The sequence below is a fragment of the Arvicanthis niloticus genome, chromosome 13 (genome assembly GCF_011762505.2).
Source record: "Arvicanthis niloticus isolate mArvNil1 chromosome 13, mArvNil1.pat.X, whole genome shotgun sequence".
Taxonomy (NCBI): Eukaryota; Metazoa; Chordata; class Mammalia; order Rodentia; family Muridae; genus Arvicanthis; species Arvicanthis niloticus.
Window position 1 is genome coordinate 75,875,274 of NC_047670.1, and position 70,937 is coordinate 75,946,210.

Below are 70,937 nucleotides of genomic sequence, written 5' to 3' on the forward strand. Positions count from 1 at the left end.
CTGATCAAGTCTCAAGTCTCATTTATTGAAGGGAAATCTGAGGTGTTTATATGCTTTGCCACGTGCCTTGCAGGTGTGAATACCACGTGTGTCTTGCAGCTGGGGCACTAAACAGCAAAACAAGATATGTGGGATAAAGATGTTTATCAGAGTGTGTTCAGCTTTTGTAGGCTGTTGAAAACAAATCTCTTGTCAGGGGTAATGATCCCAGATGGCTGCAAAAATGATAGCCGCTTGTAGCCGCCCGCGGCCACAAGTCAACTGGATTCACCTGAAAGGGGGGCTGGGAATGAAGGGGGAAGGAGGGCGAGAAGAGATGAGGCCAAGACAAAGTTCTCTGATCAAGGCCCAAAGCTTTAATGTTCAGCTCTCAATTTAAAGGGGAGGACCCAACCCACAACCCCTCCTGGTTTCAGATGGGTGGGATAATCCATAGTCCATTCCAGGTCACTGCCGGAGATGTCTCAGGGCAAGCCCAGAGGCAGTTCTGCTGTGTTCCGGGCAGCCAAGGTGGGTAACTCCACCTAGATCCCGTCACTTGACCTTGCTGTGGCAACCAAGGTCTCTCAGTCCTGCTCATGGGGGGAGAGTACAGCCGCTTTCTGCTAGGAGTTGGCTCCCAACAGGTCCCCCTTTAATTTTTTTTTTAAAGGGAAGGCTGGGAAAACTTATGGAAACCATGACTGTCTTAGGTTGGAGCAAAGGACCCCAGCCTCCCTTTCCTGTCTTTGAATACTCAACAGCCATTGGTTGAACTCCTGTCTTAGGATGGTGAGGCCTCCCAGTTAGGGGCAAGGGTCTTGAGGTATTCTCTTACCTGTCATTGACTATCTGGCTTAGTGTGTAAGTTAGGGGTTAATCCTCGTCAGTCTTAATGACAGAGGTTTTAGAGTCCCCTACTTCCAGCCTGTAATGATAGACTTGTATGGGTTTCATTTGAATAGTGTCTATCTGTTGTCATACAAAAGCCATCAGTTTGTTAAACAGCATGGACCTGAGAGACAAGAGACTTAATGCCTGAATTGTTGGTATAAAACAACACTCTTTTTTAAGGGAGCACACAAGTCCCCTGTTGGAGAAGTAAAAGGTCTAAGCCCTGTACTCACAAATTTTAAATAGAAGAAATTATACAAATGAAACCCTTCAATTTGCATCAGCTTAGTAAAAATTATACAGATTTCTACCGATAGATTATGGCTGTGTAATCAATTTTAGCTTTTCCTCCCTGTTCCAATAAAACCATTACTTTCCCCTAGAAAGACAGCCTAATATTAACCACCTCAGTCCCCAAGTCCAGGGAATTGGGGCACTGACTCTTCATTAGCTTCTTCAAGCTGAATATGGGTGTTGAGATATTAGAAAAGGGATGAGGGAAAGGGTAAATTGATAAGCTTCTGATGTTAGTCTTAACTTCATCCAGCTGGAAGTCCAGGGCATCAGTGAACATGCAGGTGATAAGAAGATTCATTCACCAAGGCTGTGTATTCTGTATATACAAATCTCAAAACAAATTTTAGTATCAAGATGATTATTTTGTTTGATTCTCTGAAATCTAGTGTTCTGGAGGCCTACCTCTGTCATGTCTGATCCATATAATTCTAGAAGATATAATTGCTACCGTAATGACCTCTTTAGAAAACACATAGAAAAACCTTTTTTCCCAAATCAGCCTTTCCTTGAGCCAGTAACCAGAAAAGCCTTTACACTGACCTTTTATCCAGAGGAAAAACTATAACTACACAACTCAGAATCACACCCATTTTGAAAGTTAAATCAATCTAAGACAACTGATTAACACTATCTTTCTGTTCAGCTCTCTGCCTAGAGCAACCTTCTATTTATCTATTTATCTTTTTGGCTCTCTTACTCAGAGCAGCCTGCAATTTACTCCTCATATCTTTAAAGCCTTTTTCATCTGTTCCTGCTCACTTATTTCTTGCCCCCTTTTTACTACTATGACCCACTGGTCTCGCTGCAATCACCTTTGTTTCACTTCTGAATTCTTGGCAGACCCTTCTTCCAGTAATGTCCCTCACTGGGTCTCTCATTCTTGCTGTCTCCTGTTGAACAGCACTGCCAAGCCAGCTCTGTCAGTCAACAGGTTCTCCAGCGCAGGAGTGAGGATGTCCGCCTCCAATTCCCAGGGTGTCCTTCACTGCATCCCACTTACTGGAGCTCCAATGTTGAGGCGCCACTATTTCTAAGCCCACACTGCTTGGCTTGGAGGCCACTGTGTTCTGGCCCAAGCTGGTGCTCCAGTCCGCAGGTCAGGGTCTAGCAAGAGAGAGAGTGGGGATGAAGGGAAAGAGATGAGAAGAATGGAGACAAGACAGGTTCTGATCAAGTCTCAAGTCTCGCTTATTGAAGGGAAATCTGGGGTGTTTATATGCTTTGCCACATGCCTTCTGGCTTGGATACCATGTGCACCTTACAGGCGTGGATAGCATGTGCACCTTGCAGCTGGGGGCACTAAACAGCAAAACAAGATATGTGGGATAAACAAGATGTTTATCAGAGTGTGCTCAGCTTTTATAGGCTTTTGAAAACAAGTCTCTTGTCAGGGGTATATGGTCTGAGATGGTTGCAAAGATGATAGCCGCTTTCTGCTAGGAGTCGGCTCCCAACTGCTGAGATGCTGAGATGCTGAGATGCTGAGATGCTGAGATGCTGAGATCTGAGACATACTGTTCCAACTCCCTGATAGATCCTGCCTCAAACTGATACTGTATCCAGAGACTGCTTCTAGAACAACTTCAGAAAGGAGTGCTAATCCCAGATGATGAGACAGCTTTTCCAACTGTTCCAGTCCATATTTAAATTAATCTCTGAACTTTCTCGAAATTTACACATGATTGTGAGCCTCGATCTGGGTGCTGAGAACTGAACCTGAGTCCTCTGAAACAGCAACTAGTGCTCTTAATCACTAGGCCATCTCTTAGGACCCCATGCTTTAGTGTTTAAATTGATGTAGGTTTTATTTGTAAACCATAATTGTAGATTTATGGGATGTCCTATTTTTTGCATGAAAGGTTACAACCTAGAATAGTGAAACTGCCAGCAGACAGACTCATCATTCTTTCATATTGTGGGTTCCATATTTGAAATTTTCTCCCCTAGTCTTTCTTGAAGGTACAATTTGTGCTGGTACAAGACATTACTTTCTACCCTCCTTAGGGATTCCCCCCTCTCTAATCCTTTCCAGCTCATTCTCATTTCTAAGTGTCAGCTCCCTATTTCTAAAAGCACATTTTACCTGAAAATCCTACTGGCCACTCCTAGCAGGATTACAGAACTCTTTAACAAGCAGCACACATCTACCACACCCTGTGAATGAAATATGGAACTCCTTATGTGTGGGGAGCCGACAGAAGGCGGCTATCATCCTTGCAGCCATCTTGAGCCATATACCCTGATAAGAGATTTGATTACAATAACCTACAACAGCTGAGCACACTCTGATAGCATCTTGGTTTAGGTACCCAGGGTCTTTCCTTGGGTGTGTGAGATTAAAGGTGTGTGACTTAAGGGTGTGACTTAGAGATCAGATTTAGAGACAAGGCCTAAGGGCATGACTTAAAGGCATGACTTAGAGGTGTGGCTTAGAAGTGAGACATAAAAGGTGAGAGGCAGACAGAAGAAATGAGGTTGGTACAACTTAGAGTACAACTTGGAGGAAGAATTTGGACAGTACAGCTTGCAGTACAATTAAGAGTACAACTTGCAGTACAACTTGGAACTAGGAATTAGGTTAGAGAGAACAACTTAGAGTAGACATTAGACACTCAGAAGAGTACAACTTAGAGTACAACTTGGAATTACATTAGGCACTTAACACTTGGAAGAAGAAGATTGGAACTTGGAGGCACTAGGAACTAGGAACTAGGAACCCAAGACTAGGGACTTGGAGAGAAGAAGAGAGACTGAAGAATAAACAGGATTGAATCACACTCTGTCCATTCTCCATTCTTCACATCTGTCCTCACTCTCTCTCTTGCTGAACCTGTGAACCAGAGCAGCTTGGGGCAGTGTGGGCTCTAACAGTTTAACCCCCAAGGCTTTTGGCAGTGTGGGTTCCAACACTGACAGAGTAGCCTGTGACATTCCTGGCCCCCAAGCATGGGCCAGTGCAGTCTGCAACACTTATGAATGAAATGTGGAACTCCTTATGAATGAAATACAGAACTCCTTAGCAAGCAGAACACATCTACCACACCTTATGAATGAAATACGGAAATGGAAAAACTGGGACCAAAACACCCACACAACAAAGAAAAGACCTGATATCTGAACCTAGAATTACAACCACCCCAAACCAAGATGCCTAGGGGCCAGTATGAAAACATAACCAACAACAGCCATGAAAATATTTCTCCTGTAGAGGAGCCCAGCAACCCTAGGACAGCAGGCCCTGAGAATTATAATACAGATGAAAAAGCAAAGACCTTAAAATGGCCTTAATGATTATGATAGAGGACCTTAAAGAGGGAACCAATTGATCCCTTTTAGAGACTTGTGAAAACACAAAATAATGGTGGAAGGAAGTTAATAAAACCATCCAAAGCCTGAAAGTAGAAATAGGAACAATAAAGAAAACCCAAACTGAGGGAAACCTGGAAATGAAAAACTTAGGAAACTTAAAAGTAACCCCCAGAGGCAAGCCTCACCAACAGAATACAAAAGACAGAAAAGAAAATCTCAGGCATTGAAGACACTGTACAAGAAATGGAGACTTTGGTGAGAGAAAATGTTAAATCCTAAAAAAAATCTTGGTACAAATCGTCCAGGAAATCTGACACACAATGGCAAAACCAAATGTATGAATAACAGGAATAGAGGAAAGGATAGAAGAGCAGCTCAAAGGCACACAAAACATTCTCAACAAAATTGTAGAAGAAAATGTCCTAACTTAAAGGAGGTGTCTGTAAAGGTATACAAAGCATGCAGAACATCCAATAGAATGTATTAGAAAAGAAATTCCCCACAGCTTATAATAGTCAAAACACTAAACATACAGAACAAAGAAAAATAGAAAAAGCTGAAAGGGAAAATGGCCAAGTAACATATAAAGGCAAACCTATAAGAATGACGCCTGACTCTTCAGTGGAGACTCCAAAGTCAGGAGAGCCTGCACAGATGTTCTACAACTCAAATCAACCACAGATGTACCACCTACCACAGTTAATATCTGATTGTTATTGAAGCCAATATATGACATCTAGTGAAAGAGAAGCTGTAATTACAAGTCTCCAACCAAAAATTAATCCCAGAGCCTGGTGGGGTTTGAGCAGACCCAGAGTTTGGTGGGGTTTGAGCAGAATTTTAGTAGACCCTCACAGAAGACTTAACACCAATACTCCTCAAATTATTTCACAAAATAGAAGCAGAAGGAGAAACATTGTCCAATTCATTTATGAGGTCAAAGTAACCCTGATACCCAAACCACATAAAAACCAAATAATGAGGGGCTGGAGAGATGGCTCAACAGTTAAAAGCACTATCTGCTCTTCAAGAGTTCTTGAATTCAATTCCTAGCAACCTTATGGTGGTTCTCAACCATCTATCCTGGGATCTGATGCCTTCTTCCTATAGATTGAGCATTCATATACATAAAATAAATAAATAAAACTTTTAAAGACAATAGAATTAATTAGAGATTGCCCCAGTCCATGGGGCGGTGAACTGGGATCAGAGGACCTGAAAGAGAAAACTGGGGGACAAAGGTACACAAAGAATGGACAGCAAGTCAAAAGATCTGATCAAGCTGTCAAATTTTAATTGTTCCCATATGGGTTATATACACAAAGAAGCAGCATATGGGGAGGGGGATGATGTAGGGTCTCTTTGTTTCTGGAGAGCACAGGTGTTCTCAAGAACAGGATATTGGCTGGGTGAAAAGTTCACAGAAGAATCAGGGCAGAACAGGTGACTATCTACCTGTCCATAAGATCTATGGCCATTTGTTCTGATCTAAGCTAGTACTTTCCCACCAAAAGCTACCTGTCCATAAGATCTATGATTATTTTTTCTTAGTGCTTTCCCGCAGAGGCCAAGACTTTGTAAGGAGTTAATGTATAAGCAGGGTCTCTCCCAACAAGAGACCAATAAACTCTGGAAATCAATCTGGCGAATCCTCAGAAAATTGGACATAGTATTTCCTGAAGACCCAGCAATACCACTCCTGGCACCCAAAAGATGTTCCAACATATAACAAGAACACATGCTCCACTATGTTCATAGCAACCTTACTTATAATAATAGCCAGAATTTGGAAAGAACCCAGATGTCCCTCAACAGCAGAGTGGATACACAAAATGTGGTACATTTACACAATGGAGCTATTGAGAACAGTGACTTCATGAAATTCTTAGGAAAATGGATGAAACTAGAAAATATCATCCCGAGTGAGGTAACCCAATCACAAAGAACACATATGGTATGCACTCACTGATAAGTGGATATTAGCACAAAAGTTTGGCATACCCAGGATACAATTCACAGACCATATGAAGCTCAAGAAGAAGGAAGACCAAAGTTTGGATGCTTCAGTCCTTTTTAGAAGGGGGAACAATATACTCACGGGAGAAAATACAGAGAGAAAGTGTAGAGCAGAGACTGAAGGAAAGGCCATCCAAAGACTGCCCCACCTGGGAATCCATCCCATATACAGTCACCAAGCCCAGACACTATTGTGGATGCCAAGAAGTGCTTGCTGACAGGAACCTAATATAGCTGTCTCCTGAGAGGTTCTGCCAGAGCCTGACGAATATAGAGGTGGATGCTCACAGTCAACCATTGGACTGAGCACAGGGTCTCCAATAGAGGAGTTAGAGAAAGAACTGAATGAGCTGAAGGGGTTTGCAACCCCATAGGAACAACAACAATGTCAACAAAGCAGACTCTCCCCTCAGAGCTCCCAGGGACTAAACCACCAACCAAAGAGTACACATGGAGGGACCCATGGCTCTAGCCGCATATGTAGCAGAGGATGTCCTTGTCTGGTATCAATGGGAGGAGAGGCCCTTGGTCTTGTGAAGGCTTGATGCCCCAGTGTAGGGGTATATTGGGGTAGGGAGGTGAGAGTGAGTGGGTGGGGAAACACCCTCATAGAAGTGGGGGGATTGGGATAGGGGAAACTGGGAAAGAACATAACATTTGAAATGTAAATAAAGAAAATACCCAATACAAATAAATAAATAAACAAAAAATTAGAAACCAATTTCCCTTATGAACTTAGATGCAAAAGGTCTCAATAAAATACTTGAAAAATGAATCAAAGAACACAGCAAAAAGATCATCCATCGTGATCAAGTAGGCTACATCACTGAGATGCAGGAATGGTTCGAATCAGTTAATGGAATCCATTATATAGACAAACTGGAACATTAAAATCATATAGTCATCTCTTTAGAGGCAGAAAAGTACTTTGCCAAAATATGACACCCTTCAAGATAAGATTTCTGGATGTATTATGAATAAAAGGAATGTAATGAATGTCAGCTTATATTAAGCCCTCAGCTGACATCAACTTAAATGTATTGAGCCAGAGGACAATTTCACTAAAATCAAGCAAGGTTACTGAACTTCTAATTTAAAACAACTAGCAACAAAAAATGCACGTGGAAAAACTTTTTATTTATAAACCCACTTTATTTAACAATTTCAAGAAAGCAAAGAGCAGAGAGGACATCACATGAGCACAGACTCTACATCACAGGACCAGTGACTGCGCGGTCACAGCTACTGACAGGGAGGTTTATGATGTTGAAAGATGGGGTTTCTCAGGTCACTGGAAACTAAAAAGGAGTTGCTCATTTCTTGAATAGGGCCCAGCCAATGATTTCCAGAATGAAGGGCACAGACACAGGCTTTCACAGGCACCTCAGAGATAAAGCTAGGGAGGCAGGAGCCTGGAAAGCAAATACAACAGGAAGCAGCAAATGTGAGTGACTCGTGATGTGAGCTCAGAGGATGTCAATGAGAAGATGGGAACCATGGGGACAGAAAGAAGAGCAACAGGACATAGCCTCCTCAGTCCCAAGGAGAGAGCATAATTGGGAGGACAGCAAGGAGAAGCCCCTGAACACAGGACTCTACAGCCAGAGCAGGTGGGGTCTAGGACAAGCTCTGGTGGTTGGGACTTCAGTGCCTGTAGCTCTTCCTGCTGGAGGAGGAGGTGGTGAGTTTGATGGTGGAAGAGCTGCCACCAGAGGAGGTCGGGCCACCACTTTTGCCTCTTCCACTGCCAGCACTGAAGCCACCTCCAAGGCCATGGCTACTGCCATAGGAGTAGCTGCTGCTTCCTCCCAGGCCTAAGCTGCTGCTGGCACCACCTGCGCTGCCATAGCCGCTGGACACAGTGGACTGCACCACAGCTGTGAAGGAGGGAAAGGACACCACAGACATGGTGAGCACACTGTGATCAGCTGACCCAGTCACAAGGGCAGGAGAAGGGGAGGCTGGCAAGCAGAGTACTTACAGATGTTGACTGGTCCAACGCCTTCACCATTCAACCTAGGAGAGGAAAGCAGCAGGTGAGAACTAGGCAGGCATCACCTCAGCCCCAATGGGACCCCTCAATTTGGTGAAGGTTCAGGGAGAATCTCCTGGAAAGAGGTTTTTTTTTTGGGGGGGGGGAGGGAGTTGTCTTTTTTAAAAATATTTCTTCATTTACTCTATGTATTTGAGTACACTGTAGCTGATTTCAGACACACCAGAAGAGGGCATTGGATCCCAATAGAGATGGTTGTGAGCCATCTGGTTGCTGGGAATTGAACTCAGTAACTCTGGAAGAACAGTCAGTGCTCTTAAACACTGAATCATTTCTCCAACACAGCAAGGAGTTTCTCAAAAAGACCATTGTGGCCACACCTAGTGCTCCCTCATCCTGTGCTAATTACTGACACCATGGAGGTGTCCTCAGGGGTTAGAGGATGGAGTTACCCACCTGCACTCCTCTTCTTCCAGCAGCTCCCCATAGGTGGCAATCTCAATATCAAGGGACAACTTGACATTCATGAGCTCCTGGTACTCCTTCAGCAGCCTGGCCATGTCCTGCTTGGCTTTCTGCAGGGCATCCTCCAGCCCTTCCAGCTTGCCCTTGGCATCCTTCAGGGCCATTTCCCCACGCTGCTCAGCCTCAGCAATGGCAACTTCCAGCTTGGCCATCTGGGCACAGAGCAAAAACAGTCTTGGACTGTGCATCTCTGGAGAAGCTGAGCCCCAGGACCTTGGTTTTCAGGGAGCAAGAATTAGAGGACAGGAAGCAATGGCCAGCAACCCAAACATTTCTCTGTCTACCCCACCTGCGTCTTAGCATTGTCAACCTCAGCTCTCAGCTTCTCGATCACACTGTTGATCTCAGCGATTTCCTGCTTGGTGTTGTGCAGATTGTCCCCATGTCTGCCAGCTGTGACCTGCAGGGCATGAGGAGAAGAGTTAAGAGGGTAGTAGAGGCAGAGAGAGAAGGAGAGAGAGAGAGAGAGAGAGAGAGAGAGAGAGAGAGAGAGAGAAGAGAAGAGAAGAGAAGAGAAGAGAAGAGAAGAGAAGAGAAGAGAAGAGAAGAGAAGAGAAGAGAAGAGAAGAGAAGAGAAGTAGAGGCCGGTCATAAGCACATGGAAAGAGGGGGAAGGGAAGGGAAAAAGGGTGACCGGACAAAGGGGGAGCTAAAAGGCAAGAGATCAAGAGAGAGGAGTGGGCAAGCAGCCCCTTTTATAGTGGGCAGGGCTTACCTGGCTGCTACCAGGTAACTGTGGGGAGTTTAGACAGAATGCTAACAATGTCTAATTGGTGCTAATATCCCTTATTAGGAATTAGCAGTGAGCCCCCTCTGATGGAATCACCAGCAGGTCACAGTACTCAGCCAAATCATTCAGAGGGAGAAACTATTCTTGAACAGTTATAGCAAGGGCCTTTGACAAGAGAGTACTTGTTTTAGAATTACACTTGCCTTCATGACCAAGAAGCTTGCCTGAAAACCAGGACCAATAGCAGGAAATATTGCTTTATCTTGAACTTGAACTGCATTACTTAAACTGTGTCTTAAAGAAACAGCTCAAACAGAACAGGTTATTCAAAATGGCCATGCACCTCACCTATAACACCTACAACTGTGAAATACTGGACACATTGAAGCTGGTCAAATTAAGAAACTCAATACTCATTTAGAAGCTAAAATTCTTTTCACGGGACATATAAAGGCTTTAGGAAGTATATTCCTCTATCCTCATAACTTCATTCTCCCCATGAATACTCAAATAATTTGGGTTTACATGTCATCAGGCTGGCATGATGATTTTTCATCTGTGTGTCTTTCTAGGTACACTGGCAGGTTTTGTGCATCAACCTGACATGCACTTGAGTCATTTGAGAGAAAAGAGACTCCTTTGAGAAAAAGGCCTTCATGAGGCTCAATGGGGAAAGGCCCAGCTCATCATGGGTGGTGTCTTTCCTGAGCTGGTAGCTCTGGGTTCTATTTTTAAAAAATACTAGGCTAAGCAAGTCCAGGGAATAAGCCAATAAGCAGCATCCATCCATGGCCTCTGCATCAGTTCCTGCCTCCAGGATCCTGCCCTATTTGTGTTCATGTCCTGACTTCTTTCAATAGTGAGTGCTAGTTCAGAAGGGTAAGACAAATGAATGCCTTCTTCACCACTTTTCTTTATAGCCACAGTGGTTTTGGTGCAGCAATTAAAATTCCAGCTAATAGAATAATCCCAACTAGATAGAAGGTGGTACCAGTGGAGTAGGGTATTGCTGTGACCCAACTGAACACGTCTTCAGGAGGATTGTTGAAAATCTTTGGAACTTTGATCTAGAAAAGCCAGTGAGGATTGAGACCTCTGTGTGAAGTACTTTAGCAATTTTGGAGATAAGAATTTTGAGAGCAGAATCTTTCCTCCTCCCCTTCTTTTCCTCTTCTTCCTCTTCTCTTCCCTGCTTTCCCCAAATAAACCTCTTCTCGTGGGAAAAGGAAAAAGAACTTTGAAGATAGTGCAGAACACGGATGCCTGGCTTGTGATGTTTCAGAGGGAAGATTAAAGACTATCCAGGCCATTTTCTATTTTGATTTAAGATTCTGTGATTCTGGTTAGGACACTACATACTCCTCAAAGGAAAATGTACCAAAAGAACATTGCAATTCTTAACATCTATATACCTAACACAAAGGCACCCAGGTTAATAAAAGAAACACTATTACAACTTAAGTCACATATAAATACACTGATAGTGAAAGACTTTATTACCTAACTCTCACCAACAGACAGGCCATAAAGATAAAAACTAAAGAGAGAAGTGTTAGAGCTGACTGATGTTATAAACCAAATGAACCCAATAGATATTTACAAAATACTTTACCCAAACACAAAAGAATATAATTTTCTAGGAACCTCATATAACTTTCTCCAAAGTTCACAATTTACTGGGCACAAAGCCAATCATTTCAGAAACAATAGAAAGCTTACAAACTCATTGGGAAATAAAAAAGTCACAGCTGAATAAAAATGGTTATGAAAGAAATTTAAAACTTTATAGAACCGAATAAAAGTGAGTACATAATATCCCTACTTATGGGACACATTGAAAGCAAGTTGCTAGAACTAAGGGCTTATATAATAAAATTAAAGAGATCTTAAAACAACACACCTCAGTGCTCTAGAACAGAAAGAAGAAATTGCACCCAAAAAGTACCAAATGAGAAAAGATTTTGTTTTATCATCTATGCATCTGATAGAGGGCTAATACCCAAAAGTATAGAAAGCCTAAGACATTAGACCTTAGGAAACAAATAACCCAATTTTTAAAATGTATGTAGTGGCTGCCCTAGTGCAGCCACAGAAGCCAAGCAGGCCACCTACCTCACAGTGTGGGCAGGGGTGATGGGTCCCACTATGAGAAATGAGTGAATATGTGATGGAGAGAGAGAGGAAAAATAGAAAGATAGAAAATAGAAAAATAGATAGAAAAATAATAAAAAAATAAAAAATAAAAAAAAAAGATAGAAAAATAGAAAGGATGTGCACTGTGGAGAGAAGTAGAACTAGAGACAGGATAGTGGTGAGGACCAGGCTGATGCAACTGACCTATGATTAAGCAGACAGCCATGTCTGAGTCCAAGGTTCTACTGAAACTAGGTGTTGTATTCCTAGTCTGTGCTTTCACCAGAAATCATGTGGAAGCCCATGATCCACGCTCCTGCTGGCTGTGAAGAACAAGGAGGGTACTTTTGCTGTGATAGACATGACTGCGGGTACATAGTTGAGAAGTGGGGACATGGAAGGTTTCTGTGGCATGCTCTACCACCCATCTCAAACTCCTACTCTCCCAAAAAGTAGTAGAAAGCCATGAAAGAAAATATTTAAACTCTAATAAAGTATATAAGGATGCTGAAGTTAGTTCCACATAATTGATAGCATCTGGGTGTGGGGAGTGACATGACTCAGTTCCATTTAAGGGGCAGACAACTGATAGTCTGACTTTGTTCTAGTGACTATATAGATAACACAAATTGACTTGTTTTTCTACTTTTTCTTTTTTTAATTATTTTTTGGGGGGAGGTCACAAGGTTGAGGTGGACATGGAAGGACTGAGAAGTGAGTGTGATCAGGTTGCATGATGTGGCCTTCCCAAATATTCAATAAAAATATCATGTTAATAAAAAGATGGGGATACACATCTAAAAAGAGGGTCCTCCAAAGATGAAACTCAAATGGCTAAAAAACACTTAGAGAAATGTTTAGCATCTTTGGTTATCAGAAAAATGCAAATCAAAACTACATTCAGATTTCATCTTACATCTGTCGGAATGACTGAGAAGACAAGATAGTTATGGACAGACACAGGGGGAGCTGGAAGGAGAGGATCAAGTTGGGAGCAGGATGAAAGAGGTAAATGAGGGAGAAGATAAGGGAAGAAACAACTAAGTGTAAGGACCATTTAAGGAGTAGCATAGAAAACCAATACAGACTGAGGCAAATTCACAGGCAACCATTGGATTGAGGTCAGGGACCAATATGGAAGAGTTAGAAGAAGGACTGGAGAGGCTGATGGAGATTGTACCTCATAGGAATAACCACAGTGTTAACTAACCTGAACAGCTCAGAGCTCCCAGAGACTAAGTCAAAAGCCAAGGAACATACATGGGCTGGTTTGTGACCCCAGGCACATGTGTAGCAGAGGACTGCCCTCATGTGATAGCAGTAGGAGAGGATGCCCTTAATCCTGTGGAAACTTGATGCCCCAGGAAAGAGAGATGCTGTTGTGGATGAACTGATGGTGGGTGGACAGGTGAGAGAGCACCTTCTCAGAGGTGAGGGGAGAAGTTGAAAAACTCAGGGAGTGGGAACCAGGAAGCTGGGAAACTTTTGGAATGTAAATTGTCATAGTAATTATTTAAAAAGCGGCTGCTGGTCAAGCTGACTATCTAAGCTGTGGCGGCTCTGCCTAGCTTAACCACCATGTTCTGTGGCCAGAGACCACACACACGCCACAGCTAGAAACACCAGCCTTGCCACCCATGCATGAGACACTAGTGTGAAAGATGGCTCTGCCAATCTCCCACACTGTCTCCTCAAGGCTGGGCATTGACCAGACCATCCTGACAACCACGCGTGCTTGGTACAAATGAGACTCTAACGCTTAGATTATCCAAAGGCTTATATATTTGGTAATGATCAATAACAAGATGCCCACTCAATCAGAGGTGTAACCCAATACCCAACCTAGATATACCAACTACCTTTGACTGCGGGAAACACATGAACATCTGCCTCCATGTTCCCCTCTCTCATCTCCTGTCCCTCTCCTAGCTTCTCCTCTTCCCCTTCTTCCTCCTCCTCTTCTTCTCCTTACTCCTCCCACCTTAGCTCATCCTATTAATAAATAAAATAAAATAATTAAATTAAATAACTTAATTTTAAAAAAGAGGAAAGCAAGGATGTTTCTCAAAACAAATAAATAAATAGATGATAGAAATATATTAAATCATTGTATATAAATAAATATACAATGATTTAATTGAATCACCAAATAATTGGGGAGACCAAGCCAACACTGGACATCCTGACGGCAAATGAAGCTTTCAGTGCCAAAATTGGGTGACATCTAATTGCTTATGTATCCAAAGAGTTCACAAGAGAACACCCAAACAGTGCATCTTGTTGTCAAAACTATAGGCCGCTCTACACAGACCAATGTCAAGGCCTTAATGCTGAAGACAACACCTACACAGGTCATTGAACATGGAGACATCTAGCTGGTGCCTACAGAGAGTCCTCACCTCTATGTGCTTGTGTATTCAGTACAGGCAAGTACTCTGCGTGCTCCCAAAGAAGAAATAGAAACACCAAATCAGCAACAAACTCTTTCATCTACAATGACGCCATGCCTGCAAGATGTGCCTGTGCAATATGTTGGCACAATTCTGTAAGAGTAAAGCAATATCAGATTTGATGTAAGGCCCACGTCACAAGATGCATTCCATCCCCTACGGTACTTGGGTAACCAAGAACCTGAGACTAGGTAGCCTAAGAGACCTAGAAAAAACAAAAATTACTGTTCTACTAGAAGGACATAGTAATAAAATGACTACTAATGATGCTCTGCTTCGTGTATAGTTCAGTGTCATGCTTAGTTATCATCAGAGAATCTGGTGGGATCAAATACAGAGACCCAAAGCCAGATAATATGCAGAGAGAGAAAGATCTTGTAACTTCCGTGCAAAACAAAATGTTTCCATCAGATCCTTCCTCTAGGGGCTCAAGGAACCCTGTGTAAGAAGAGCAGGAAAAAAAAAGTGTCCTTCGTGTATATAATCTAGCTTCCAGTTTAGGTTGATGGGATTCCTGGGTGTATGAACAAGTGGATTTCTCAAGCTGTATCTGTTTCTTGTGCTTCTTCTTCTTTTTTCTTCTGATTGTTTGTGTTGTCCTATCTGGATACGTTAATTTGTACTATCTTATTGTGCCTTATTTTATTATTATTCCTCAGAAGCCTGTTTGTTTTCTAATGAGAGACAGAAAGGGGATGGATCCATATGGGAGGGAAAGTGGGAGGGAACTTAGAGGAGTAGAGGTAGAAGAAACATAATCAGAATATATTATGTGAGAAAAGGTATCTATTTTCAACGAAAGGGAAAATTCTTTGCACATTTTATTATAGTCTATATCACTTTTGAAATAAGCCCCATGCCAGAATTTGCCTGGTCTATAGCTTGACCCCTTAAAGATTCTCTTAACATGCCCTTCACAGAGTTTTATACACTGAAACAAACCTTAATTCTTGAAAGAAAAACTAATAATTTATGAGATCAAGAATACTCAGGACAGAGAGCAAGACAAGTCAAAAGAATCTGGCAGATAACAGATAAAGGAAGTGACCTTATTAAAATATAGGTCAAAGGCTGACTAAGCAACTCTGGAGTGAGTAGGATATATGAGCCTTAATGGGGAAAAAACTGTATTGTGATAGCTGCACTTGACTTGACATGACTGGTTCTCGTGAAGATATGACTAACAATATTGGAAACACTCTATGCACAAAATAGTGTTTTGTGATGATATAGGAGACATAGGAGAGAGGCCAGTGGAAACACACACACACACACACACACAAACAGGTGTACATACACACAGAGAAAGAGAGACAGAGTCAGAAACAGACAGTCAGATAGAGAGAGAGCCAGAGAGAGAAAGGAGTCAGGAACAGGGTCATATAAGTTTGGAGGCTGAATGTCATTGAACCAGAGGCAAAAACAAAACAACAACAACAAACATACTTCTCTGTCTTTCTCCTATGTACAAAGTACGAGGAACTGCAGATATCATGGCAAACTGACATCGAGACAATGTGACTAACACAAAGCAGGATGTGGCAGAGATCAACTGAATAATCCAGAGGCCAAGATTTCAGACTGATGATGTTAAGAAGAATGTATAAATGCAGGTGAGTTGTTAGTTGTTGGTTGTTCGCTGTTGCTTGTTGGTTGTGGTTTATTAAGTAGTTGTGTGCAAAGAATAAAAAATATCAAAAAGAAGAAATTAAATATTCTGATGGTGAATAAAAAATTGCCCCAAGGAATTTGGCACTGCCTAATCAGCAGGAAGTAGTCTAATGATTACATTACCCCTTTCATTTCTCTTCTTTTTCTCTCTCCTACCCAATGTTAGGGCTGAACGTGTGGCAAAAGAGAGGAGAAGGGTGGAAAAAAGCAGACCCCATAAAATCACAAACACTGGCCACAAGTGTCACCCAGATATGGAGCTAGGCAAAATGGCAAATTTGATTTCAGTGCCATAGAGAAAATGGCAGAGGATTGTTGAGGCCCACATTCTGCCTCAACACTTTTGCCTCAACACTTTTGGGGCTAAGTGCTCTGGTCAAGAGAGAGTGTGGCTCTTGGGGCAAGAGATGAGAAGAATGGAGACAAGACAGGGTGTGATTCAGTCTCTTCTATTTTCTCCAGTCTCCCTTATTGAAGGGAATTCTGAGGTATTTATATACACAAGCAGGAGAACACAGGTGAAAACACTTTACCATGTGCACCATACAGCTGAGGTCACTAAACAGCAAAACAAGCTATGTGGGATAAACAATATATTTATCAGAGTGTGCTTCAGCTGTTACAGGCTTTTGACAACCAAGTCTTTCACCAGGGTATATGGTTCCAGATGGCTGCAAAGTTGATCTAGCCGCTTTCTGCTTAAGTCAGCTCCCAACAGGTCCCCCTTTTTAAATTTTTTTCAAAAGGGAAGGCACGGAAACCGTGCCTGTCCTAGGTTGGAACAAAGGACCCCAGCCTCACTTAAGATGGTGAGGCCTCCCTTATTTTAGGGGCAAGGGTCTCGATATGCTCTCTTACCCGTCATTGGCTAACCGGCTTAGCACGTAAGTTACGGGTTAATCCTCATCAGTCTTGATGACAGAGGTTTCAGAGTCCCCTACTTCCAGCCTGTAATAGCAGACCTGTATGGGTTTCATTTGTTATCTGTTGTCGTACCAAAGCCATCAGTTTGAACAGCATAAACCCGAGAGACAAGAGACTTAATATCTAAACTGTTGATATAAAAGCAACACTCTTTAAGGCAACACACAACTTCCCCTGTTGGGGAAGTAAAAGATCTAAGCCTTGTACCCACAAATTTATACCAATGAAATCCTTGAATTTTGCATCATCTTAGTAACAATTATACAGATAAAGACAGCCTAATATTAACCACCTCAGTCCCCAAGTCCAGGGAATTGGGGCGCCGACTCTTCATTAACTTCTTCAAGCTGAACATGGGTGTTGACTTTTAGAAGAGGAATGAGGGGAAGGGTAAATTGATAAGCATCTGAAGTCTGTCTTAACTGCATCTAGCTGGAAGTCCAGGGCATCAGTGAACATGCAGGTGATAAGAAGATTCATTCTCCAAAGCTGTGTATTCTGCAATATACAAATCTCAAAACAAGTTTTAGTATCTAGATAATTATTTTGATTCTCTGAAATCTAGTGTTCTGGAGGCCTACCTCTGTCATGTCTGATCCATATAATTCTGGAAGACATAACTACTACCTTAATGACCTCATCAGAAAACTCATAGAAAAACCTTTTTTTCCAAATTAACCTTTCCTTAAGCCAGTAACCAGAAAAACCTTTACATTGAGTTTTTATCCAGAAAAATATAACTATATAACTCAGAATCACACCCATTTTGAAAGTTAAATCAATTAACATTATCATTCTGCTTAGCTCTCTGTCTAGAGCAGCCTTCTATTTATTCCTCGCATCTTTAAAGCCTTTTTCATCTGTTTTTACTCACTTATTTCTTGCCCCATTTTCGTTACTATAACCTTTATTTATTTATCTGTTTGGCTCTCTTGACTCAGAGCAGCCTGCAATTTACTCCTTGCATCTTTAAAACTTTTTTCATCTGTTTCTGCTTATTTTTTTTTCTTGCCCAGTTTTTGTTACTATAACCTTTATCTATCTGTTTGGCTCTCTTGACTCAGAGCAGCCTGCAATTTACTCCTTGCATCTTTAAATCCTTTTTCATCTGTTTCTATTTACTTATTTCTTGCCCCGTTTTTGTTACTATGCAATCACCTTTGTTTCACTTCCGAATTCAGCCAGCTCCGTCAGTCGACTGGTTCTCCAGCGCAGGGTGTCTTCCACTGTATCTTGCTTACTGGAGCTCTAACATTGAGACTCTGTCAGTTGACTGGTTCTCCAGCACAGGGTGTCTTCCACTGTATCCCGCTTACTGGAGTTCAAACGTTGAGGCTCTGTCAGTCGGACTGGTTCTCCAGCGCAGGGTGTCTTCCACTGTATCCTGCTTACTGGAGCTCTAACATTGAGACTCTTGTCAGTTGACTGGTTCTCCAGCACAGGGTGTCTTCCACTGTATCCCGCTTACTGGAGTCCCTGTTCAGGCACCACTAATGTTGTGTCCCTTACTCTGCCTCAACGTTTTGGTTGCTAGGTGCTCTGGTCAAGAGAGAGAGTGTTGGGCAAGTGACGCGAAGAATGGAGACAAGACAGGGTGTGATTCAGTCTCTTCTATTTTCTCATGTCTCTTCTTATTGAAGGGAATTCTGAGGTATTTATATACACAAGCAGGAGAACACAGGTGAAAACACTTTACCACGTGCACCATACAGCTGAGGTCACTAAACAGCAAAACAAGCTATGTGGGATAAACAATATATTTATCAGAGTGTGCTTCAGCTGTTACAGGCTTTTGACAACCAAGTCTTTCATCAGGGTATATGGTTCCAGATGGCTGCAAAGTTGATCTAGCCGCTTTCTGCTTAAGTCAGCTCCCAACAGAGGATGAAGGGATAATTTTTTTTTCAAGATGACAGCAAAATACCACTTCGATAATTCCTACTTTGTTCCCTGAAGGGACTTTTCAATTTTCTTATTCTTCATCCTATATTCTGTTTCAAAAAATATTGGAAGAATGGCTGAGCAGTTTAAAAAAAATGTGGGTGAAAATGGAAGGGCCTGAGAAACCGTGTGTATGTGTGTGTGTGTGTCTGTCTGTCTGTCTGTCTGTCTGGTGTCTGTGTATGAAATAAAAATGGGTCACTCTCCTCTCTAATTTATGAATTTGTTCCAGAGTTGGCTGTGCAACTGAAAATCATTGCCCATAGAAGTGCTTAGGAGGCAAGGAGTGCCAGAGATCTAGGAACAAAAGGGCTCAGTCCTGTTGACAGAGCAAGAAGAGTGTGAGTTTTCCAAAGGAAGAAAAAGGGAAAGAAAACTGCAATTTGAGAGTGGGAGGAGGGGTGGTCCAGGGTTATGAGATCACCAACAACTTTCAGTAATTATAGAGTCATATGGCCGCTAATGGAGTGGAAGACAGTTAGGATGAGATAGGATGGCATCCTACAGAAAGAATAGGTCTAAGGCATTTTAAAGAGGCCACGATTTCATATGGGATGCACTCACCTTATGTGAAACAAATTCTAAATAACTGAACTACTCAAAATAGAATTTTTCCCAGGACTGGAAAGGATTGTTGATATCTATACTAGAGGTTGATCTGCAGTTGCAGTGGTTAAAATAGTAGAGGGAAGAAGTTGGGTATATTGAACAGTGAAATAAAGCAAGGGGTTAAATATAGTAAAAAATCGGTTGCTGGTGGTATTGTTATACACAAGAACATATTTCTCCTTCCCTGTCTGTTTCCTTACCAATAACAGCATCATTTCCTGAGTTCATGACCAATGGCCTGGGAAAGAAAGTGAGGTAGAAATTGCCAGCTGAGACCTCAGTCAGCAGATGAGTGTGGCAAAAACAGACTCTCAGAAGGAAGGCTTCAGTGAGACAGCTAAATTGGTGGATGGGGTGGGCAAAGGCTATTTAAACCTTTGGAGCTTATGGAGTGAGTGTACATCATTGGCCATGGCCACCACAGTGCTGGAGATGCCTCATTTGCATGAGTAGAAATTCTAGGTGCTGCTGGACATGACCTTATAACGGGAAAGGAAGTTTAATCTAGCTACTTGCTAGGTGACCTCCTCTGATGAGGCAAAGGAGGGGGAACACAGGACTACCTGTATCAGGACATGCAGGCCCAGTAGATGGGGAGGGGAAAAGTTGTCCTACACATGCAAATCTCCAGATTGAATAGACTTCAACCCCACTCTACCTCTGGACTGGCTTCTTCCAGTCTCATAGGTCCCTGGCCCCACAGATTCATTTTGATAACTCTACTATAGGACAATGTTGCTTAGCAGCTTTAAGAACTTGGGACAAAGTTGAGGAGCCCTGAAAACGGTCCACTTCATTTACAAAGATTATACAAGGCCCTGGAGAAGACTCCACTGACTTTTTTTTTTTCAAACATTCATCTCAGCTATGAACAAAGCCATATCAGACTCCAATGCAAGACAAGTGTTGATAGAGACCTTGGCATTTGAAAATGAAAATACCTAATGTGAAAAAGTTATTAGATCACTAAAGGCACAGGCATTGCCTGCAGATCACTGGATAAGGGATATGATCAATATTGGTTGTAATGTGTGCCATGCTAATATTATAGGTCAACCTATAACTAAAGGTCTCCAGTATCAAAATGCAGGGTACTTCAATTACAGGAAATACAGTTATTTGCAAAGCGACTATGACAACCCTGCTAAAGATCTCTGATATCAAAATGCTCAGTGGTTTAATTTCAAGAAATATGGTCAGTTGCATCAAAATTGTGAACAAGGTTTCTCTAAAGGCAATAGTTTTTTAAAATATAAATCAAAAAGAAGGTTTAGGCTTCCAGGGGTGTGCAGGTGATGTGGCAATAATCACCATTGGACCAAAGAGTATAGGTTCAAGAGAGACGTATCCTAGACAATTTCATACCATCAGGAAACAGCCTTGAGGGTCTGGATTGAGGCTGCACACAAACAATTATAAACCAAATTTGCCTCTTTTCAGCCTAGGAGTAACACGCAGACCTAAAACCCTCAACTGAGTATCGCATATCTAATGCTTGCTACAGTGAGCAGTGCTGCTCTAGATACACATCATATTCTACCCCCCAAAACTCAGTGTTAAAAATAACTACTGGAGTTTATGGTCCTTTGCTTGCACAGAGAGGCTTCCAGGACTCAATGGGGACGACCTTAGCCTTAATGCCCAACAGTGGGAAGATAGAACCTGAAAAGAGCACCTCTAATAAATAGACAGGGCCCCCAGTGGAGGGATGGGGTCACCAAACTGCCTTCAATTAATTATTTTTTATAAACTGTATATGATCGAGCCTGCCTCACATCGATACTGTTTCCCGAGACTTGCTTCTAGAACAGCTTCAGAAAGGACTGCTGATCCCTGATGACCTTGGTTTATCCAGCCTTTCAACTGCTCCAGTCATGATTTAGATTAAACTCTGAACTTGCTATTAACATAGAGCTTGGACAACAAATGATGCCTGCTAGCTTTCTTTTGATTTAACAGTTTTTCTATTTCCTTTTGGTCTTCCAATCGGGAATTCTTCACCACAAGTCAGCAGGTCGCAATTACTAGAAGACCATCATGATTGTCCCTTAAGTGACAGTAGATGGTTCTGGTCATTTTAATATATATATATATATATATATATATATATATATATATATATATATTGTCATTTTACAGGATGATTACAAGTTGTTACAGTCTTGGATGTGGAGGAAATGAATGGAGAGGCTAGACTCAGGGATCCCTTTTTCCTTTCTTTTCCTTTTCTTTTCCCGTCTTTCTTCCTTATGTAAGGGAAAGGGAGTTGAACAGAAAATTAGGGGGTATATAAATATTATGAGAAATAATTAAAATAGGGGTAGATTATTGATTCTACTCTCAAACCAAGAAAGTATTTTATAGCCAGAATCTGACATTGGTTGAGATCTTATATTTTGATGCAAAATTGAGGTTATGTTTTGATACATTGGTACAGAATTTCATATATTGATACAGGTACGATGTTTTCATTGGTATCAATTTTTATATTTTGATACAAAGTTTAAGATTAACTTTGTTACAATGTAATGCCCACATATTTTAACACTTGTATAGGTATTACGCCAATGCAACTCATTTAAAAATGCATGGTTTAGTTTCAGTCACTTTAGTAGCTGCTATTGCAACCATAAGGGATGGTTAAAAAATGCAGGATAACAATCACACAGTCAAACTCATGGTCATGTCAGATACTACTCTGGATTATCATAGAAGTACACATCCTGGGTTATACAGACAATAGGTAGCTGGAGACAGGCAATGTTGCTTGTTCAGATATGCTTTGAATAGACAGATGGTCTTCAAATACCTCAGAGACCTACAGAACATAGCATTTAACCAAAATTTTAACTAAAGACCTTTTCTTGACATTGAAACATGTCAACTCCTGGCAGGACTCCATTCTACTTCAAAGATGATGACCATAAAATCCTCCATATTGAATTGCTTCAAGTATGACAAGCTAGCCACAGGGCAAAGAAAATATCCTAACTTCATCTGCAGGCAAACTACTGTCCAAAAAGGATGAGTGGGGGCAGGATAGTAGACTTCCAGCTGTGCCAAGACAAGGAGTGCAAATCCTGCATGATTCCTGCTTCACTTAAGGTCTGTCAGATATTCTAGGCTGGAAGGCTGAAGATGAATGTTCCAATGTTCTAGAGAAAATTGAAAACTTTCCCAGCAGTCAGCTGTCTCTGTCATTTCTGTGTTTTGAAAGCTGCAGTCCTGTGCTTTCTACCTACTCAGGTAATATTTATTCCTTCTCAAGTCTCTGATAGGGTTGAAGACTAGATAGTCATAATCTCACTATAAGCATAAGTTGTTTAGAACTTAAGATGGTCTAGGTTGAAGTAGATATCTTTAGAATGGTAATACAAGTTAGCATAGAACAATGATGCAAATGCAGAAAATGATGTAAACTCTGAACTCACAAAGATAGAATACATAATAAAAATAACTTCTCCTGAGTTGCCAAGTATAAACAAACTGGACTTATTGAATGTATCTCTTATATAAAAATTTTCATAATTGTTTCATAATTGTTCCTATGGCATGTTGTTTATTATTACAAGAGAAAGAGACTTATTTAGACAAAAGGGGGAATTGTCGAGCTTTGGGTTTTTTGCTATGTATTGTAATGCCAACTACTGGCCCTCAAGGTCTAAATTAAAGGATTATTTTCTGAGCACTCAGGGAGGCAACAAATTTGGTGTCTGAACTGTGTCCCCAAAGTGAGTATCCAGAGTACCTCGATTCACTCTCCTAGACATTATTATTCTGACTCCCCAGAGATCAGAATAACAAGGGGAAAGGGGAGAAGGTCAGCTGCATGGAGTTATTAGGGCATAACAGGCAACTGGTTATATATTTTTAAAACTTATACACCTTGGTTTAAATAACGGCAATTTCTATATTCTTCACTGGTTAACAGACAAGTATAAAAACATCTGGAGAAGTGGGATAAGAATCTGTGTCTAGGCCTGGGATCATGAACTTGTTTGATCCTGCCTGCAAGATGGAGAAGTTGTCCTTGAGATGGCTGTACTCAGACAATTGTTTCCATATAAGGTGTCCTGAGATGTCTGGACTCAGACAACTGTTTACAACAGAAGCTATTTTGCTGTAGGGAATCCTCAGCTCTCCTGGGGCCTGGGACCTTGAATTTGTTTCCCCCTATGTTGAAATGGACTCTGAAAATGAACTGGTACTACTTAGAGTATGTTTCTTTTGCTTGTTCCCAACACAATGAGTTATTTGCTTGTTGACCTTGAACAGTTGCTGAAGAATGATAGGTATAGAGGGATCCTCTCATGTTGCTTTACAGGTCATGTTCCAGTTGATCGTCTTGAACTCATACATGTACGGGCAACACAAAACACAGTCTTTGGGGATGGGGACAGATAGCACAAAGCTAGAAACGGATAGAGGAGGAATAGGAGGGGAAGAAATGAGACGTAGTTTTGATTAAATCATTTTCTATGCTCATAAGAGATCACAAATGTTAATAAATGAAATATTTAGATGCAGGTGTGATTGAAGTATGTGTGTGCATCTATGGTAATTGCACATGTGTGTGTGAGCATTCATGAGTGTGTTAGTACCCATGTGTGTGCATGCGTGTGAACACTCACAGTTTCTGCTTCTTCAATCATTCTCTGCTTTACTTATTGAGCCAGATTCTCTCTCTGAGCCCAGAGCTAAAATGTTGGGCTACTTTTTCTTGGCAGCTTGCCCCTGGTAGCCTTATTCCTACTTCAAGAGGGTTGGAATTACATGTGGGCCACCGTAACCATCCACCTTTGTTGGGAGCCAACTCCTAGCAGAAAGTGGTTATCATCTTTGCAGCTATCTCGGACCATATACCTTGACAAGAGACTTGTTTTCAACAGCCCACAACAGCTGAGCACACTCTGATAAACATCTTATTTTTCCCACATATCTTGTTTTGTTGTTTAGTGCCCCCAGCTGCAAGGTGCACATGGTAAAGTGTCTTCAGCTGTGTTCCCCTGCTTGTGCTTATAAATACCCAGGATTTCCTTTCAGTAAATGAGACAAGAGACTTGACCACACACACTGTCTTGTCTCCATTCTTTGCATCTCTTGCCCCTCCATCCCCACTCTCTCTCTTGCTAGACCCTGTTGTCTGATCCCCTTGGACCAGAGCACTTATCCCCAAGCAGTGCGGTCCTCAACACACATTGTGCAACTAATATTTATGCCACCGAATCATCCATTTGGCCCTCTTAGTAGTATTCACTTATTAATGTAAGGCCCCCCCACGAAGGGAGGACCTCACCCAAGCCTCAGGAATTTGTGGCCACCTATTAACTCACAAGACACCAAACTTGATGCAATCAGCAAGAGGTATATTTCAATCAGTATACTGAGGTCAAGACCCATGACCCACACAGGGGCAGTGGGGTCTGACCCCGGGGCTTTGGAGACAGAGAGAATTTAAAGCCAAAAAACACAACTCAGGGGGGAAACCACAACCCAGGGGGAGTAAAGGAGGGCTATTGGAGAGCACCTGTGGAAAGTCCCAGCCCATTATTCAGTTTGTGATAGGGTCCAAGGAACAGTCATCATGGGGAACATTTTGTATAGACTATTCTCTAGGAGCCTATTCATAATCAACCATTTATCTTGTGGTCAGCCAAGTTCCTGAAACACAGAGCTCATGACCAACCTGACCTGCACTCTTGGTTCTGCCTAGCCTGTTAGGAGATTTTGAAATTTTTTAATCCTTTCATTACATTGGTGATTACACATACTGTGTGATTTAAATTTTATTTAAATCACTTTATAAATGGTCCTGTTGATGTGTTTTCTATATACTTTTTCTTTTATTTTTAATTAATTAATTTATTTTTATTTCATGTGCATTGGTGTTTTGCCTGCATGCATGTCTGTGTGAGGTTATCAGATTCCCTAAAACTGGAGCTACAGGCAGTTACAAGCTGCAACTTGGGTGCTGGGTATTGAACCCTGGGTCTTTTAGAAGAACATCCAGTGCTCTTAAGCACTGAGGCAATCGAGTTCTTATATATTATTTTCCCTGTCAGTGATTGTCCTTTCTGTTGTCCCATATATGCACATGTGTCATGAGAAGGCTTAGATTTCAGAAATGTGTCATTTTTCTTCCTGTTGAGGAGTTCTGGGTAGAAAGTGAAGAGAATCCAAGGAGGCAAGCACCCAGCTTTATCTGAAGATCAGTGAATGTTGTAACCAACAGAAAATGATGTAGAAAGATTCAGAAACAGCAACAAACCAAGGAAAACATCTACTGATCTGCATACTTGGGGGTAAGGATGATGGGTGTGGTTTGAGGGAGCAATGGGGCTGAAGGAGTCCCAGGAATGAATCAAATGATTGATCTCACACTCAAGCTGAGGTTGCCCTGCTCATTCACGAGTTAAACCAGGACAGGACAGACAGCAGTGAAACCAACACTCCTGGCTTGCAACACATAAACCAAACTTCTCTGACCATCCATGATGGGAGGATAAAGGTATGAGAAGGCAGGCAATATTCTCCTAAAGACTTTCCAATTTGCAAAATGCAAATTTCAGGTTTTGAATGAGTCTTGAGTTCCTAAATTTGACCAGCGCGAATGTCTCCAGTATTTCCCATCTGTAGATGTGACAGATGGGATGCATGGTTGTCCCTGAACAGCTTGTTGTGTTTCTGCTGTTCCTTCAGGGCACCTTTCCAGAAAGGCAATTTTAGGTCAGAAGGAGGAAATGTTCACTGCCATTGTGGGTGCTTGTCAAGCAAGCTTCCTTGTCATAAAAGCAAGTGTAATTCTAAAACAAATACCTTATTCTCTTGTCAAAAGGCTCTGGCTATGACTGTCCAAGAATATGTTTCTCCACCCGAATGCTCTGCCTGAGTACTGTGATCTGCTAGTGATTACATCAGAGGTGTCTCATCACTAATTCCTAATAAGGACTGTTCCCATGGAGGGAATTCTCATACCTGGAGATTATGTTCTCACTGACAGAAAGGCAATTCACTCGGGAAGGAATACTGGACAGATAATTATTCACTATCTCTAAAGAAAGGGAGTTTAACACAATGGAAACGGATACATTAAAAATTACATATGAAAAATGAAGGAAATAGGGGCTCCTCCTAAAGACTATCAATTTGACAATGAAGGAGCAGGTGAGGGTTTGGAGTAAAGACATACAGAGCTGGGAGAGAGAAGAGTAATGACTCCTTGTCTAGCAAGGACAAACACTTTCTATATAAAGAAAATGTTCCCACAAAAAAATGCACATGGAAAAAATTGATTATTTATAAACCTGCTTTATTTGGCAATTACAAGGAAGCAAACAGCGTCAAGAAAAGCAAAGACATCACATGAGCACAGACTCTACATCACAGGACCAGTGACTGTGGTCACACTTACTGACAGGGAGGTTTATGATGTTGAAAGGTGGTGTTTCTCAGGCCATTGGAAACTGATAGGGAGCTGCTCGTTTCTTGAGTAGGACCCAGACAATGATTTCAAAAATGAAGGTGACAGGGATACACCCTTTAACAGGCAGCCTCAGAGATAGAGGTAGAGAGGCAGGAGCCTGGAACCTCAATAGAACATGAAGCACCAAATATGAGTGAATTGTGATGTGAGCTCAGAGGATGACTATCAACAGATGAGCAGAGGGGACACATGGGGACAGATAGGAGCAAAAGGAACCAGCCATCCCAGCCTCATGAAGAGAGCAGAGGTGCGGGTCCAGAGTGAAGAAGCTCCTGAGCACAGGGTTCTGAGCATAGGCTTCTGCAGCCATGGTGTCTGGGACCAGGGACAAGCTCTTGGTGACAGGGAATTCACTGTCTGTAGCTCTTCCTGCTGGAGGAGGAGGTGGTGTATCTGATGGTGGAAGAGCTGCCACCAGAAGAGCTGAGGCCACTTCCAATGACTCTGCCACTGCCAGCACTGAAGCCACCTCCAAGGCCATGGCTACTGCCATAGGAGTAGCTGCTGCCTCCTCCCAGGCCTAAGCTGCTGCTGGCACCACCTGCGCTGCCATAGCCGCTGGACACAGTGGACTGCACCACAGCTGTGAAGGAGGGAAAGGACACCACAGACATGGTGAGCACACTGTGATCAGCTGACCAGTCACAAGGGCAGGAGACGGGGAGGCTGGCAAGCAGAGTACTTACAGATGTTGACTGGTCCAACGCCTTCACCATTCAACCTAGGAGAGGAAAGCAGCAGGTGAGAACAAAGCAGCTATCACATAGATTCCAATGGGAACCCTCAGTCTAGTGAGGGTTCAGAGAGAATCTCCTGGAAAGAGGCTTTAAAAAATATTCTTTATATATTCTATGTACTTGAGGACAGTATAGCTGATTTCAGACACATAAGAAAAGGGCATTGGACCCCAGTATAGATGGTTGTGAGCCATGATGTGGTTGCTGGGAATTGAACTCAGTAACTCTGGAAGAACAGTCAGTGCTCCTAAACACTGAACCATCTCTCCAGCACAGCAAGGAGTTTCTCAAAGGGACCATTTTGGCCACCTGCATTTTGGCTCCCTCATCCTGTGCTAAGTACTGACACATGGAGGTGTCCTCAGGGGTTAGAGGATGGAGTTACCCACCTGCACTCCTCTCCCTCCAGCAGCTTCCTGTAGGTGGCGATCTCCACATCCAGGGCCAGCTTGACATTCATGAGCTCCTGGTACTCCTTCAGCAGCCTGGCCATGTCCTGCTTGGCTTTCTGCAGGGCGTCCTCCAGCCCTTCTAGCTTGCCCCTGGCATCCTTCAGGGCCATTTCCCCACGCTGCTCAGCCTCAGCAATGGCAGCTTGCAGGTTGGCACACTGGGCAGAGAGAGCAACAAAAACACTCTTGGACTATGCATCTCTGGAGAGGCTGAATCCCGAGACCTTGGTTTTCAGAGAGCAAGAGTTAGAGGACAGGAAGCAATGGCCAGCAACCCAAACATTTCTCTGTCTACCCCACCTGCTTCTTAACGTGGTCAATCTCAGATCTCAGCCTCTGGATCATGCGGTTGATCTCAGCGATCTCCTGCTTGGTGTTGCGCAGGTCGTCCCCATGTCTGCCAGCTGTGACCTGCAGCTCCTCATACTGAGGGTCCATACAACAGAGAACATTTATGTGAGTTTTTATGTGCAGAAGCAAATACACCTCTAAGTAGCATGCACTATCATGGATGTGATGGGTTTTCCTCAAGAGAAGCTTTAGGAGATTACAGACTCCATAGTTCCCTCAGGAAGTAAAAATGTTCTCAAGTGTCTTCTGAGGACCATTGCTCAGATTACAGCTCAAGCAAAGAGAGCCGTGGACCCCATTTATGGCAACTTTGTATCTATCTCTGGGTTCTTTTGCTCTTAGAATAAAACTTCATTCTATCACCCAAGTACACAGTACATTTCCATTGAGAACACCCGGCTTCTCTTTATACACTGTCTCTCCACTACTGAAGTCAGAGACTCATGGAGTTCAGGCTGAGTCCCAGGCATCCTCCTCAGCCTTTACCCCAATACTCACTTTAGTCTGGTACCAGGACTCAGCTTCAGCCCGACTTCTCTGAGCAATTTCCTCATACTGGGCCTTGACCTCAGCGATGATGCTGTCCAGGTCCAGGCTGCGGTTGTTGTCCATGGAGAGGACCACAGATGTGTCTGAGATGTGAGTTTGCATCTGAGACAGTTCCTGCACAACAGAAAGAACTGAGGTCATCTTTGTCTTTGACGATTGCAGAGGTCCAACACTTTGCACAGGAAAAAATAAAGGGTTTGGTGAGAGCAGAGGAGAAGGAGAGACAAGAGGTGCTTACTGCTTCATAGAGAGCTCTCAGGAAGTTGATTTCATCTGTTAGACTGTCTGCCTTGGCTTGCAGTTCAACCTTGTTCATGTAGGCAGCATCTACATCCTGAAGAAACCACGAACAACATGGGATCAGTTTACCTCTCTTCCCCAGACCATTCAACTCTGTGCCTGTGACTACCATTTCTCTGGAATGACCCAGATATACAAGGTCATTTATGTCATTAAGCACAGAACCCCATCCCTGTGGTCAGTCAGCTCACCTTCTTCAGGGTCACAAATTCATTTTCAGCTGCTGTGCGCTTGTTAATTTCATCTTCATATCTAGAAATGGAAGGGTGCACCACATTGGAGCCACAGGGCGGATGGCACCAATGGCAGCCTCTGACCCAGATCCCATTTCTACACCATATCCACATCTAGCTAAAAGGTCATATTTCTATTAAGTAATTCATTTCTTTTCTGTCCCTTAATGTCCTATAACCCTCCATGATCCTAGGCTTTTTCTCTTTAACCATAAGTTGTCAGTTTCATCTCTGTGAGCAAGCTTTCTTAAATCATGGAGCCCTTGTCTAGACTTGGGCTTCCATTTTTATAAAGCTAGGAGACTGAATTCTTCCTTCCTTGTAACTCACTTGCTCTTGTAGTCCTCCACAGTGTCCTGCATGTTCCTCAGCTCTGAGTCCAGGCGGCCCCTCTCTCCAACAGTGTAATCCAGCTTTCGGCGGAGGTTGCTGATGTACTGCTCAAACAGAGGCTCCAGGTTCTGCCTCACAGTCTTGGTGCCCTGCTCCTGCAGCAGGGTCCACTTGGTGTCCAGGACCTTGTTCTGCTGCTCCAGGAACCGCACCTGGGGGAGGGTTGAGTGTGAGGGAGAGAAGTTTGAGTTTCATCCTTCTATGTATGACACCTTCACTAGTGTGTGTGCCCCTCTCAGGCTGCCTGCCTAAACCCATTCAGTGTAGGTAGAACCTGGTTCTGTGTCTGAGAGGGTCAATCCAGAGTGAAGCTCCCAATGCCACCTCTCTGGGGATGACAAAGTACTCATGCAGGGAGGGCACTGGCAGCCTAGCAGTATGTTGCTGGAGTGTGCTGCAGCTTGGTGAGGCTGGCATGGCTCCCAAATGCACTATATATAGATATAGACTTCCATGTCACTACAGTCCTCTGTTGTGTGAGTCTCCAGCTCATCTCAGTCTGCTGAGATCAGACACTCTTATGGGGCAACCTCTGGAGAAGAGGAACCCTGACTCTGATTTCCAGATGCCAGTCTAACTGAAGAGGAGCACAGAACCAGGGCAGAGATTAACTAGAAACAAAGGCAATATCAGAGCCAAGTCTGAAGCCTCTTCCCTCCACCTCTCTTCAGCATTCACTGCAGACACACAGGCTGCCCTAGGAAGGACCATGTCTCACCTTGTCGATGAAGGAGGCAAACTTGTTGTTGAGGGTCTTGATCTGCTCCCTCTCCTCAGTCCTGACCCGCTGGATGGTGGGGTCGATTTGCAGGTTCAGGGGGGTGAGGAGGTTCTGGTTGACGGTGACCTCTTGGATGCCTCCAGGTGGGCACACGGGGAAGCCTGCTCCCCCATAGCCACCACCAAAGCCAGCTCCACCACCGAAGCCAAAGCTACCCCCGGCTCCTCCTCCATAGCCGAAGCTTCCTCCAAATCGGCTGCCATAGCCTCCTCCAATGCCACAGCTGCCACCTCCAATGGAGATCCTCTTGGAGCTGCCCACACCATAGAGGCTCCTGCTGCCAAAGCCAGCTCGTCCACACACTGCACCGGAGCCGCCGCTGCCCCGGGAGCGGCACACAGACACACTGCTGAAGCCAGAGCGGTTGAGCCCAGGCACTCTGGCTGAGCTGGCACTGTAGCCACGGTGGCTGGTTTGAGTCTTGATGGTGGTTTTCGTAGACATGGTTCCTTGAGATGAGAAGGCTCAGAAGTGGAGAGAGGCAGGGCAGAGCTGAAGAGATGACTGTGTGGAGCACCGGGCAGAGGCTTATATATAGTACATATGGGCTTGGGCTGGGTCCTGAAGGTGAGCTTGTTGAGTGGGTTGGGCAGTGATTTACAGACAGTGATGTCACACCTAGATTACTTCAAAATGTTATGAAATATTCAGGTTGCAGTTTTGTTTTCCTTTAGTCAGGGAAAACGCTCTTGCCTCCAGTTTTGTCTTCATGAGTTCTTCACTCACTGTATCTCAGAGTTAGTCACCAATTCTGCGCAGGTTTTGCATGTCCTGTTGAATATTTTCCCAGCTCTGCTCCCAGCTTGCCTGCTCTTCTCTCCCATGGAGATTCTGGAGACCCATCTTTCTATGCCAATAAAAAGACCGTAGCTGACCTTTAGTGATTAGCAATATTACTTGTTTTGCATTAAACACCATTTACTAGAAAAGGAAGTTGGCCACACAGTTGTTTCACACCTTTGTGACAAGCAGTCCACAGCCAGCCTTTTGCTTTCACACTTGCATTCACTCACTAACCTAACAGTATTTAAGAGCACATCTCAGAAAACATGTAACTCCTTCAGTATATAATTTAATAATACATCTAAGTTAGCCTGTTTTTATATATGTAGAAGTGGCCTTTTGTCTCAAAATACTCTCACATATATACAGCAACCTTTTTTTAAAAATTGTTGCAGGGTCGGTAAAGCTGCCTCACTGATGAAGAACATTTGTTGCTCTTGCAGAAGACCTGAGTTTAGTTCCCAGGACCCACATTATAGGCTGCAAACATCCATAATTGGAGTTCCAGGGAATCCGTGTCTGCTTCTGATCTCTGAGGGTCCATTGTTCTAGCTAGAACTTCGAGTACTCTACTGAAGAAGACACAGAGAGAGTAGACAGGCTTGTTTTGTCCCTTATTTTAGTGAAAATTCTTTAAGTTTCTTTCTCTTTAATTTGATGTTGGCTATTGCTGTGTGGTTCATTGCCCTCATTGTGTTTTGGTATGTGGCTTGTATCCGTGATCTCTCCGAAACAGGAACGGGTATTGGATTTTTGTCAAAAGCTTTTATAGCATATTTAATTGTAGCAGTAATATTTTAAAATGGCGACTCCCAATCTTGCTTGTTCTTAATCATCCGCCATCTTCCCGTCTATCCTAGGCCTGAGAATTCGCTGCTGCCTCTTGGCTCAGGCCGCCAACAGCTCAGGCCTCTGGCTAAGGTGGCCAGAGACACTGGCCCTGCCACCCACGAGATGCCAGTGTGGGAGAGGGCTCTATCAGTCTTCCACATTGTCTCCACAAGGCTAGGCTGAGCCCAGACCATCCCGCCATCCATGCAACAACCAGTAGAAAAGAGACTCTAATATTTAAACATTATCCAATAGGTTTATATATTTGGTAATGATCAAATAACAAGATGCCCACACAATTAGAAGTGTTAACCAATTAACTAACATAGATATAAGTTGTTACCCAAGACTGCTCACAACACATGCATGGCCATCCATGGCTCCTACATCTCTGCCTCCCTAGCTCCTCCTCTTCCTTCCCCTCTTCCTCTCCTTACTCCTCCCACCTTAGCTCCTCCCAACTTGCAGGGGAAATATGCTGCTACATTTAATGAGAAGATCATCAAATCTTTAAGTTAGATTTGTTTATGTAGAGGATTACTTTGATGGATTTTTGTATATTGAACCACCCTTGTATTTCTGGGATGAAGCCTACCTGTTTATGGTGGGTGATGTTTTTGATGTGTTCTCTTAAGGTAAATTGCTCTGAAATTCTCTTTGTTGAGCCATTGTGTGGTTTAGGTATCAGGGTAACTGTGGCCTCATAGGATGAGTTTGGCAATGTTCCTTCTGTTTCTATTTTGTGGAATACTTTGAGGAATATTGGTATTAGCTCTTCATTGAAAGTCTGGTAGAATTCTGTGCTAAAACCATCTGGCACTGGCTTTTTTTTCCTTTTTTGGTTTGGAGACTTTCAATGGCTAATTCTATTTCCATAAGGGTTATAGGACTATTTAGATTCTTTACCTGATCTTGATTTAACTTTGGTAAAGGTGGAGTCTATCCAGAAAGTTGTCATTTCATTCAGGTATTCCAATTTTGTGAAGTAAGGCTTTTGAAGTAAAACCTAATGATTCTTTAGATTTCCCCCAGTATCTGTCGTTATGTCTCCCCTTTCATTTCTGATTTTCTTAATCTGGATATTGTTTCTCTACCTTTTAGTTACTTTGGCTAAAAGTTTGTCTTTCTTGTTGATTTTCTCAAAGAACCAACTCTTGGTTTCATTGATTCTTTTCATTGTTCTCTTTGCTGCTAATTTATTAGTTTCTGACCCGAGTTTGAGTGTTTCCTGCTGTCTACTCCTCTTGCATGTTTTTGCTTCTTTTTGCTCTAGAACTATCATTGTGGTGTTAAGTTGCTAGTCTGAGATCTTTCTGATTTCCTTAGGAAGGCGAGTACTGCTGTAAAACTGCCTCAGCACTGCTCTGTGTCCCATAAGTCTGGGTGTGTTGTGCCTTTTTTTCATTGAATTCTAGACAGTCTTTAATTTCTTTATTTTTTCTTTGACTTAGTGGTCATTGGGTAGAGTTGTTCAGTTTCCATGTTTGTAGGCTTTCTGTTATTTCTGTTGTTGAAGTCTAGCTTTAATCCATGGTGATCTGATTAATTGCAAGGGGTTATTTTAATCATATTGTATATATTTAGGCTTGCTTTCTGCCCAATAATATGGCCAGTTATGGAGAATGTTTCATGAGTTGCTGGGAAGAAAATATGTTGTTTTGTGTGTACATGAAATGTTTTGTAGATATATTTATGTCCATTTGATTTACAATGTCTGTTAGCTTCATTATTTCTCTGTTTAGATTCTGTTTTGATAACCTATCCATTGGTTAGGGTAGAGTGTTGAACTTTCCCACTATTAATGTTTGGGGTTTGCTGTGTGGTTTAAGCTTCAGCCATGCTTCTTTTGCAAATGTGATTGCCCTTGTATTTTGGGCATTTATGTCCAGAACTAACAAGTCATATTGGTAGATTTTTTTCTTAGATGATACAAAGTATCTTTCCTTATTTCTTATGATAGATTTTTGGTTGAAAGTCTATTTTACTAGATATTAGAATAGCTAATCCTGTCATTTTAATTTTTAATGCCTATTTTTTATTATGGTTTTTAAAATGCTTTAACTTCCCTCTTAGCCCACCACCCAGCAGAGGTTGTGGGGGAAAAATGATGCAGGGAAAGGGGATCTGTTTAAAAATGGGGTTTTGTTTTGTTTTGTTTTGTTTGAGCAACTCCCATCTGTGTTGTCAGAAAATCAGCAGTTTGGTTCTCAGGTCAGCAGCAGTGGCTTGATCTACTTGTCAACACTTTTGAGATCTACCAGCAGTCCAGTTCAATACAGTCAGGATAGCAATGGATTCAGCAGCAGTGCCACTACCTAGCAGAGCCAGCCAGGTCTCAGCCTTGTCACAAGTTAACAGGAACTACCAACAGGAACACCGTGCCTCAGTGTGTTCTCAGCCATACCTCTCTCAGTGAACATCAGCAAAGAAGCAAGACTAACAAACATTGTAGAGCTTGCTCTATAAGCAAGCCTAGCCCAGCCTCTGTCACTGTCTGTCAGGCCTGTTTATACTCCCTTTAAACATCATGTGTCTTCCATAGGTCTTGCTTCAGCACATGAGTCAGTCTCAGCTTGTTGACAGCCACACTGCTCCATTGTAAGGACCACTATGTTGCTGTCCACAATGCCTCACACTTGGGGCTAAGTGCTCTGGTCTGAGGGGATCAGACAACAGGCTCTAGAAAAAGAGAGAGTGGGGATGAAGGGGCAAGAGATGCAAAGAATGGAGACAAGACAGGGTGTGTGGTCAAGTCTCTTGTCTCTAGTCTTGTTTACTAAAAGGAAAATCCTGGGTTTATATACACTTCACCATGTGGCTTGCAGTCATGGACAAGCAGAGGAACACAGCTGAAAACACTTTACCATGTGTGCCTTGCAGCTGGGGGCACTAATCAACAAAACAAGATATGTGGGATAAACAAGATGTTTATCAGAGTATGCTCAGCTGTTGTAGGCTATTGAAAACAAGTCTCTAGTCAGGGTATATGGCTCGAGATGTTTGCAAAGATCATAGCCACTTTCTGCTAGGTGTCGGCTCCCAACAGCGACCCCTTTTTTTTTTCAAAAGGGAAGGCTAAGAAAACTTACGGAAACCGTTCCTGCCTTAGGTTGGAACAAAGGACCCCAGCCTCCCTTTCCCATCTTTGGATACTCAACAGCCATTGGTTGAGCTCCTGCCTTAGGATGGTGAGGCCTCCCAGTTAGGGGCAAGGGTCTTGAGGTGTTCTCTTACCCGTCATTGACTATCCGACTTAGTGTGTAAGTTAGGGGTTAATCCTCGTCAGTCTTGATGACAGAGATTTTTGAGTCTCCTACTTCCAGACTATAATAATGGACCTGTATGGGTTTCATTTGAATAGTGTCTATCTGTTGTCATACAAAAGCCATCAGTTTGTTGAACAGCATGAACCTGAGAGACAAGAGACTTAACAATGCCTGAATGATCAGTATAAAATCAACACTCTTTTTTAAGGGCAACACACAGAAATACAGAACTGATCATAGCTTTGATCTTAACAAGACAAGTAAGGAAATCCCTGTCCCTGTGCAGTCAATCTCAAACCCCAAAACAACTATTATAACTGTGGTAGTGGGTTTTCTCCTGGGTCTAAACAATGTTTGCCACTAAATCATAAGTTGGGGAACCAAGAGTCCAATAGCGACACCCTGGAGGTATGGGTAGTGATGTCTCCTTCAGCATTGAGAACTTCCCAAGTCAGGTTTGCTCATTGATCTGTTCCAATTTGAAGGCAATTATAAAGCATCTTCGTGTTTTTTGCAAAGAAAAATATGCTTCTCAGGAGGTTTCTCCTCCCTAGATTTGTTATTGTTGTCTATTTGTTTAATCAGTCTCTCTGGCAGCCAGCGTGCGGCATCTGCAGTTTGGGAATATATGCAAACAGAGCCTCTTCCGCAAATAAGCACTGGTTCTAGCCCATTCCAGGTTCCAGTTAATGGGTCTTTCCAGAGAACTGCTGCAAAATTCTTTTTGGTATCAGGATGCCAGAATCTATCTGCAGCAGATTTTCCTTCAGAATTCAAAGTTAGAAAATTTAAAATAAAGAGCGTGTGATGAAGGATATTTCTGGGGGATCCCTTGGTAGGGTACTATTCCCCATTCTTAATTTTTTCAAATTGACATATAATGGTTTGATGTGCCCTTTCTACCATACCTTGGCATTGTGGATTATATGGAATACCCGTTTTGTGTAGTATTCCCAATTTTTCACAGAACTGTTGGAAACTGGAGCTTGTATAACCTGAGCCATTGTCAGTCTTTATCTGTTTAGACACACTCAATACAGTGATTGTAGCAAGCATATGAGTGATCACATGTTTGCTTGCTTCTCCAGTTTGTAATGTTGCATAAATGAAACCACTGTATGTATCTACACATACATGTATATATTTCTCTTTTCCAAATTCATTATAATGAGTAACGGCCATTTGCCAGAGACTGTTTGGTATCAGTCTCTTTGGATTTACGCCCAAATGAGGAACTGGTAAAAGTGTAACACATGATTGACGCTGTTTGATAATTTGCCTAGCTTGTTCTCTGGTAATTTTGAACATGACTTTTAAAGTTTTAGAATTAAGGTGATGTAATTTATGAGCCTTTATGGCCTGATCCAAGTTAGATTTCAGATCTGATAAAGCCACTTCGGTGGGTCCCATTTCTGGGGTTAATACTGTGTGTGTGGCAGAACTGAGGTCCAGTCCTGCATTTCCTGGTGTTGCTCAACTAAATTCAGAGAGGGATTGTTGGTTGCTAGTATGAAACTGACTTTCATAAGCCTGTTTTGGCTTGCATTGGTTTGGGGACTGGAGCTGGCCCCTGTTCCCATTTCCCTGATTATGGGAAATGGTGTTTCCTTGACTGTTATTTCTTTTGAACCTACATTCACTAGCCCAATGCCTTCAATGTTTGCAAAGTGGGCAGAGCCCAGGCTGTATTCTGGGCTGTCTCTGGGTTAACTAATTTTCTGCCTTGCAATCTCTTGCAAAGTGTCCAGGCTTGCCACATTTAAAACAGACCTTTTTGTCTCTACTTGCCAAAAAAATCTCTTACAGATTGTCCTTGCATGGCAGCTGCCATAGCTAAGCCCTGTTGGTAGGAGGGCCCTATGTCAGAATAGAGTCTGATATACCCCATAAGGTCTGTTTTTTTTATTTCTGTAGGGTCTAATGGCTGCTTGGCAGGCAGAATTGGCATTTTCATATGCAAGTTGTTTCACATAATCTACACCTGCCTCTGCATTACCAAAAAATCATCCCTGTCATTGTCATTAATTGATGAAGAAAATCAGAAAATCATTCATCAGACCCTTGTCTGACTATAGTCAAAGATGCACCAAGGTCTCCCTTTGCCGGGAGTTTATGCCAAGCCTTCATGGCTGCATTTTGAATATGAGCGAATAAGCCTGGGTTATATTGCATCTGGTTCTCACTAGAAGCAAATTGCCCTTCTCCTACTAAGGCATCAAAGGACCAACCATTGCCTGCCTGAATGTTTCTCCTAGCTGTCTCTTTACAATTCTCATGATACTCTGATTTCCCAATAAGATAGTCACCACCACTAAGAACTGCTTTCACTAAAGTATTCCAATCACTAGGAGTCAGCCACTCCTCTGCAGCAGACTCTAAAACTGCAAGAATAAAGGGAGCAGTGCCACCATATTGTGATACTGCGTTTTTAAAAATTCTTTAATAATTTGAAAATTAAGCCCTGTGTGATGTCTCCAAGCAACCACTTGAGCATCTCTGGTCTCTGATACAGGGAAAGCTTCAGCGTCTCCCTCCTCTGGCTGATCTGTGGCTGAACTAAAGCTAGAGGATAGGGGCTGCCTTTGGACTCCAGGTTGAGGGATGCAAGGAATCGGGGGATTTTCCTTGCCCTCTCGAGACCTTTTTCCTGTCTTTATTTTTTGTAGCTGATTAATTAACTCCTGATACTCTTTTTCTAACTCTATTAGTTCTAGAATAGAAATTTTGTCCTGTAACTACTTTCTGGGATCTACAACCACCGTCTCCATAAGGGGAGCATCTGGAGGCAGAGGCACACTGGGAGAGGGGCTTTGGGAAGAGGGCCATTCAGGGTTGTAATATTTGGCTGCCTCTTCCTCTAGGTAGGCACAGTCTGGCTCTGACAAATCATCATCAACCTTTGGTTGTATTTTGGATTCTAATTTCATATATATACATTTCTTTTTATTTTGAACATAAAAGACAGCATTCAAGCAACGAAACAAAAGAAAATTAACACACGTGAGCAGCAAACAACAAAACAAAAACAGAGAGTTGAGTTCAGGCTGACTTATTTCTTGCCCCATTTTCATTATCATGACTTAGCTTTCTCGATACAGCAGATTCGTGATCACCTTCTGAATTTTTGGTCGACCCTTCTTCCAGTAATGTCCCTCACTGGGTCTCTCATTCTTGCTGCCTCTCTATGAGCACCAAAATGTCCTGGCCCGGGCTGCTGCTCCCGTCCATGGGTCAGGGTCTAGCAAGAGAGAGAGTGGAGATGGAGGGGCAAGAGATGCAAAGAATGGAGACAAGACAGGGTGTGTGGTCAAGTCTCTTGTCTCTAGTCTCGTTTACTAAAAAGAAAATCCTGGGTTTATATACACTTCACCATGTGGCTTGCAGTTGTGGACAAGCAGAGGAACACAGCTGAAGACACTTTACCATTTGTGCCTTGTAGCTGGGAGCACTAAACAACAAAACAAGATATGTGGGATAAACAAGATGTTTATCAGAGTGTGCTCAGCTGTTGTAGGCTGTTGAAAACAAGTCTCTAGTCAGGGTATATGGCTCGAGATATTTGCAAACATGATAGCCGCTCTCTGCAAGGAGTTGGCTCCCAACATCAGCTGGCATCATTCTGCCAATCAGTCCAAGTCCATGGAAGCACCAAGAACATGTAGCACACCACCAGAAGTTTTTTTGGTACATTTCTCTCTATGGAGTCCTTACAAATGGAACTCAACTACATAATGTAAGGTCGACAGATATATGTGTGTGTCAACAGCAAAGAATCCTTCATCACCTGTCCTTTCATGTGCTTGCTTTAGTAGGGCATCATTTCACTTGTGTCTGCTTCAGTGAAAAGTTCCTTCATGTGTCTGCTTTAGCAAAATATCCTTTCACTTGTGTCCACTTCAGGAAAATACTCCTTCATGTGTTTGCCCAAGCAAAATACCATCTAACACAACTGACTTTCCAAAGAACCCTTAAGTTTCCACTTGATACTCCAAATTGTTTCTTGGATCCATTTGTTTTGGAAACCATTTTCCAGACCTTCTTGATGAGGCGTGTTTCTTGTTTCCAGCAGCATGAGGGATCCTGTTTATGCAACTACTCTGTTAGCCTGTGTCTTTTTATTGGAGAATCCAGTCCATTGATGTTCAGATGTATTAATAACCAATGATCATTCATTCTTGTTATTGTCATGGTAGTGGTGATGGTGGTAGTGTGCTGCTGCTGTTGCTGCTGCTGCTGCTGCTGCTGCTGGTGGTGCTGCTGCTGCTGCTGCTGCTGCTGCTGCTGCTGCTGGTGGTGCTGCTGTTGCTGCTGCTGCTGCTGCTGCTGCTGCTGCTGCTGCTGCTGGTGGTGGTGGTGGTGGTGGTGGTATTAGGAGTGTGATTCTCTTCCTTTGGTTTTGCTCTTGTGAAATGATTGATTTTTTGTGCTTTCTTGGATGTAGTTACCCTCCTTGTGTTGGACTTTTTCTTCTAGTATCCTCTGTAGGGCTGGATTAGTGGAAATATATTGTTTAAATTTGGTTTTGTCCTGGTATAGCTTGTTTTCTCCACCTATGTGGTATTTGAAAGTTTTGCTGGGTATAATATCTGTGGTCTCTTAGAGTCTACAGACTGTATTCCTAGGCCCTTCTGGATTTTAGAGTCTCTGTTGAGAAGTCAGGTGAAATTCTGACAAGTCTGACATTATTTGTTACTTGGGCATGTCCACCTCTGATTGCATCTAAGACCCATTTCAAAGATAGATACCATTTCTGGTACTTAAACAGCTCGAAACAGGCGACTGCCTCAGCCTTAGGCCTTAGAGGAGAAACTAATACTGTTATTCTGCTATGGACATAGTGATGAGCCATTCATTACGGTCTTATCTTTAATATTCCTGCGTGTCTCATGCCTAAGCAGAGGAGCTTATTCTAGAGTAGATAATGATTAACACAGACACCCACAGCTGGTCATCCTGTAGAGAGCAAGGGTCTCTGAAATGTCTATACCACATTTCTGCCACGCCCTCAAGGCTTAGGCATCACTGCAGAACAGAGAAGGAAGATTCAGTAGCCAAAATTTGTGAATACTATCATCAGAAATATATTTGCTGGATATAACAGGACCATTGTACACATGACCAGAGCTCAACAGTTGGGCTAGTTTCTCTTGGCACACTGCCCCAGGTAGCCTTGTCTCCACTTCCAAAAGGCTAGAATACCATATAAGCCACCATACCTGTCCACTTTGTACACCTAATATTTATGCAACTGAACCACACCTATGGCCTTTTGTAGTATTCATTTATTACATTTGTAATGTGCAAATACTACATGATATAAATTTTATTTAAATCGCATTATAAATGATTTTCTCTTAGTATTTTCTATATACTATATTCCCTGTCAGTGATTGTTTTTTCTGTTGTCTCCCATGCACATGTGTCATGAGAAGGCTTAGATTTTAGAAATGTGTCATTATTTTTCTTCCTGTTAAGGAGTTCTGGGCAGAGAGTGAAGAGAGACCACAGTGGCAAGCATCCAGTGTTGTTGGGAGAGCAGAGAATGTTGTAACCAACAGAAAATGATGTAGAAAGATCCAGAAACAACAACAAAACTCAGGAAAATATCTATGGCTTTGTGTACTTGGGGGCCAGGATGTTGGGTGTTATTTGAGGTAACAGTGGGGCTGAAGGAGTCCCAGGAAGGAATCAACTGATTGACCTCACACTCCAGCTGAGGTTGCCCTGCTCACTCATGAAGATAAACCAGGAGTGAAAGTAACACACCTGGTCAGCTACATGCAAACCAAAATTCTGTGAACATCCACGATCCAGGATTAAAGGTATTAGAAGGAAGACAACAGTCTCCTGAGGCCTTTACAATTTGCAAAATGAGAATTTCAGGTTTTGAATGAGTCTTGAGTTCCTTAATTTGACCAGCTTGAATGTCTCCAGTATTTCCCATTTGTAGATGTGACAGATGGGATGCATGGTTGTCCCTGAACAGCTTGTTGTGTTTCTGCTGTTCCTTCAGGGCACCTTTCCAGAAAGGCAATTTCAGGTCAGAAGGAGGAAATGTTCACTGCCATTGTGGGTGCTTGTCAAGCAAGCTTCCTTGTCATGAAAGCAATTGTAATTCTAAAACAAATACCTTATTCTCTTGTCAAAAGGCTCTGGCTATGACTGTCCAAGAATATTTTTCTCCACTCGAATGCTCTGCCTGAGTACTGTGATCTGCTGGTGAACACATCAGAGGTGTCTCATCACTAATTCCTAATAAGGACTGTTCCCATGGAGGGAATTCTCATACCTGGAGATTATGTTCTCACTGACAGAAAGGCAATTCACTCGGGAAGGAATACTGGACAGATAATTATTCACTATCTCTGAAGAAAGGGAGTTTAACACAATGGAAACGGATACATTAAAAATTACATATGAAAAATGAAGGAAATAGGGGCTCCTCCTAAAGACTATCAATTGGACAATGAAGGAGCAGGTGAGGGTTTGCAGTGAAGACATACAGAGCTGGGAGAGAGAAGAGTAATGACTCCTTGTCTAGCAAGGACAAACACTTTCTATATAAAGAAAATGTTCCCACAAAAAAATGCACATGGAAAAAATTGATTATTTATAAACCTGCTTTATTTGGCAATTACAAGGAAGCAAACAGCGTCAAGAAAAGCAAAGACATCACATGAGCACAGACTCTACATCACAGGACCAGTGACTGTGGTCACACTTACTGACAGGGAGGTTTATGATGTTGAAAGGTGGTGTTTCTCAGGCCATTGGAAACTGATAGGGAGCTGCTCGTTTCTTGAGTAGGACCCAGACAATGATTTCAAAAATGAAGGTGACAGGGACACACCCTTTAACAGGCAGCCTCAGAGATAGAGGTAGAGAGGCAGGAGCCTGGAACCTCAATAGAACATGAAGCACCAAATATGAGTGAATTGTGATGTGAGCTCAGAAGATGACTATCAACAGATGAGCAGAGGGGACACATGGGGACAGATAGGAGCAAAAGGAACCAGCCATCCCAGCCTCATGAAGAGAGCAGAGGTGCGGGTCCAGAGCAAAGAAGCTCCTGAGCACAGGGTTCTGAGCACAGGGTTCTGCAGCCATGGTGTCTGGGATCAGGGACAAGCTCTTGGTGACAGGGAATTCACTGTCTGTAGCTCTTCCTGCTGGAGGAGGTAGTGGTGTATCTGATGGTGGAAGAGCTGCCACCAGAAGAGCTGAGGCCACTTCCAATGACTCTGCCACTGCCAGCACTGAAGCCACCTCCAAGGCCATGGCTACTGCCATAGGAGTAGCTGCTGCCTCCTCCCAGGCCTAAGCTGCTGCTGGCACCACCTGCGCTGCCATAGCCGCTGGACACGGTGGACTGCACCACAGCTGTGAAGGAGGGAAAGGACACCACAGACATGGTGAGCACACTGTGATCAGCTGACCCAGTCACAAGGGCAGGAGACGGGGAGGCTGGCAAGCAGAGTACTTACAGATGTTGACTGGTCCAACGCCTTCACCATTCAACCTAGGAGAGGAAAGCAGCAGGTGAGAACAAAGCAGCTATCACATAGATTCCAATGGGAACCCTCAGTCTAGTGAAGGTTCAGAGAGAATCTCCTGGAAAGAGGCTTTAAAAAATATTCTTTATATATTCTATGTACTTGAGGACAGTATAGCTGATTTCAGACACATAAGAAAAGGGCATTGGACCCCAGTATAGATGGTTGTGAGCCATGATGTGGTTGCTGGGAATTGAAGTCAGTAACTCTGGAAGAACAGTCAGTGCTCCTAAACACTGAACCATCTCTCCAGCACAGCAAGGAGTTTCTCAAAGGGACCATTTTGGCCACCTGCATTTTGGCTCCCTCATCCTGTGCTAAGTACTGACACATGGAGGTGTCCTCAGGGGTTAGAGGATGGAGTTACCCACCTGCACTCCTCTCCCTCCAGCAGCTTCCTGTAGGTGGCGATCTCCACATCCAGGGCCAGCTTGACATTCATGAGCTCCTGGTACTCCTTCAGCAGCCTGGCCATGTCCTGCTTGGCTTTCTGCAGGGCGTCCTCCAGCCCTTCCAGCTTGCCCCTGGCATCCTTCAGGGCCATCTCCCCACGCTGCTCAGCCTCAGCAATGGCAGCTTGCAGGTTGGCACACTGGGCAGAGAGAGCAACAAAAACACTCTTGGACTATGCATCTCTGGAGAGGCTGAACCCCAGGACCTTGGTTTTCAGAGAGCAAGAGTTAGAGGACAGGAAGCAATGGCCAGCAACCCAAACATTTCTCTGTCTACCCCACCTGCTTCTTAACGTGGTCAATCTCAGATCTCAGCCTCTGGATCATGCGGTTGATCTCAGCGATCTCCTGCTTGGTGTTGCGCAGGTCGTCCCCATGTCTGCCAGCTGTGACCTGCAGCTCCTCATACTGAGGGTCCATACAACAGAGAACATTTATGTGAGTTTTTATGTGCAGAAGCAAATACACCTCTAAGTAGCATGCACTATCATGGATGTGATGGGTTTTCCTCAAGAGAAGCTTTAGGAGATTACAGACTCCATAGTTCCCTCAGGAAGTAAAAATGTTCTCAAGTGTCTTCTGAGGACCATTGCTCAGATTACAGCTCAAGCAAAGAGAGCCGTGGACCCCATTTATGGCAACTTTGTATCTATCTCTGGGTTCTTTTGCTCTTAGAATAAAACTTCATTCTATCACCCAAGTACACAGTACATTTCCATTGAGAACACCCGGCTTCTCTTTATACACTGTCTCTCCACTATTGAAGTCAGAGACTCATGGAGTTCAGGCTGAGTCCCAGGCATCCTCCTCAGCCTTTACCCCAATACTCACTTTAGTCTGGTACCAGGACTCAGCTTCAGCCCGACTTCTCTGAGCAATTTCCTCATACTGGGCCTTGACCTCAGCGATGATGCTGTCCAGGTCCAGGCTGCGGTTGTTGTCCATGGAGAGGACCACAGATGTGTCTGAGATGTGAGTTTGCATCTGAGACAGTTCCTGCACAACAGAAAGAACTGAGGTCATCTTTGTCTTTGACGATTGCAGAGGTCCAACACTTTGCACAGGAAAAAATAAAGGGTTTGGTGAGAGCAGAGGAGAAGGAGAGACAAGAGGTGCTTACTGCTTCATAGAGAGCTCTCAGGAAGTTGATTTCATCTGTTAGACTGTCTGCCTTGGCTTGCAGTTCAACCTTGTTCATGTAGGCAGCATCTACATCCTGAAGAAACCACGAGCAACATGGGATCAGTTTACCTCTCTTCCCCAGACCATTCAACTCTGTGCCTGTGACTACCATTTCTCTGGAATGACCCAGATATACAAGGTCATTTATGTCATTAAGCACAGAACCCCATCCCTGTGGTCAGTCAGCTCACCTTCTTCAGGGTCACAAATTCATTTTCAGCTGCTGTGCGCTTGTTAATTTCATCTTCATATCTAGAAATGGAAGGGTGCACCACATTGGAGCCACAGGGCGGATGGCACCAATGGCAGCCTCTGACCCAGATCCCATTTCTACACCATATCCACATCTAGCTAAAAGGTCATATTTCTATTAAGTAATTCATTTCTTTTCTGTCCCTTAATGTCCTATAACCCTCCATGATCCTAGGCTTTTTCTCTTTAACCATAAGTTGTCAGTTTCATCTCTGTGAGCAAGCTTTCTTAAATCATGGAGCCCTTGTCTAGACTTGGGCTTCCATTTTTATAAAGCTAGGAGACTGAATTCTTCCTTCCTTGTAACTCACTTGCTCTTGTAGTCCTCCACAGTGTCCTGCATGTTCCTCAGCTCTGAGTCCAGGCGGCCCCTCTCTCCAACAGTGTAATCCAGCTTTCGGCGGAGGTTGCTGATGTACTGCTCAAACAGAGGCTCCAGGTTCTGCCTCACAGTCTTGGTGCCCTGCTCCTGCAGCAGGGTCCACTTGGTGTCCAGGACCTTGTTCTGCTGCTCCAGGAACCGCACCTGGGGGAGGGTTGAGTGTGAGGGAGAGAAGTTTGAGTTTCATCCTTCTATGTATGACACCTTCACTAGTGTGTGTGCCCCTCTCAGGCTGCCTGCCTAAACCCATTCAGTGTAGGTAGAACCTGGTTCTGTGTCTGAGAGGGTCAATCCAGAGTGAAGCTCCCAATGCCACCTCTCTGGGGATGACAAAGTACTCATGCAGGGAGGGCACTGGCAGCCTAGCAGTATGTTGCTGGAGTGTGCTGCAGCTTGGTGAGGCTGGCATGGCTCCCAAATGCACTATATATAGATATAGACTTCCATGTCACTACAGTCCTCTGTTGTGTGAGTCTCCAGCTCATCTCAGTCTGCTGAGATCAGACACTCTTATGGGGCAACCTCTGGAGAAGAGGAACCCTGACTCTGATTTCCAGATGCCAGTCTAACTGAAGAGGAGCACAGAACCAGGGCAGAGATTAACTAGAAACAAAGGCAATATCAGAGCCAAGTCTGAAGCCTCTTCCCTCCACCTCTCTTCAGCATTCACTGCAGACACACAGGCTGCCCTAGGAAGGACCATGTCTCACCTTGTCGATGAAGGAGGCAAACTTGTTGTTGAGGGTCTTGATCTGCTCCCTCTCCTCAGTCCTGACCCGCTGGATGGTGGGGTCGATTTGCAGGTTCAGGGGGGTGAGGAGGTTCTGGTTGACGGTGACCTCTTGGATGCCTCCAGGTGGGCACACGGGGAAGCCTGCTCCCCCATAGCCACCACCAAAGCCAGCTCCACCACCGAAGCCAAAGCTACCCCCGGCTCCTCCTCCATAGCCGAAGCTTCCTCCAAATCGGCTGCCATAGCCTCCTCCAATGCCACAGCTGCCACCTCCAATGGAGATCCTCTTGGAGCTGCCCACACCATAGAGGCTCCTGCTGCCAAAGCCAGCTCGTCCACACACTGCACCGGAGCCGCCGCTGCCCCGGGAGCGGCACACAGACACACTGCTGAAGCCAGAGCGGTTGAGCCCAGGCACTCTGGCTGAGCTGGCACTGTAGCCACGGTGGCTGGTTTGAGTCTTGATGGTGGTTTTCGTAGACATGGTTCCTTGAGATGAGAAGGTTCAGAAGTGGAGAGAGGCAGGGCAGAGCTGAAGAGATGACTGTGTGGTGCTCTGAGCAGCAGCTTATATATAGTACATATGGGCTTGGGCTGGGTCCTGAAGGTGAGCTTGCTGAGTGGGTAGGGCAGGGATTTACAGACAGTGATGTCACACCTAGATTACTTCAAAATGTTATGAAATATTCAGGTTGCAGTTTTTATTTCCTTTAGTCAGGGAAAACGCTCTTGCCTCCAGTTTTGTCTTCATCAGTTCTTCACTCACAGTATCTCAGAGTTAGTCACCAACTCTGCACAGGTTTTGCATGTCCTGTTGAATATTTTCCCAGCTCTGCTCCCAGCTTGCCTGCTCTTCTCTCCCATGGAGATTCTGGAGACCCATCTTTCTATGCCAATAAAAAGACCGTAGCTGACCTTTAGTGATTAGCAATATTACTTGTTTTGCATTAAACACCATTTACTAGAAAAGGAAGTTGGCCACACAGTTGTTTCACACCTTTGTGACAAGCAGTCCACAGCCAGCCTTTTGCTTTCACACTTGCATTCACTCACTAACCTAACAGTATTTAAGAGCACATCTCAGAAAACATGTAACTCCTTCAGTATATAATTTAATAATACATCTAAGTTAGCCTGTTTTTATATATGTAGAAGTGGCCTTTTGTCTCAAAATACTCTCACATATATACAGCAACCTTTTTTTAAAAATTGTTGCAGGGTCGGTAAAGCTGCCTCACTGATGAAGAACATTTGTTGCTCTTGCAGAAGACCTGAGTTTAGTTCCCAGGACCCACATTATAGGCTGCAAACATCCATAATTGGAGTTCCAGGGAATCCGTGTCTGCTTCTGATCTCTGAGGGCAACAAAGACAGCTGTGGTACATGTACTTACCTTCATGAAAATACTCCTGTACATGAAATAAAATCAAATAAATGTAACAACAGAAATAATTGATTTTTCTATAACCTAGTGAGCATTACTAACTTTAAATTTTTGTTTGTTCAAATTTGAAAATACATTTCATCCTTGTTTTATTTAAGCCCTGTGTCTTAAGTAATTCAATATAATTTTTAATTCTCCTATTATTTTTTTCTCCTAGTATGATTAAAAAATGTGTATGGGTCTTTTGTCTGGATGAATAATGTAAAACACGTATGTGCACCTGAAGGTTCCTTGAAGGTTAGAAAAGTGAGCCAGATCCCATACAGCTGGAATTACCAGAAAATTGTGATCTCTAAGATGTGGGAACCAGGAATTGAACCCATGACCCCTGGAAGAGCAGGCAGTGCTCTTTACCACTGTGCTGTCTCCCTGTCCCCTCTGCTAGTAACTCCTGTGTTAAGGAATCCAGATCAACTCTCCTAAATACTTCCGCTCCCACTTTTCTACTTAATTGCCCCTGCTTTCTGATTTCAGTGGTCAATGTGTCTACCATGTCTTCTGTACAGTGACATTCCTTAAATTATGAATCTTAACATATGTGCAAGCCTTTCAGGTATGGTGTCCAGGCCAGCTGGACAATCAAATAGAACCCTTAGAACCTGTGGAGAGGACTGAGATGAGCAAGAAAATAAAAAGGCAAAGCAAGTCAAGAAGTCTGATCAAGCTGGTAAAGATTTTATTGTTCAGACAGGTTATATACTCTGAAAACGGGATCTGGGGAGAGGTAGGGAAGGAAAGGAGCTTTGCAGGCGGAGCAAGCTGGCTGCAGCTGCGGGGTCTGCTATTCTTACAAAGCCTTGCCATTACCAGGGGTTCTAAAAACATCTATCTAGCAAGATGTTGTCTAAATCTAGAGATCAGGAGGAAAGGTTACTAAGGTGGGTTGCTATAAGGCCTTGTTTGAAGTTCTGAGAACTGACAAGCGAATCATGGAAAGTAAGCAGAAAGAAGAATAGTAGATAGGAGAGCCAAGGGTGAGTGTTTGCCAAGAGTAAGGTCTTGCCATGGCTTCCCACTGCCTGGTGATAGTACCAGCACTTCTTATAGCTATCCTGGGTTTTTTGAGTCTCCATAGGAAGTTAAATGTTTTCCTCTCAAAGTCTGTAAAGAATCGTGTTGGGATTTTGACAAGGCTTGCACTGAATCTGTACATTCCTTCTGGAAGGGTGGCCATTTTGACCGTGTTAATCCTACCGACTCTCTAGCAGGGGAGATCATTCCATCTTCTGATATCTCCTCCACTTTCTGTCTTCAGCATCTTAAAGTTACTATCACAGGTCAGATTCGTTCTTGCCCTTGGGATGGGTCTCAAGTTGGGCCAGTCATCAACTGGCCATTCCTGCAGTCTCTGTTCCAGCTTTGTCTGTGATCTTCAGGTAGGCAGGACAAATTTGGGGTTGAAGCTTTTGTGGGTGGTTTGGTATCTTTATCCCTCCACTGGGAGTCCTGCCTGACTATAGGAAGTAGCCACTTCAGGCTCCATATCCCTCGTTGCTAGGAGTCTCAGCTTGACTCACTGTCATAGACTCTCTGGAACCTCCCTTATCCCTGGTCTCTGGCTTGTTCTAGAGATGTGCCCTCCATGCTCCCCCTGCACTCCTGCTTGCCCCTCCCCATTTCCATCCCTCTATCCACTTCTCCACTACATTTTCTATTCTGATCTTCCCTTCCCTTCTCAATCCCCTCTCCCACCCAGTTCCCTGCTCCTTCCATCACTTTTAATGTCTATTTAAATTCCCCTTTTGTGTGAGATTCAAGAATCCTCCCTTGAAACCTCCTGGTTAATTCGTTTCTTTAGTCTATGGATTGAAGCATGATTATTCAGAATATTTTTTAGTTCCATCCATTTGCCTGCAAATTTCGTGATGCCCTTGCTTTTTATACCTGAGTAGTATTCCGTTGTGTTAATGAACCATATTATCTTTATCCATTCTTCGGTTGAGAGACACCTAGGTTGTTTGCAGGTCCTGGCTGTTGTGAATAAACCTGCGATGAACACAATTGAGCAAATGTCCTTGTGATATAGTGGGGCATCTTTTGGCTGTATCCCCAGGACAATTATAGCTGGTTCTTGAGATAGAAGTATTTTCAGTTTCCTAGAATCGGCCACATTAATTTCCAGAGTTGTTGTACAAGTTTGCACTCCCATCAGCAATGGAAGAGTGTTTCCCTTGTACCACATCTTCACCAGCATGTGCTTTCACTTGAGTTTTTGATCTTAGTCATTCTGATGGGTGTAAGGTGGAATCTCAGGGTTGTTTTAATTGCATTTCCTTGATGACTAAGGATGTTGAACATTTCTTTAAGTGTTTCTCAGCCATTACAGATTCCTCTGTTGAGAATTCTCTGTTTAGCTCTGTACCTGATGTTTTTAATGGGTCATCTGGTTTATTTGGGTCTAACTTTTGAGGCGTTTATATATTTGGATATTAGACCTCTATTGAACGTAGGCTGGTAAATATCTTTTCCCATTCTGTAGGCTGCCATATTGTCCAGTGTCCTTTGCCTTAGAGAAGCCTTTTGGTTTCTAAGGTCCCATTTATGAATTATTGATGTTAATGCCTGAGCTATTATTGTTTTGTTCTTTTTATCAAGAAGTTGACTCCTGTATCAATGTGTTCAATGCTATTCCCCACTTTCTCTTCTATAAGATTTAGTGTATCTTGTTTTATGTTGAGGTCTTTGACCCACTTGGACTTGAGTTTTATGGAAGGTGATGAATGTGGATCTATTTGCTCTCTTCTCTATACAGAAATCCAGTTAGACCAGCACCATTCATTGAAGAGGTTTTCTCTTCTTCCTTGCATGGTTTTGGTTTCTTAGGCAAAAATCAAGTATCAATAGGTGTGTGGGTTAATTTCTGGGTCTTTGATTCATTTCCATTGATCAACCTCTCTGTTTCTATACCAATACCCTACACTTTTTATTACTGTTGCTCTGTAATACAGCTTGAAGTCAGGGATGGGGGTGCCTCCAGATGCTCATTTCTTGTATAGGGTCTTTAAGGCTATCCTGGGATTTTTGTATTTCCATATGAAGTTGAGAGTTGTTTTTTCAAGACTTGTATAGATTGGTGTTGGGATTTTGATGGGAAGTGCATTGAATCTGCTTTGGCTAAGATGTCCACTTTTACCATGTCAAGCCTGCTGACCCACGAGCATGGGAGATCTTGTCTTCTAATATCTTCTTCAATTTCTCTCTTCAGAGACTTGAAGTTTTTATCACACAGGTCTTTCACTTGCTTGTTAGAGATATTCCAAGATATTTTGTAGTATTTGTAGCTGGTGTGAAGGGTGATGTTTTCCTAATTTTTTTTCTCAGCCTGCTTATTGTTTGTATAAAGGAGGGCAACTGATTCTTTTTATTTTTAGTTAATTTTGTATCCAGCCACTTTGCTGAAGGTGTTTATCAGCTGTAGGAGTTCTCTGGTAAAGTTTTTTGGGGTCGCTTATGTATACTTTCATATCATCTGTGAATATTGTCACTGTGACTTCTTCCTTTCCAGTTTGTATCCACTAGATCTTTGTGGGTTGTCCTATTGTTCTAGCTAGAACTTCGAGTACTCTACTGAAGAGACACAGAGAGAGTAGACAGGCTTGTTTTGTCCCTTATTTTAGTGAAAATTCTTTAAGTTTCTTTCTCTTTAATTTGATGTTGGCTATTGCTGTGTGGTTCATTGCCCTCATTGTGTTTTGGTATGTGGCTTGTATCCGTGATCTCTCCGAAACAGGAACGGGTATTGGATTTTTGTCAAAAGCTTTTATAGCATATTTAATTGTAGCAGTAATATTTTAAAATGGCGACTCCCAATCTTGCTTGTTCTTAATCATCCGCCATCTTCCCGTCTATCCTAGGCCTGAGAATTCGCTGCTGCCTCTTGGCTCAGGCCGCCAACAGCTCAGGCCTCTGGCTAAGGTGGCCAGAGACACTGGCCCTGCCACCCACGAGATGCCAGTGTGGGAGAGGGCTCTATCAGTCTTCCACATTGTCTCCACAAGGCTAGGCTGAGCCCAGACCATCCCGCCATCCATGCAACAACCAGTAGAAAAGAGACTCTAATATTTAAACATTATCCAATAGGTTTATATATTTGGTAATGATCAAATAACAAGATGCCCACACAATTAGAAGTGTTAACCAATTAACTAACATAGATATAAGTTGTTACCCAAGACTGCTCACAACACATGCATGGCCATCCATGGCTCCTACATCTCTGCCTCCCTAGCTCCTCCTCTTCCTTCCCCTCTTCCTCTCCTTACTCCTCCCACCTTAGCTCCTCCCAACTTGCAGGGGAAATATGCTGCTACATTTAATGAGAAGATCATCAAATCTTTAAGTTAGATTTGTTTATGTAGAGGATTACTTTGATGGATTTTTGTATATTGAACCACCCTTGTATTTCTGGGATGAAGCCTACCTGTTTATGGTGGGTGATGTTTTTGATGTGTTCTCTTAAGGTAAATTGCTCTGAAATTCTCTTTGTTGAGCCATTGTGTGGTTTAGGTATCAGGGTAACTGTGGCCTCATAGGATGAGTTTGGCAATGTTCCTTCTGTTTCTATTTTGTGGAATACTTTGAGGAATATTGGTATTAGCTCTTCATTGAAAGTCTGGTAGAATTCTGTGCTAAAACCATCTGGCACTGGCTTTTTTTTCCTTTTTTGGTTTGGAGACTTTCAATGGCTAATTCTATTTCCATAAGGGTTATAGGACTATTTAGATTCTTTACCTGATCTTGATTTAACTTTGGTAAAGGTGGAGTCTATCCAGAAAGTTGTCATTTCATTCAGGTATTCCAATTTTGTGAAGTAAGGCTTTTGAAGTAAAACCTAATGATTCTTTAGATTTCCCCCAGTATCTGTCGTTATGTCTCCCCTTTCATTTCTGATTTTCTTAATCTGGATATTGTTTCTCTACCTTTTAGTTACTTTGGCTAAAAGTTTGTCTTTCTTGTTGATTTTCTCAAAGAACCAACTCTTGGTTTCATTGATTCTTTTCATTGTTCTCTTTGCTGCTAATTTATTAGTTTCTGACCCGAGTTTGAGTGTTTCCTGCTGTCTACTCCTCTTGCATGTTTTTGCTTCTTTTTGCTCTAGAACTATCATTGTGGTGTTAAGTTGCTAGTCTGAGATCTTTCTGATTTCCTTAGGAAGGCGAGTACTGCTGTAAAACTGCCTCAGCACTGCTCTGTGTCCCATAAGTCTGGGTGTGTTGTGCCTTTTTTTTCATTGAATTCTAGACAGTCTTTAATTTCTTACTTTATTTTTAATTTGACTCAGTGGTCATTGGGTAGAGTTGTTCAGTTTCCATGTTTGTAGGCTTTCTGTTATTTCTGTTGTTGAAGTCTAGCTTTAATCCATGGTGATCTGATTAATTGCAAGGGGTTATTTTAATCATATTGTATATATTTAGGCTTGCTTTCTGCCCAATAATATGGCCAGTTATGGAGAATGTTTCATGAGTTGCTGGGAAGAAAATATGTTGTTTTGTGTGTACATGAAATGTTTTGTAGATATATTTATGTCCATTTGATTTACAATGTCTGTTAGCTTCATTATTTCTCTGTTTAGATTCTGTTTTGATAACCTATCCATTGGTTAGGGTAGAGTGTTGAACTTTCCCACTATTAATGTTTGGGGTTTGCTGTGTGGTTTAAGCTTCAGCCATGCTTCTTTTGCAAATGTGATTGCCCTTGTATTTTGGGCATTTATGTCCAGAACTAACAAGTCATATTGGTAGATTTTTTTCTTAGATGAGTACAAAGTATCTTTCCTTATTTCTTATGATAGACTTTTGGTTGAAAGTCTATTTTACTAGATATTAGAATAGCTAATCCTGTCATTTTAATTTTTAATGCCTATTTTTTATTATGGTTTTTAAAATGCTTTAACTTCCCTCTTAGCCCACCACCCAGCAGAGGTTGTGGGGGAAAAATGATGCAGGGAAAGGGGATCTGTTTAAAAATGGGGTTTTGTTTTGTTTTGTTTTGTTTGAGCAACTCCCATCTGTGTTGTCAGAAAATCAGCAGTTTGGTTCTCAGGTCAGCAGCAGTGGCTTGATCTACTTGTCAACACTTTTGAGATCTACCAGCAGTCCAGTTCAATACAGTCAGGATAGCAATGGATTCAGCAGCAGTGCCACTACCTAGCAGAGCCAGCCAGGTCTCAGCCTTGTCACAAGTTAACAGGAACTACCAACAGGAACACCGTGCCTCAGTGTGTTCTCAGCCATACCTCTCTCAGTGAACATCAGCAAAGAAGCAAGACTAATAAACATTGTAGAGCTTGCTCTATAAGCAATCCTAGCCCAGCCTCTGTCACTGTCTGTCAGGCCTGTTTATACTCCCTTTAAACATCATGTGTCTTCCATAGGTCTTGCTTCAGCACATGAGTCAGTCTCAGCTTGTTGACAGCCACACTGCTCCATTGTAAGGACCACTATGTTGCTGTCCACAATGCCTCACACTTGGGGCTAAGTGCTCTGGTCTGAGGGGATCAGACAACAGGCTCTAGAAAAAGAGAGAGTGGGGATGAAGGGGCAAGAGATGCAAAGAATGGAGACAAGACAGGGTGTGTGGTCAAGTCTCTTGTCTCTAGTCTTGTTTACTAAAAGGAAAATCCTGGGTTTATATACACTTCACCATGTGGCTTGCAGTCATGGACAAGCAGAGGAACACAGCTGAAAACACTTTACCATGTGTGCCTTGCAGCTGGGGGCACTAATCAACAAAACAAGATATGTGGGATAAACAAGATGTTTATCAGAGTATGCTCAGCTGTTGTAGGCTATTGAAAACAAGTCTCTAGTCAGGGTATATGGCTCGAGATGTTTGCAAAGATCATAGCCACTTTCTGCTAGGTGTCGGCTCCCAACAGCGACCCCTTTTTTTTTTCAAAAGGGAAGGCTAAGAAAACTTACGGAAACCGTTCCTGCCTTAGGTTGGAACAAAGGACCCCAGCCTCCCTTTCCCATCTTTGGATACTCAACAGCCATTGGTTGAGCTCCTGCCTTAGGATGGTGAGGCCTCCCAGTTAGGGGCAAGGGTCTTGAGGTGTTCTCTTACCCGTCATTGACTATCCGACTTAGTGTGTAAGTTAGGGGTTAATCCTCGTCAGTCTTGATGACAGAGATTTTTGTGTCTCCTACTTCCAGACTATAATAATGGACCTGTATGGGTTTCATTTGAATAGTGTCTATCTGTTGTCATACAAAAGCCATCAGTTTGTTGAACAGCATGAACCTGAGAGACAAGAGACTTAACAATGCCTGAATGATCAGTATAAAATCAACACTCTTTTTTAAGGGCAACACACAGAAATACAGAACTGATCATAGCTTTGATCTTAACAAGACAAGTAAGGAAATCCCTGTCCCTGTGCAGTCAATCTCAAACCCCAAAACAACTATTATAACTGTGGTAGTGGGTTTTCTCCTGGGTCTAAACAATGTTTGCCACTAAATCATAAGTTGGGGAACCAAGAGTCCAATAGCGACACCCTGGAGGTATGGGTAGTGATGTCTCCTTCAGCATTGAGAACTTCCCAAGTCAGGTTTGCTCATTGATCTGTTCCAATTTGAAGGCAATTATAAAGCATCTTCGTGTTTTTTGCAAAGAAAAATATGCTTCTCAGGAGGTTTCTCCTCCCTAGATTTGTTATTGTTGTCTATTTGTTTAATCAGTCTCTCTGGCAGCCAGCGTGCGGCATCTGCAGTTTGGGAATATATGCAAACAGAGCCTCTTCCGCAAATAAGCACTGGTTCTAGCCCATTCCAGGTTCCAGTTAATGGGTCTTTCCAGAGAACTGCTGCAAAATTCTTTTTGGTATCAGGATGCCAGAATCTATCTGCAGCAGATTTTCCTTCAGAATTCAAAGTTAGAAAATTTAAAATAAAGAGCGTGTGATGAAGGATATTTCTGGGGGATCCCTTGGTAGGGTACCTATTCCCCATTCTTAATTTTTTCAAATTGACATATAATGGTTTGATGTGCCCTTTCTACCATACCTTGGCATTGTGGATTATATGGAATACCCGTTTTGTGTAGTATTCCCAATTTTTCACAGAACTGTTGGAAACTGGAGCTTGTATAACCTGAGCCATTGTCAGTCTTTATCTGTTTAGACACACTCAATACAGTGATTGTAGCAAGCATATGAGTGATCACATGTTTGCTTGCTTCTCCAGTTTGTAATGTTGCATAAATGAAACCACTGTATGTATCTACACATACATGTATATATTTCTCTTTTCCAAATTCATTATAATGAGTAACGGCCATTTGCCAGAGACTGTTTGGTATCAGTCTCTTTGGATTTACGCCCAAATGAGGAACTGGTAAAAGTGTAACACATGATTGACACTGTTTGATAATTTGCCTAGCTTGTTCTCTGGTAATTTTGAACATGACTTTTAAAGTTTTAGAATTAAGGTGATGTAATTTATGAGCCTTTATGGCCTGATCCAAGTTAGATTTCAGATCTGATAAAGCCACTTCGGTGGGTCCCATTTCTGGGGTTAATACTGTGTGTGTGGCAGAACTGAGGTCCAGTCCTGCATTTCCTGGTGTTGCTCAACTAAATTCAGAGAGGGATTGTTGGTTGCTAGTATGAAACTGACTTTCATAAGCCTGTTTTGGCTTGCATTGGTTTGGGGACTGGAGCTGGCCCCTGTTCCCATTTCCCTGATTATGGGAAATGGTGTTTCCTTGACTGTTATTTCTTTTGAACCTACATTCACTAGCCCAATGCCTTCAATGTTTGCAAAGTGGGCAGAGCCCAGGCTGTATTCTGGGCTGTCTCTGGGTTAACTAATTTTCTGCCTTGCAATCTCTTGCAAAGTGTCCAGGCTTGCCACATTTAAAACAGACCTTTTTGTCTCTACTTGCCAAAAAAATCTCTTACAGATTGTCCTTGCATGGCAGCTGCCATAGCTAAGCCCTGTTGGTAGGAGGGCCCTATGTCAGAATAGAGTCTGATATACCCCATAAGGTCTGTTTTTTTTATTTCTGTAGGGTCTAATGGCTGCTTGGCAGGCAGAATTGGCATTTTCATATGCAAGTTGTTTCACATAATCTACACCTGCCTCTGCATTACCAAAAAATCATCCCTGTCATTGTCATTAATTGATGAAGAAAATCAGAAAATCATTCATCAGACCCTTGTCTGACTATAGTCAAAGATGCACCAAGGTCTCCCTTTGCCGGGAGTTTATGCCAAGCCTTCATGGCTGCATTTTGAATTTGAGCGAATAAGCCTGGGTTATATTGCATCTGGTTCTCACTAGAAGCAAATTGCCCTTCTCCTACTAAGGCATCAAAGGACCAACCATTGCCTGCCTGAATGTTTCTCCTAGCTGTCTCTTTACAATTCTCATGATACTCTGATTTCCCAATAAGATAGTCACCACCACTAAGAACTGCTTTCACTAAAGTATTCCAATCACTAGGAGTCAGCCACTCCTCTGCAGCAGACTCTAAAACTGCAAGAATAAAGGGAGCAGTGCCACCATATTGTGATACTGCGTTTTTAAAAATTCTTTAATAATTTGAAAATTAAGCCCTGTGTGATGTCTCCAAGCAACCACTTGAGCATCTCTGGTCTCTGATACAGGGAAAGCTTCAGCGTCTCCCTCCTCTGGCTGATCTGTGGCTGAACTAAAGCTAGAGGATAGGGGCTGCCTTTGGACTCCAGGTTGAGGGATGCAAGGAATCGGGGGATTTTCCTTGCCCTCTCGAGACCTTTTTCCTGTCTTTATTTTTTGTAGCTGATTAATTAACTCCTGATACTCTTTTTCTAACTCTATTAGTTCTAGAATAGAAATTTTGTCCTGTAACTACTTTCTGGGATCTACAACCACCGTCTCCATAAGGGGAGCATCTGGAGGCAGAGGCACACTGGGAGAGGGGCTTTGGGAAGAGGGCCATTCAGGGTTGTAATATTTGGCTGCCTCTTCCTCTAGGTAGGCACAGTCTGGCTCTGACAAATCATCATCAACCTTTGGTTGTATTTTGGATTCTAATTTCATATATATACATTTCTTTTTATTTTGAACATAAAAGACAGCATTCAAGCAACGAAACAAAAGAAAATTAACACACGTGAGCAGCAAACAACAAAACAAAAACAGAGAGTTGAGTTCAGGCTGACTTATTTCTTGCCCCATTTTCATTATCATGACTTAGCTTTCTCGATACAGCAGATTCGTGATCACCTTCTGAATTTTTGGTCGACCCTTCTTCCAGTAATGTCCCTCACTGGGTCTCTCATTCTTGCTGCCTCTCTATGAGCACCAAAATGTCCTGGCCCGGGCTGCTGCTCCCGTCCATGGGTCAGGGTCTAGCAAGAGAGAGAGTGGAGATGGAGGGGCAAGAGATGCAAAGAATGGAGACAAGACAGGGTGTGTGGTCAAGTCTCTTGTCTCTAGTCTCGTTTACTAAAAAGAAAATCCTGGGTTTATATACACTTCACCATGTGGCTTGCAGTTGTGGACAAGCAGAGGAACATAGCTGAAGACACTTTACCATTTGTGCCTTGTAGCTGGGGGCACTAAACAACAAAACAAGATATGTGGGATAAACAAGATGTTTATCAGAGTGTGCTCAGCTGTTGTAGGCTGTTGAAAACAAGTCTCTAGTCAGGGTATATGGCTCGAGATATTTGCAAACATGATAGCCGCTCTCTGCAAGGAGTTGGCTCCCAACATCAGCTGGCATCATTCTGCCAATCAGTCCAAGTCCATGGAAGCACCAAGAACATGTAGCACACCACCAGAAGTTTTTTTGGTACATTTCTCTCTATGGAGTCCTTACAAATGGAACTCAACTACATAATGTAAGGTCGACAGATATATGTGTGTGTCAACAGCAAAGAATCCTTCATCACCTGTCCTTTCATGTGCTTGCTTTGGTAGGGCATCATTTCACTTGTGTCTGCTTCAGTGAAAAGTTCCTTCATGTGTCTGCTTTAGCAAAATATCCTTTCACTTGTGTCCACTTCAGGAAAATACTCCTTCATGTGTTTGCCCAAGCAAAATACCATCTAACACAACTGACTTTCCAAAGAACCCTTAAGTTTCCACTTGATACTCCAAATTGTTTCTTGGATCCATTTGTTTTGGAAACCATTTTCCAGACCTTCTTGATGAGGCGTGTTTCTTGTTTCCAGCAGCATGAGGGATCCTGTTTATGCAACTACTCTGTTAGCCTGTGTCTTTTTATTGGAGAATCCAGTCCATTGATGTTCAGATGTATTAATAACCAATGATCATTCATTCTTGTTATTGTCATGGTAGTGGTGGTGGTGGTGGTGCTGCTGCTGCTGCTGCTGCTGCTGCTGCTGCTGCTGCTGGTGGTGGTGGTGGTGGTGGTGGTGGTGGTGGTATTAGGAGTGTGATTCTCTTCCTTTGGTTTTGCTCTTGTGAAATGATTGATTTTTTTGTGCTTTCTTGGATGTAGTTACCCTCCTTGTGTTGGACTTTTTCTTCTAGTATCCTCTGTAGGGCTGGATTAGTGGAAATATATTGTTTAAATTTGGTTTTGTCCTGGTATAGCTTGTTTTCTCCACCTATGTGGTATTTGAAAGTTTTGCTGGGTATAATATCTGTGGTCTCTTAGAGTCTACAGACTGTATTCCTAGGCCCTTCTGGATTTTAGAGTCTCTGTTGAGAAGTCAGGTGAAATTCTGACAAGTCTGACATTATTTGTTACTTGGGCATGTCCACCTCTGATTGCATCTAAGACCCATTTCAAAGATAGATACCATTTCTGGTACTTAAACAGCTCGAAACAGGCGACTGCCTCAGCCTTAGGCCTTAGAGGAGAAACTAATACTGTTATTCTGCTATGGACATAGTGATGAGCCATTCATTACGGTCTTATCTTTAATATTCCTGCGTGTCTCATGCCTAAGCAGAGGAGCTTATTCTAGAGTAGATAATGATTAACACAGACACCCACAGCTGGTCATCCTGTAGAGAGCAAGGGTCTCTGAAATGTCTATACCACATTTCTGCCACTGCCCTCAAGGCTTAGGCATCACTGCAGAACAGAGAAGGAAGATTCAGTAGCCAAAATTTGTGAATACTATCATCAGAAATATATTTGCTGGATATAACAGGACCATTGTACACATGACCAGAGCTCAACAGTTGGGCTAGTTTCTCTTGGCACACTGCCCCAGGTAGCCTTGTCTCCACTTCCAAAAGGCTAGAATACCATATAAGCCACCATACCTGTCCACTTTGTACACCTAATATTTATGCAACTGAACCACACCTATGGCCCTTTTGTAGTATTCATTTATTACATTTGTAATGTGCAAATACTACATGATATAAATTTTATTTAAATCGCATTATAAATGATTTTCTCTTAGTATTTTCTATATACTATATTCCCTGTCAGTGATTGTTTTTTCTGTTGTCTCCCATGCACATGTGTCATGAGAAGGCTTAGATTTTAGAAATGTGTCATTATTTTTCTTCCTGTTAAGGAGTTCTGGGCAGAGAGTGAAGAGAGACCACAGTGGCAAGCATCCAGTGTTGTTGGGAGAGCAGAGAATGTTGTAACCAACAGAAAATGATGTAGAAAGATCCAGAAACAACAACAAAACTCAGGAAAATATCTATGGCTTTGTGTACTTGGGGGCCAGGATGTTGGGTGTTATTTGAGGTAACAGTGGGGCTGAAGGAGTCCCAGGAAGGAATCAACTGATTGACCTCACACTCCAGCTGAGGTTGCCCTGCTCACTCATGAAGATAAACCAGGAGTGAAAGTAACACACCTGGTCAGCTACATGCAAACCAAAATTCTGTGAACATCCACGATCCAGGATTAAAGGTATTAGAAGGAAGACAACAGTCTCCTGAGGCCTTTACAATTTGCAAAATGAGAATTTCAGGTTTTGAATGAGTCTTGAGTTCCTTAATTTGACCAGCTTGAATGTCTCCAGTATTTCCCATTTGTAGATGTGACAGATGGGATGCATGGTTGTCCCTGAACAGCTTGTTGTGTTTCTGCTGTTCCTTCAGGGCACCTTTCCAGAAAGGCAATTTCAGGTCAGAAGGAGGAAATGTTCACTGCCATTGTGGGTGCTTGTCAAGCAAGCTTCCTTGTCATGAAAGCAACTGTAATTCTAAAACAAATACCTTATTCTCTTGTCAAAAGGCTCTGGCTATGACTGTCCAAGAATATTTTTCTCCACCCGAATGCTCTGCCTGAGTACTGTGATCTGCTGGTGATTACATCAGAGGTGTCTCATCACTAATTCCTAATAAGGACTGTTTGCATGGAGGGAATTCTCACACCTGGAGATTATGTTCTCACTGACAGGCAATTCATTCGGGAAAAAACGCTGAACTGACAATTATTCACTATCTCTGAAGAAAGGGAGTTTAACACAAGGGAAACGGATACATTAAAGTTTACATATGAAAAATGAAGGGAATAGAGTCTCCTCCTAAGGACTATCAATTTGACAATGAAGAAGCAGGTGAGGGTTTGGAATGAAGACATACAGAGCTGGGAGAGGGAAGAGTAATGACTCCTTGTCTAGCAAGGCCACACAATTTCTATATAAAGAAAATGTTCCCACAAAAAATGCACATGGAAAAATTGATTATTTATAAACCTGCTTTATTTGGCAATTACAAGGAAGCAAAGAGCATCAAGAAAAGCAAAGACATCACATGAGCACAGACTCTACATCACAGGACCAGTGACTGTGGTCACACTTACTGACAGGGAGGTTTATGATGTTGAAAGGTGGTGTTTCTCAGGCCATTGGAAACTGATAGGGAGCTGCTCGTTTCTTGAGTAGGACCCAGACAATGATTTCAAAAATGAAGGTGACAGAGACACACCCTTTAATAGGCAGCCTCAGAGATAGAGGTAGAGAGGCAGGAGCCTGGAACCCCAATAGAACATGAAGCACCAAATATGAGTAAATTGTGATGTGAGCTCAGAAGATGACTATCAACAGATGAGCAGAGGGGACACATGGGGACAGATAGGAGCAAAAGGAACCAGCCATCCCAGCCTCATGAAGAGAGCAGAGGTGCGGGTCCAGAGCAAAGAAACCCCTGAGCACAGGGTTCTGAGCATAGGGTTCTGCAGCCATGGTGTCTGGGACCAGGGACAAGCTCTTGGTGACAGGGAATTCACTGTCTGTAGCTCTTCCTGCTGGAGGAGGTAGTGGTGTATCTGATGGTGGAAGAGCTGCCACCAGAAGAGCTGAGGCCACTTCCAATGACTCTGCCACTGCCAGCACTGAAGCCACCTCCAAGGCCATGGCTACTGCCATAGGAGTAGCTGCTGCCTCCTCCCAGGCCTAAGCTGCTGCTGGCACCACCTGCGCTGCCATAGCCGCTGGACACGGTGGACTGCACCACAGCTGTGAAGGAGGGAAAGGACACCACAGACATGGTGAGCACACTGTGATCAGCTGACCAGTCACAAGGGCAGGAGACAGGGAGGCTGGCAAGCAGAGTACTTACAGATGTTGACTGGTCCAACGCCTTCACCATTCAACCTAGGAGAGGAAAGCAGCAGGTGAGAACAAAGCAGCTATCACATAGATTCCAATGGGAACCCTCAGTCTAGTGAAGGTTCAGAGAGAATCTCCTGGAAAGAGGCTTTAAAAAATATTCTTTATATATTCTATGTACTTGAGGACAGTATAGCTGATTTCAGACACATAAGAAAAGGGCATTGGACCCCAGTATAGATGGTTGTGAGCCATGATGTGGTTGCTGGGAATTGAAGTCAGTAACTCTGGAAGAACAGTCAGTGCTCCTAAACACTGAACCATCTCTCCAGCACAGCAAGGAGTTTCTCAAAGGGAGCATTTTGGCCACCTGCATTTTGGCTCCCTCATCCTGTGCTAAGTACTGACACATGGAGGTGTCCTCAGGGGTTAGAGGATGGAGTTACCCACCTGCACTCCTCTCCCTCCAGCAGCTTCCTGTAGGTGGCGATCTCCACATCCAGGGCCAGCTTGACATTCATGAGCTCCTGGTACTCCTTCAGCAGCCTGGCCATGTCCTGCTTGGCTTTCTGCAGGGCGTCCTCCAGCCCTTCCAGCTTGCCCCTGGCATCCTTCAGGGCCATCTCCCCACGCTGCTCAGCCTCAGCAATGGCAGCTTGCAGGTTGGCACACTGGGCAGAGAGAGCAACAAAAACACTCTTGGACTATGCATCTCTGGAGAGGCTGAACCCCAGGACCTTGGTTTTCAGAGAGCAAGAGTTAGAGGACAGGAAGCAATGACCAGCAACCCAAACATTTCTCTGTCTACCCCACCTGCTTCTTAACGTGGTCAATCTCAGATCTCAGCCTCTGGATCATGCGGTTGATCTCAGCGATCTCCTGCTTGGTGTTGCGCAGGTCGTCCCCATGTCTGCCAGCTGTGACCTGCAGCTCCTCATACTGAGGGTCCATACAACAGTGAACATTTATGTGAGTTTTTATGTGCAGAAGCAAATACACCTCTAAGTAGCATGCACTATCATGGATGTGATGGGTTTTCCTCAAGAGAAGCTTTAGGAGATTACAGACTCCATAGTTCCCTCAGGAAGTAAAAATGTTCTCAAGTGTCTTCTGAGGACCATTGCTCAGATTACAGCTCAAGCAAAGAGAGCCGTGGACCCCATTTATGGCAACTTTGTATCTATCTCTGGGTTCTTTTGCTCTTAGAATAAAACTTCATTCTATCACCCAAGTACACAGTACATTTCCATTGAGAACACCCGGCTTCTCTTTATACACTGTCTCTCCACTACTGAAGTCAGAGACTCATGGAGTTCAGGCTGAGTCCCAGGCATCCTCCTCAGCCTTTACCCCAATACTCACTTTAGTCTGGTACCAGGACTCAGCTTCAGCCCGACTTCTCTGAGCAATTTCCTCATACTGGGCCTTGACCTCAGCGATGATGCTGTCCAGGTCCAGGCTGCGGTTGTTGTCCATGGAGAGGACCACAGATGTGTCTGAGATGTGAGTTTGCATCTGAGACAGTTCCTGCACAACAGAAAGAACTGAGGTCATCTTTGTCTTTGACGATTGCAGAGGTCCAACACTTTGCACAGGAAAAAATAAAGGGTTTGGTGAGAGCAGAGGAGAAGGAGAGACAAGAGGTGCTTACTGCTTCATAGAGAGCTCTCAGGAAGTTGATTTCATCTGTTAGACTGTCTGCCTTGGCTTGCAGTTCAACCTTGTTCATGTAGGCAGCATCTACATCCTGAAGAAACCACGAACAACATGGGATCAGTTTACCTCTCTTCCCCAGACCATTCAACTCTGTGCCTGTGACTACTATTTCTCTGGAATGACCCAGATATACAAGGTCATTTATGTCATTAAGCACAGAACCCCATCCCTGTGGTCAGTCAGCTCACCTTCTTCAGGGTCACAAATTCATTTTCAGCTGCTGTGCGCTTGTTAATTTCATCTTCATATCTAGAAATGGAAGGGTGCACCACATTGGAGCCACAGGGCGGATGGCACCAATGGCAGCCTCTGACCCAGATCCCATTTCTATACCATATCCACATCTAGCTAAAAGGTCATATTTCTATTAAGTAATTCATTTCTTTTCTGTCCCTTAATGTCCTATAACCCTCCATGATCCTAGGCTTTTTCTCTTTAACCATAAGTTGTCAGTTTCATCTCTGTGAGCAAGCTTTCTTAAATCATGGAGCCCTTGTCTAGACTTGGGCTTCCATTTTTATAAAGCTAGGAGACTGAATTCTTCCTTCCTTGTAACTCACTTGCTCTTGTAGTCCTCCACAGTGTCCTGCATGTTCCTCAGCTCTGAGTCCAGGCGGCCCCTCTCTCCAACAATGTTATCCAGCTGTCGGCGGAGGTTGCTGATGTACTGCTCAAACAGAGGCTCCAGGTTCTGCCTCACAGTCTTGGTGCCCTGCTCCTGCAGCAGGGTCCACTTGGTGTCCAGGACCTTGTTCTGCTGCTCCAGGAACCGCACCTGGGGGAGGGTTGAGTGTGAGGGAGAGAAGTTTGAATTTCATCCTTCTATGTATGACACCTTCACTAGTGTGTGTGCCCCTCTCAGGCTGCCTGCCTAAACCCATTCAGTGTAGGTAGAACCTGGTTCTGTGTCTGAGAGGGTCAATCCAGAGTGAAGCTCCCAATGCCACCTCTCTGAGGATGACAAAGTACTCATGCAGGGAGGGCACTGGCAGCCTAGCAGTATGTTGCTGGAGTGTGCTGCAGCTTGGTGAGGCTGGCATGGCTCCCAAATGCACTATATATAGATATAGACTTCCATGTCACTACAGTCCTCTGTTGTGTGAGTCTCCAGCTCATCTCAGTCTGCTGAGATCAGACACTCTTATGGGGCAACCTCTGGAGAAGAGGAACCCTGACTCTGATTTCCAGATGCCAGTCTAACTAAAGAGGAGCACAGAACCAGGGCAGAGATTAACTAGAAACAAAGGCAATATCAGAGCCAAGTCTGAAGCCTCTTCCCTCCACCTCTCTTCAGCATTCACTGCAGTCACACAGGCTGCCCTAGGAAGGACCATGTCTCACCTTGTCGATGAAGGAGGCAAACTTGTTGTTGAGGGTCTTGATCTGCTCCCTCTCCTCAGTCCTGACCCGCTGGATGGTGGGGTCGATTTGCAGGTTCAGGGGGGTGAGGAGGTTCTGGTTGACGGTGACCTCTTGGATGCCTCCAGGTGGGCACACGGGGAAGCCAGCTCCCCCATAGCCACCACCAAAGCCAGCTCCACCACCGAAGCCAAAGCTACCCCCGGCTCCTCCTCCATAGCCGAAGCTTCCTCCAAATCGGCTGCCATAGCCTCCTCCAATGCCACAGCTGCCCCCTCCAATGGAGATCCTCTTGGAGCTGCCCACACCATAGAGGCTCCTGCTGCCAAAGCCCGCTCGTCCACACACTGCACCGGAGCCGCCGCTGCCCCGGGAGCGGCACACAGACACACTGCTGAAGCCAGAGCGGTTGAGCCCAGGCACTCTGGCTGAGCTGGCACTGTAGCCACGGTGGCTGGTTTGAGTCTTGATGGTGGTTTTCGTAGACATGGTTCCTTGAGATGAGAAGGCTCAGAAGTGGAGAGAGGCAGGGCAGAGCTGAAGAGATGACTGTGTGGAGCACCGGGCAGAGGCTTATATATAGTACATATGGGCTTGGGCTGGGTCCTGAAGGTGAGCTTGCTGAGTGGGTTGGGCAGGGCTTTACAAATAATGAGATCACCCCCACGTTCTAGAAAGGCATGATACATGAAGATAGCTTTTGGAGTCCTTTAGTCACGGAGCAAATTCTCCTGCCTTCCAGCCTTGACTTGATCTGAACACAATGAGCCTGGACGTAAATTCTCTTAAGTCATGAGTTAGTCATCTTTTCAAACAAAAGAGACAAGGAGCTGATCTGTGATAATTGTCCCTTCTTTCTGCCCATGTAGACACTCCCTGTGTGCCCCCTCACCACACAGGTTTTCCCTTCCACCTGCTCCTCCCTCCACAGCCACTAAGTCTCTTCCTAAAGTCATACATGCATTTGCCCAACATCCCTATCTAGACATTGCCTGCTGCATAAAACTAATTTTCTAGCACTCAGCTGCCCTTCCAGATGCTTTGACATGGCCAGGAGGGGCTCAATGCCTATATAAACCTCCCCACTAAGAGCTGAGAGTAGAGCAGTTGATTGTTTTTCCACTGTAAGACTAACACTGTCTGTGTCTGAAGTGTTCAGCTTCACTTGACTTTTCCCTGAGGACAGAGACAGACAGCACCTGACCTCTACAGGTGCTCTGCCCCAGCTGGTTCCTCCCTCTTCACTGTTTGCTTTCCCATCAGTCTGATTCTTGAGTAAAGTAGTCATTCCACAGTCTCATTCACAGACACTGTCCTCTGTGCTGTGTTACAATGTTTCCTTATTCCACGGTCACATTCACTGACATTCTCCTCTGTGCTGTGCTAAAATGTTTCCTTAGCACTTAAGTGGTTTAAACCAGAGAACCCCAAATAGTCAGGACCACAGGTTCCCAGGCTTTCCCGAAACTATTTTTTAACCATCAGTTCAGACATTTCTTAGGGATTAGGAATCAGAAAATGTTAATAGGGTGTTCAGAGAAAGTCGAGGGACCTAGAAGCCAGCAATGAATCACTGAGATGTGCCTTTACAGGTGTGGTGATTTCACAAGTCAGATCACAATTTATTTTTCTAGTCTCACTTCTTGAAAAGCCAAATTTGAAAGGAAAGCTTGCTTTCAGGGAGAGTGAGGTTCCACTTTTCTCAGTCTATATGTTAGGAACCACGCATGACGGAAACAGAACAACTCTAGACTTGTTCTCCGAGAAGATGTAGCTAGAGAAGCTACCGTGGGAGGAAAGGCTAACTCCCACACTGAGCAGAGCCTGCGTAAGGTCCTGTTACTGTTTTGAATTCAGTTGCAGTTCTCAGACATACTGGGACCCAGCATCCAGGAAGGTAGGAAGCTCCCTACCCCTCTAAGGTGCTAACTCAGCGTCTGGCAGGAGAGAGATACCTTCCTGAGACAACGGAAACAGCTGCCCTCCCTCCACCCTGTTGCACAATTCTTCACCAAGAATGTGCTTCCACCCAGTTCTGGGAAACAAGTGTGTTCGTGGTTTGGAGCTCTGATTCTCTGATCTCCCAAGTTAGGGGCCATGGGTGTGGCAGGGCTACAAGGTGAGGAAGCCGGTTGATGCAGCAAGTGGCTTCCCCCTTCCCTAGTCTGTGGCTATTTCAGTGTCTCTAACTGCTCCACTCCATGGCAACCAAGACTGATTTGCAAAGCCAGGAGAATTCCCTATACATTCCTTCAAGGAAACCCTTTGCCAACCCTTGGTACAGAGCTTGAGCCCTGGGGTCAGACAGAGCAGGTTCCTGTGTGCTCATATGCAAACCGTTGAACCAACCATTTGTGCTTACTTTTACTCCCATAAACAAGACAGGAAATTGGACCTATCTCACAGTGTTGTGAAGCTGAGATGAGAAAGTTCTTTCCCATGATGGCCCTGGTATAGTATCTGACACAGACGTTCTCAGTGAGGATGAACTAGTATCACTATTAAAAGGAAGCATGAAGAAGTTTGATGTGTAGAAATCCATGAGAAGCTTCAGGAGCTAGAACACGGGTACAGTATGTATGTATGTATGTGGGCAGGAGTGTTTGGAGGACAGTAGGAGACATTGCAAGTCTGTGCCATGTTTAGCCAGGACCTGGAAACCACATGTAGGAGAATGTCCCTGCACTCGCCAGAGATGCAGCTGACAGGACACCCACCCTACTACCTGCAGAAGCTATGTTGTGTGGTCAGAGAACATGGGTGTGGCACAACCCCAATAGGTTACAGTCCGTCCTTCAGAGCCAGGATATCTGCTCATCCTCTACTGCGTCTCTGACTCTGAATGTGCAGGGACATGCTGCCACTGACCAGTGCCACATCACTTTGTATTTTTTTAGGGTGGTACCCTCAAATAAAGTGTGTCCTTTGGTTGCATCAGAAACCTTACTTTTTAGCCCCTGAGCCCATCAAAGTTTGGTTTAGCTCCAGTCTTATATCTGACCCCAGGTTTGGCATATGCTCCAAATAGCACTGGAAGTATAAAGGGTCATTTGATTTCCAGACACAGTCTTTCCTGTTGGTGGATAGATAGGGCATATTCGAATATAAAATCCCATTGGAGGGGTAAGTGCTGAGTGTTTCCCTAAACTGGCTGCATGGTGTCTTTATTGGTGAGTTAATTAGAATAAAGTATTTTTGTTTAAATCAAATCTCCTTAGTCAACTGCTAGGGAGCTCTCTGAGAACCAGTTCCAGTGACCTTATCTGAGAGAGCTCGTTGGCAGTGGTGAGACCTTTAAGACTGGGAGGAGGCTCCAGGAGGAGAGGACACACATAGACACGTGCACACATGCACACGTGCACATGCACATATGCACACGTGCACACACTCCTGGAGCTCTGTTTCTGATTATTCTCAGCCCCACAAACCTTCAAGGATAAGCTCACACTTGGCTCTTTCGCCCTTCCTGCTCTCATTGTCTGACAGGACTGGGCTGTTTCTCCCTCTTCCTAGACTCCAGTCCTTACCCCTTCCTTAAAGCAAACAAACAAAGAACGAACAAAAACCAGGAGCTCACTATGTAGCCTTGGCTGATCTAGAGCTATGTAGACCAGGCTGGCCTGGATCTCTCCATGTAGACCACGCTGGCCTTAAACTCACAATGCTGGGATTAAAGGCCTGTGCCAACACACCTGACTTCACCCCCTCCCTGTTTTATTATCCACGGAGGTTCTAGGCAGTAGGGACTCCTGAATGGAAAAAGGCTTGCCTGAGTTCTCTCTGGTGGCCCTGAGTCATGCCCCACAGTGTCACCCCAAGCAGTTCTGTTTCTCAGAGGAGCCGGGTGAGGACCTTTCATAATAAGATGAGAACAAAGGGTGATAGTTCAAGCAAGTATGTGGGGGAGAAGCATCTGCATGAGTAACTCAATGGCAGATGCTTCCTCCTTGGCAAGCCGCTGAAGCCAGCCTCTTTTCTGTGCTGGAAGAGAGTCCAGCCCGCAGTTGCCTCTGGCGGCCATGGAATGAAGAATGCCCTGTTCTTGGCCAGAGGGCAGCCTGCACTGCTCACTTTGTTCCCAGCATGAAGGTGGGTCCGAGGGAGGTGTTGAAGCCTGGGCTCAGGGAAAGTCGCCTCAAGATGATTTGCCTTGTCTTTCAGCCTCCCTGGGTGGAGCCCGTTGATGATCATGGAAAGCTTAGGACTAAGCACATAATCCCACAAACCACAGGGCAGATGATGCTGTTCCCAGGGAATCCCACAGCCGATCCTTCAGGAGTATCCAAGAGAAAGAAGTACACATGCAGCTGCAGGCACATGTGAGAACAACCACAGCAGCTTCAGGGGTGGGATGAACAGGTTGCCATTACATACCAAGTGTATCAGGAAGTCACAACACCCGATACACACTAAACATCAGTCTCCTTGTAGTAGAAATCACACACACACACACACACACACACACACACACACACACACACAAAGAGACACACAAGGAGAGAGATAGACACAGACAGACAGACAGACTGACTCACACATGGGGGGAAGATGGACAGGCAGACACACACAAAGAGACACACACAAGGAGAGAGACACACAGACACAGACAGACTGACTGACACACACACACACACACGGAGAGACAGACAGACAGATACACACACACACACACAAAGACAACAGATACACATGCACACGCATACACTTTTCTACAGAGAAAATCAAACCAGGTTACATATCAAAAAACCTGAGTAGTTCTCATTACAACTAAAGAAGTCTCTGGCAACTTTTTTTCCAGCGGAATGAGGCTCTGCATCAGGTCCACTGAGGAGTCAAGACATCACTGCAGACATTTCCCACAGTGCTTCATTTGGTTCTGAGCGCTGAACTACCTCTGAACTGTGACCCCTAATCCCCAGATGTTATCCACTGTGGTTTTGAGGCTGAGATGTGTCCTGGACCCATTCTTTACAAAGAAGAGAAATATTGTGACTTCCATTTTCATCACCCAAAGTGGCATGTGACAAGAGGGGTCGGGATATACTGAGGACGCCTGTGTGCCTGCAGGACTGATAATTGCCCTGTGCCATGAGGGGCACACATGCCTGTACAATCATAGAACTATCTCTGATCATTCTTTTATTGATTGATTTTGGCATCTGTTCGTAGAGAACTTTGTTACAGGAGAAACATTTTGAAACTGTCTGCTTCTGTTTTTTATCCACTTTGTCCTTATGATATAGGGAATGTTTAGAGCATTAAGAAGTGCAGACTTGGGCTTGGAGTTGAAAGCATATTTGAAAGGAAGAACAGCTTGTGGCTTGTCTGGTCAACATGGAGAAACTGGTCAGAGGGATACTATAGCTTGATCTAAGGTAAGAAGAGATACTAAAGATTTCAGAGTGACTGGGAAGGTGGCAAGGGACGGCTGAGTGACAGGACCAGCCCAAGGCATGCCTGGATGGAAAGAGTAGGGCCCTAGGAGAGGTGCCTGGATGGGTGGGGCAAGAACCCTAGGAGAGGTGCCTGGATGGGGTGGGGCAAGGACCGTAGGGGAGGTGCCTGGATGGGGCAGGGCAAGGACCCTAGGAGAGGTGCCTGGATGGGGTGGGGCAAGGACCCTAGGGGAGGTGGCAAGCAGCTTCTTCCCTCATATGTCCAAGATTAAAATAACCCAAGCCAGGGCTGAGGGGAAAGGACAACCTCCAAGCAGCGTGCTCCCCTGTGTCCCTGTAATCCTTACCTCATTTGT

The 70,937-nt window shown here is 43.7% G+C and overlaps 3 protein-coding genes across 3 annotated transcripts; all 3 read right to left on the minus strand.

Moving 5' to 3' along the window:
• Positions 1-27,240: 27,240 nt before the first annotated feature.
• Positions 27,241-31,272, minus strand: LOC117718627 (keratin, type II cytoskeletal 6A-like). Its single transcript, XM_034516467.2, has 9 exons — positions 30,688-31,272; positions 29,907-30,121; positions 29,535-29,595; positions 29,282-29,377; positions 28,993-29,157; positions 28,444-28,569; positions 28,081-28,301; positions 27,641-27,675; positions 27,241-27,537 (listed from the first exon to the last, which is right to left on the minus strand). The coding sequence occupies exons 1-9, from the start codon at positions 31,192-31,194 to the stop codon at positions 27,305-27,307; spliced, it is 1,659 nt and encodes a 552-aa protein (XP_034372358.1). The 5' UTR covers positions 31,195-31,272; the 3' UTR covers positions 27,241-27,304.
• A 10,984-nt stretch (positions 31,273-42,256) lies between these two features.
• On the minus strand, positions 42,257-46,698 carry LOC117718936 (keratin, type II cytoskeletal 6A-like). The gene is made up of 9 exons (XM_034516952.2): positions 46,162-46,698; positions 45,381-45,595; positions 45,009-45,069; positions 44,756-44,851; positions 44,467-44,631; positions 43,918-44,043; positions 43,555-43,775; positions 43,115-43,149; positions 42,257-43,010 (listed from the first exon to the last, which is right to left on the minus strand). Exons 1-9 carry the CDS (start codon positions 46,666-46,668, stop codon positions 42,778-42,780), a joined length of 1,659 nt encoding a protein of 552 aa, XP_034372843.1. The 5' UTR covers positions 46,669-46,698; the 3' UTR covers positions 42,257-42,777.
• Positions 46,699-61,243: 14,545 nt separating this feature from the next.
• On the minus strand, positions 61,244-65,748 carry Krt6a (keratin 6A). The gene is made up of 9 exons (XM_034516796.2): positions 65,168-65,748; positions 64,387-64,601; positions 64,015-64,075; positions 63,762-63,857; positions 63,473-63,637; positions 62,924-63,049; positions 62,561-62,781; positions 62,121-62,155; positions 61,244-62,017 (listed from the first exon to the last, which is right to left on the minus strand). The coding sequence occupies exons 1-9, from the start codon at positions 65,672-65,674 to the stop codon at positions 61,785-61,787; spliced, it is 1,659 nt and encodes a 552-aa protein (XP_034372687.1). The 5' UTR covers positions 65,675-65,748; the 3' UTR covers positions 61,244-61,784.
• Positions 65,749-70,937: the final 5,189 nt, after the last annotated feature.

Excerpts from the sequence above, each read along its gene's own strand:
- LOC117718936 (XM_034516952.2), bottom strand. The coding sequence starts at position 46,668 with ATGTCTACGAAAACCACCATCAAGACTCAAACCAGCCACCGTGGCTAC. Across the intron at positions 44,044-44,466 it reads AGTCCTGGTACCAGACTAAA|TATGAGGAGCTGCAGGTCAC; the intron begins GTGAGTATTGGG and ends ATGGACCCTCAG. Across the intron at positions 43,150-43,554 it reads CTGGAGGGAGAGGAGTGCAG|GTTGAATGGTGAAGGCGTTG; the intron begins GTGGGTAACTCC and ends TTCCTCTCCTAG.
- LOC117718627 (XM_034516467.2), bottom strand. The coding sequence starts at position 31,194 with ATGTCTACGAAAACCACCATCAAGACTCAAACCAGCCACCGTGGCTAC. Across the intron at positions 29,378-29,534 it reads AATTTGTGACCCTGAAGAAG|GATGTAGATGCTGCCTACAT; the intron begins GTGAGCTGACTG and ends TGGTTTCTTCAG. Across the intron at positions 28,570-28,992 it reads AGTCCTGGTACCAGACTAAA|TATGAGGAGCTGCAGGTCAC; the intron begins GTGAGTATTGGG and ends ATGGACCCTCAG.
- Krt6a (XM_034516796.2), bottom strand. The coding sequence starts at position 65,674 with ATGTCTACGAAAACCACCATCAAGACTCAAACCAGCCACCGTGGCTAC. Across the intron at positions 64,076-64,386 it reads GTGGAGGACTACAAGAGCAA|ATATGAAGATGAAATTAACA; the intron begins GTGAGTTACAAG and ends TTCCATTTCTAG. Across the intron at positions 62,018-62,120 it reads CGTTGGACCAGTCAACATCT|CTGTGGTGCAGTCCACCGTG; the intron begins GTAAGTACTCTG and ends CCTCCTTCACAG.